The sequence below is a fragment of the Impatiens glandulifera genome, chromosome 1 (genome assembly GCF_907164915.1).
Source record: "Impatiens glandulifera chromosome 1, dImpGla2.1, whole genome shotgun sequence".
NCBI classification, from domain to species: domain Eukaryota; kingdom Viridiplantae; phylum Streptophyta; class Magnoliopsida; order Ericales; family Balsaminaceae; genus Impatiens; species Impatiens glandulifera.
Genome location: NC_061862.1, coordinates 152,064,976 through 152,117,366, shown reverse-complemented (window position 1 = coordinate 152,117,366; position 52,391 = coordinate 152,064,976). Strand labels below are relative to the sequence as shown.

General features: G+C 29.5%; 5 protein-coding genes across 6 annotated transcripts; all 5 read left to right on the top strand.

Annotated features, from left to right (window-relative positions):
* Window positions 1-3,923: 3,923 nt before the first annotated feature.
* LOC124911341 lies at window positions 3,924-4,418 on the top strand. The gene has a single exon (XM_047451811.1). The coding sequence runs from the start codon at window positions 3,924-3,926 to the stop codon at window positions 4,416-4,418; it is 495 nt and encodes a 164-aa protein (XP_047307767.1).
* A 28,160-nt stretch (window positions 4,419-32,578) lies between these two features.
* On the top strand, window positions 32,579-33,345 carry LOC124915540 (zinc finger A20 and AN1 domain-containing stress-associated protein 6-like). The gene has a single exon (XM_047456282.1). The coding sequence runs from the start codon at window positions 32,710-32,712 to the stop codon at window positions 33,190-33,192; it is 483 nt and encodes a 160-aa protein (XP_047312238.1). The 5' UTR covers window positions 32,579-32,709; the 3' UTR covers window positions 33,193-33,345.
* Window positions 33,346-34,797: 1,452 nt separating this feature from the next.
* Window positions 34,798-35,121, top strand: LOC124911331. The gene has a single exon (XM_047451802.1). The coding sequence runs from the start codon at window positions 34,798-34,800 to the stop codon at window positions 35,119-35,121; it is 324 nt and encodes a 107-aa protein (XP_047307758.1).
* A 1,443-nt stretch (window positions 35,122-36,564) lies between these two features.
* Window positions 36,565-44,098, top strand: LOC124920185. Of its 2 annotated transcripts, XM_047460613.1 has the most exons (15): window positions 36,566-37,013; window positions 37,390-37,519; window positions 37,902-37,939; window positions 38,600-38,693; window positions 39,579-40,504; window positions 40,723-40,854; window positions 41,161-41,233; window positions 41,393-41,432; window positions 41,588-41,660; window positions 42,159-42,224; window positions 42,340-42,417; window positions 42,531-42,703; window positions 42,895-42,941; window positions 43,379-43,625; window positions 43,712-44,098. In XM_047460613.1, the coding sequence occupies exons 1-15, from the start codon at window positions 36,619-36,621 to the stop codon at window positions 44,047-44,049; spliced, it is 2,850 nt and encodes a 949-aa protein (XP_047316569.1). In that variant the 5' UTR covers window positions 36,566-36,618; the 3' UTR covers window positions 44,050-44,098. The 2 variants fall into 2 exon arrangements, with proteins under 2 accessions (XP_047316570.1, XP_047316569.1); XM_047460614.1 differs by lacking the exon at window positions 42,159-42,224 and having other exon boundaries at window positions 36,565-37,013.
* Window positions 44,099-48,208: 4,110 nt separating this feature from the next.
* LOC124920184 (serine/threonine-protein kinase D6PKL1-like) lies at window positions 48,209-51,492 on the top strand. The gene is made up of 3 exons (XM_047460612.1): window positions 48,209-48,355; window positions 48,571-50,186; window positions 50,597-51,492. Exons 2-3 carry the CDS (start codon window positions 48,676-48,678, stop codon window positions 51,390-51,392), a joined length of 2,307 nt encoding a protein of 768 aa, XP_047316568.1. The 5' UTR covers window positions 48,209-48,355; window positions 48,571-48,675; the 3' UTR covers window positions 51,393-51,492.
* The last annotated feature ends 899 nt before the right edge of the window (window positions 51,493-52,391 follow it).

The following is a 52,391-nucleotide window of genomic DNA, read 5'->3' as shown; positions in this document are numbered from 1 at the left end:
ATAGGGACTTTGACCGGGCCTTCCCGAAATACTCGGTCTCGGCCAAGACTTCTTCCATCTTTGACTTAGCGCTGCGCCTTTCTTCGGTCGCCCAGTGGATCGGGACATGTATCGGTCCAAAACCGGCCCAAGGCCCAATCCCTGGTCGAGGCCTGACCCATGCACAATGATCTCGCCATCCTGAAGCGCTTCGGTCCTCGGTCTGTTCTTTCCCCTCGGTCGGATGCGTCTGTCAGGCTACCTTCTCTCGGTCGCCTGCTCCTTCCTGCACACTTTTCCGCACCTATGCCAAGGCCCCCACACGCGTGCCTTGGTATCTCTGGTCTGGTGCCCGAGCTCCGCACTTGGCTCTTTTCTGGGCACCTCCTATCGGTCCTGGCCTGCACTCAAGTTAGTCAGGCCGAGAGTCAGCAACTAGGGTTGTGACAAACTATACTAATAAAAAGGTTATTTAAACGTATGTACTATTAAAAATTAGCTCATTTAGTCTCTTTTAATAACCATAGTTAACATTTTTTTTTTTTAAATTTATATATTTATTAATTAAATATTAATATATTTTCTCTCTCTTTCCTTTTCATTTATTATTTCATTTATTACTAATAAATGAACCTTTTATTTTTTTTTTATAATTTTTTATTATTTCTATACAAGTATTTATGATTGATTATTTTAATTTTATTTTATATATATATATATATATATATATATATATATATATATAAATAAAAGTATTCATCATTAATTATTTTAATTTTATATTTTTTCTTCTATTTTATATATATTTTTTATATTTACATTAAATTGTTTATCCCAATAATTGAATATAATAATGAAAATTCTTTCAACAATAAAAATCCTTCAACACAAAAATAAATTAATTAATAATTAAGAATTGAATAATAATAAAAACTCATTCAAATATTAGACAAAACAATTCATTTACTACTAATATAAGTCTAAATCGTGAATAAAAATTAAATAAAAAATTATTAATTTCATTTTTATTTATATTAAACTAAATAAGAAAAAACCTTTTTTCATTTTTATTATATTAAATTAAATAAGAAAAAATCCTTCAAAAACATATTACAGTAAAACATAAAATTCATAAATAAGTTGTTAAATTTTTTTAAAAAAAAATGAGAATTTAAGAAATATAAAAAATAAAAACTAATAAAAAAAGATGAAATATAAAAGAGAAATTAATATTAAAATAATAAAAAATTTAAGAATAAAATAAATTATCTAGTTTAATTAATGAAAAAGAAGGATAGAGAAAATATATTAATATTTAATTAATAAATATATAAATTTAAAAATAAAAGTTAACCAAGGTTACTAAAAGAGGCTAAATGAGCCAATTTTTGATAATACATATGTTTAAATGACATTTTATTAGTACATACGTCTAAGTGAGCTATTGTACAAGTATATATACGTACAAGTACATACGTGCAAGAGCTTTTTTCTTTTAAATTTATTGATACTATATTAGGAATTTATAAATTATTTTGATGTTTACAATTTAAAACATTAAAGTTATAAATTAATAAATATATATATCACTTATTAACTGATTGAACTAATTTGATAACTATTATTTTTTAATGTTACTTATTATTATTATTATTTAAATTAATTTTATGTATAAATAATAAATTCTAAGTTGAACTAGAAATCATGAGTATGAGTATTTGTTTTAGTTTCTACTAAAAATAAATTTTGACGAAAAATATATATATAAATAATAATTTTTAAATAAATAAACTCTAATTTAACTACTTTACACATATTATTTAAATAAATAAGACTCTAATTTAATTAGTTTACACATATTTTTTAAATAAGTAAGACTCTAATTTAACTAGTTTACCACGACTCATATGATCATAGAATCTTAATATCTTATAAAATTGAGGATTGTCCCTTTTAAATAAATTATATGGTTATTCACCTGATTATTTATCGTTGCGTATTTTCGATTATATTTGTTTTGTCATTTGACCATATGTTGAGCATAATAAGTTGTCTCCCTGGTCTGTCTTATTTGTTTTTCTGGGTTATGGTCTTGGTCAAAAAAGATATCGTTGTTTTGATTCGGTTAGTAAAAAATTGTATATATAAAGTCATGTTGTGTTTTTAGAACACATTCATTATTCTTTGTTCATGCTAGTTCACATCATATGACTCATTCAGATCTAGTTTATATTAATCCCTTTGACATTGAGACCCCTTTAAACATATTTGATACTTTGGTAAACAATACATCCACTTCCATGTCTCTACTCCTACGACCACTCAATTGCCGGATGTAATTGCGAATCTTGTTAGAATTTAAAGGGACATTTATATATTTAAATGAATATATATGGTCATTGATTATAATAAGTCAATATTATGTGATCTAAGAAAGTTTGGGATTTGACTTAAGGATGTTATTGTTATGAATGTTAATTTGTGGATACATTGCGGTATTTCTAATTTGATGAGGGGCCGAATTAGAAACTAGCGTAATGAGTCAATTATGACGGTTATGGTCCCCAAAAGGCAAAAGAAATTATAAAATGGAGGTTGGTTGATAAAAAATAAGAATGAACTTATTTTTATCACACGCTCTCTCTCTCTCTCAGTCCTCATCATCGGAGAAATAAGGCTAAAGAATTTCTGCCCTTTTGGAAGATCATCTCATCTAATCATGTCTGAGAATCCAAGTATATATATTTCGCTTTTGTCTTTCATATCTCAGGAACAAGAATGAAGATCTAGGGTATTATAGTTTATGATTTAAGTTTATTATGAAATTATTTTAATTAATTTCAACAATTGGTATCAGAGCACAACTTGTTCTTGAATTAAAAAGACTTATTCTTATACATGAATTTAGGGAGACTTGTTCTTGTCATGAATTTAAGGGAAAATAAATCATCGGTTTCATAATTTTGAAGTTTGTTGTATAGAGAAACCATAATTGGTAAACCCTAAATTGAATTTCTGCAATCATAAGTTGAAAGGTAAGTGAAAACCGTAAGTTGAAATGTTTGATTGAATAATATTTTTTGAGAAATAATATTATTTCAATTCCTATTTTTAAAGAAAATAATTTTATTTCATTATCTTTTATTAAAAGAAAAATTCGGTAAAATATTTTATTTTTGGGAAATAATAATATTCCAATTCCTATTTTAAAAGAAATAATTTTATTTTATTATCTTTTATTAAAAGAAAATTCGGTAAAATATTTTATTTTTGGGAAAATAATATTATTACTGAGGATCAGGAAATAATATTATATAATTATTTTATTGGAAAATAATTTTTTTTATTTAAGAATTTTTTTAAAAATAATATTATTTAATTATTTTATAAGAAAATAAAATTTTAAGAAAAATAAAATTTTGATTTAACACAGTTAAGTTTCTAAATAATATTATTATTTATTTAATTAAATTAATATAAGAAAGAGTCGAACTCTTTTAATTTTATTTAGGTTTTAATCTTATTAAATAATTCAACTATTTGTTCTTTATTTAAATTAAATAAGTTAAGTTATGGCGTCACCAAAGTGACCTCTCTAATTTAGTTTGTTTAAGTTCGAATATGATGAATTTTAATGTGACTAAATAATCGGCCCAAAGGAAGGTTACTAGTTGACCGAAGTTCACAATTACATGTGATAATAAGCACGTAACAATTATAATGTTTTTTACATGAGAATATCAAATCATTCTAAAGAAAGGTTTGTTATTTGTCATGCATTATTGTTAGTGTTTGATTATTGCAACAAAATATCACTAGCAGTTAAATTTCATTGTCCAAAGACTTGAATTTAATGGTGCATTAGATATTTTGGATGGGATTTGCTAATTATTTTAAATTTGATTGAAATTAAATAATTGAGCATGTTAATTACAGTTTAAATTATGTTTTCAACTAATGTTGCAAATATTAATGCTAACTTAAGCTCAGTCCCAGTCCTTAATGGCTCTAACTTTAAGGATTGGAAGAAGAACATTCAGATAGTTCTCGGTTGCATGGACATGGACCTTGCGATACAGACAGAGCAACCCACTACTCTTACGGTTATTAGCTCTCCTGAAGAGAAGGCTAAATTTGAGAAATGGGAACACTCTAACCGCGTGAGTCTTATGATCATAAAGCGTGCAATTATGGAGATGTTCAGGGGTGCTATGTCTGAAAACATCACCAATGCTAAAGATTACCTTGCAGAAATTGAAAAGCGCTTTGTTAAAAGCGATAAAGCTGAAACAAGCACTATTCTTAAGAGCTTGATTTCAATGAAGTATAAGGGCAATGGTAATATAAAGGAGTACATCATAGAGATGTCTAATCTTGCATCAAAACTTAAGGCACTAAGCTTGATTTGCATGAGGATTTACTTGTGCATCTTATTCTGATTTATCTCCTGGTTCAATTCAATCACTTTAAGGTCAGTTTTAACTGTCAGAAAGAAATGTGGAACTTGAATGAACTAATTTCTCATTGTGTTCAAGAGTAAGGGAGATTAAAGCAAGAAATGACAGAATGTGCTCATCTGGCAAGCACCTCTAGGGATAAGGGCAAGAAAATGAAGAATGTTGATGCTGCTCAGGGTCCAAATGCAAAGAAAAAGGTTAACAATGACTGTTTCTTTTGCAATAAGGCTGGACATCTAAAGAAGGATTGTACTAAATATTGTGCATGGCGCGAAAGGAAGTGTACATTTCTTAATCTGGTTTGTTCTGAAGTTAATTTAGCATCAGTACCTGAAAATAGTTGGTGGTTAGACTCTGGTGCTACAACTAACATTAGTATTTCAATACAGAGTTGCCTGAGCTACCGAAAGCCAAGTGATGTTAAAAGACGTATCTTTGTGGGCGATGGTTTGTGAAGCAATTGGACACTTTAGATTGTTGCTTAGTTCTGGTTTCTATTTGGACTTAAATGATACTTTTATTGTACCTTCGTTTAAACGAAATTTGGTTTCTATTCGTTATTTGGACAAACATGGTTATTCTAATTTGTTTGGAAATGGTCAATTTAAGTTATCTATTGATACTTCGGATGTTGGAACTGGTTCATTAATGCATTATGAAAATCTTTATTTACTTGATACAATTGTTTTATATAATAAAACCCTGAATGTGGAATCAAGAGGTACTAAACGAAAGTTAAATAATAATAATTCGGGTACATTATGGCACAAACGCTTAGGTCACATCTCTAGAAATATAGTTGAACGTCTTGTGTCAGATGAGATTCTAAATTCCATTGATTTTAAGGACTTTAATGTTTGTATTGAATGTATTAAAGGAAAACAAACCAAAGATAGAAAATTGAATGCATATAGAGCTACATAAATACTTGAGTTGATACATACGGATGTTTGTGGGCCGTTTCCGACTCCGTCTTGGAATGGTCAACGATATTTTGTATCATTCATAAATGATTTCTCTAAATATGCATACATTTTTCTTATTCAAGAAAAGTCTCAAACATTGGATGTGTTCAAGTCATTTAAGGTTGAAGATGAAAATCAACTCAACAGAAAGATAAAGAAAGTTAAATTCGATCGTGGTGGTGAATACTACGGTCGGTATGACGGTTCTGGTGAACAACGTCCAGAGCCTTTCGCTAAATACCTAGAGAAGTGTGGTATCGTTCCTCAGTACACCATGTCGGGCTCTCCAAGCATGAATGGTGTAGCAGAAAGACGAAACCGTACTTTACAAGATATGGTGAGGAGTATGGTTATCCATTCATCCATACCAAAGTCACTCTGGGATAAAGCACTAAAGACTGCATCATACATTTTGAATAGAGTGTCAACAAAAGCAACGACTAAACACCTTATGAGCTTTGGTCAGGGCGAAAACCCAGTCTAAAACATTTTCATGTTTGGGGATGTCCAGTAGAGGCAAAGCCTTATAAGCCTCATATGGATAAATTTGACCCCAAAACAGTTAGTAGTTTTTTATTGGCTATTCTGAACGATCAAGGGGCTATAAATTTTATGATCCCAACTTAAAGTCAATTTTCGAGACAGGAACAATTGTATTCTTTTTTTTTGGGGGGAAAGCAGCTTAGTGCCATTTCATTAAAAAATCCCAAAAGAGGGAAAAATAATACAAAAGTTTAAGATCAGATCTAGACAATTTCTAGATTTGACAATGAAACAATAATTGAATTACAGACAATAACAATAATCAATTAGCGCCTACAGCGTTTTTACTTTTATTCTACTTGTGACCTTCTCAAACGAAATATCCCATATATGGCAGAGCTTTCTATTCTCTTCATTCCTTTCGATTCCTCTCCAGGATTGAATGAGTGCATTTCCATCTGAAGTTATATCTCTCCAAATATCTTCAGCGGTTCTACTTCTTCCATTGTGAGTTCTTGAATTTCTTTCTTTCCAGATATTGTAGATTACTGCTCCAAAGTAGCATTTCAACATACTTACATAGAAGGATCTTCCTTTTGCTTTATTCTTCATCCACTCTTGGATTTCTTCCCATATTCTTGGAAAGGTGATGATGTTCATGTTTGCAGCATATATCCTCCAGATTTGTATTACAAAAGAGCATTCCCCAAATAAATGGTTTATGCTTTCCTCAACTCCCGAACATAGGACACAGTTGATATCAGGAATGTTTATATATTTTCGAATTCTGTCTTTTGTTGTCAACCTTTTCCTGTATACCAGCCAGAGAATAAATTGGTGACGAGGAATAATCTTTGGAGACCATACCACATTATGCCAATCTACCTCCTGTCCTCTTGTTCTAACAATTTCCCATGCCTTTCCTGTAATAAACTTCTCATTGCTTTCTGTTTTCCATCTTATTTCATCATTATTTTCATTGAGTTGCTTCTGCCTCATTAGGTTTAGGATTCTATCACCTTCTGGAATACGCCTCAAAAGTGAATCACATCTACCTTCATATACGTCTCTAAATGAGTACTTGATATATTCTCTTCTAACTCCGTTTCCTTGCATTTCTTCTTTGAATATAATGGGAATATTATCCAGCCAAGGATCATGCCAGAATAGTATCCCTCTTCCATTTCCAATTGTGGTTTTCACCATTTGAAAGGCATCTTTTCTTGTTTTTAGGATTTTCTTCAATGACCATGCCATTCTTTCGTTGATGCTTAGTGTCCAGATACTCTGCTCTTCTTTCATAAATCTTGTATGCACCCATTTGACCCATAGGGAGTCCGCTTTTTGCTCCAACTCCCATAAGCTCTTGATGGTGAGGGCTTTGTTCCATTCAACACAACTTTTTATTCCTAGTCCTCCTTCTTCTATGGGAGTGCAAACATCCTCCCATTTGACTTTTTTCCTCCTCTGCCTTGTGTTCCCCATATGTAGTCTTTCATGATTCTATCGAGTTCAGCCATTACTTTCTTTGGGATGACTATTTGTTGTGCCCAGTAGCCAATAATTCCAAAAATGACTCTTTTAACGAGCTCGATTCTACCTGCATAAGACAGTTTTTTCGTAGCCCAACCCAAAACAGAATTTCTAACCTTTTCTACCAGTTGTCTAAAGTGATTGTATCGGAGTTGTTTTGATGACAGGGGTACTCCAAGGTATTTCACTGGTAGTTCACCTTCCTTGATTCCCATAATATTGAAAATGTTTTCTTTCCTTTCTTCATTAACCCCTCCATAGAAAGCCTGACTTTTGTCCTCATTGATGTATAGACCTGTAATACTCGAAAAGATTGTTAGAGCTTCTTTGATTATACTAACAGATTCAACATCCGCATAAGCCACAAAAAATAGATCATCTGCAAAACATATATGGGTTATTGCTTCTTCTTTGCAGTACGGGTGAAATTTGAAATGACGACTTCTCAGAAGCATTTTTAAAATGCAGTCAAGAATTTCCATTATTAAGACGAATAAGTAAGGAGATATAGGGTCTCCTTGCCTTACTCCCCTTTCACCCTTGAAAAAGCCTCCATGAATACCATTCACGCTCACAACAAAGTGAGGAGTGGAAACACATTGCATAATCCAATCAATGAAAATAATTGGAAAACCTGCAGCAAGGAGGAATTCGTGGATTGATCCCCATCTGATCGAGTCAAAAGCTTTTTTAATGTCAATTTTGAAAGCCACACGTGGCGATATGTTTTTCTTTCCATATCCATTCAATAAGCTCTGCATGAGTAGGATGTTATGGGAAATAGAGCGTTTGGGAATAAATGTTGATTGCCCTAATCCTACAAGTTTATCAATAACTGTTTTCAAACGTTGCGAAATAATTTTTGAAATAATTTTATAAATAACATTGCAACATGAAATAGGACGAAAGTCCTGAATTTTTTCCGGAATTGAATTCTTAGGAATCAAATTCAACACTGTGACGTTCCATTGCTTCAACATTTTCCTGTTTTGGAAGAATTCCAAAACCCCTTCGCTTACATCTTTACCCACTATTTCCCAGTTTTCTTTGAAGAAGTTCGCGTTGAAACCATCTGGCCCTGGGCTTTTATCCCCTTTCATCGAAAACACAGCTTTTCTAACTTCTTCTATACTAACTATTGTAATCAATTTGTTACCACTTTCTTCACTGATTTTCCTTTGCACAATCTGTTGAAGCAATCTTCGGTTGTCCTCTATTGTTGTGCTAGTTTCTGTTCCAATCAGCTCTTTGTAGAAACTTATTGCTTCCTCATGAACTGCTTTTTGTCCCTGTAAAACATCTCCATTTGAGTTTGTGAGCCTTAGGACCTGATTTCTGAAATTCCTTGATGAACATTTTTTATAGAAGAAAGAAGTATTCTTGTCTCCTAATGAAAGCCAATTTTCTCTAGATTTTTGCTTAGCAAAACTTTCCTCTTTAGAACAGAGGTCTCTGAATCGCGTAAGAACCTCTTTTTCCTCTTCCCTGTTATAAGGTAGATTTGGGGCTCTTAGTGCCTTGCTTTATATTTCCTCTAGTTTCATTCTGGCTTCCTCTACTCTTTTAGAAATCCCACTATATTTTTTCCGGTCTAGTTTATTCAGCTTCCCTTTAAGTAATCTTAGTTTCTCACAAACTCTAAACATCTTTGTTCCATTAATTCTGATGTTCCAAGTTTCATTAAGGATTTTATTAAATTCTTCATTTTTCATCCAGAAGTTGAAGAACTTAAAGGGTCTTTTCTGTTTTTTCTCCTTTTCCCAAAAGAATTTCAAAGGGCAGTGATCAGATATACCTGGTTGCAAAACCTGTATTTGGCTTCTTGGGTAAAATTCCACCCATTTTTCATTCACTAGGTCTCTATCAATTCTGCTCTTTCTCATGTTGTCCACCCCTCTTGTAGTTGACCATGAAAATAGATTACTTGAGAAAGACGGTTCAATGCAGTTTATGTCTCGAATGCATTCGTTGAAATCTTGCATGTCTTGTGTTATGTCTGTCTCAGGCTCTTTTTCATTCCTGAATCTTGTAACGTTAAAATCTCCCATAATAACCCATGGTTCGTCGTCCGTAATGCTTCTTTTTAAATCATTCCAAAGTGTCTTCCTCTCTGTCCCAGAGTTGCTTGCATAAACTACCGCAAAAAATATTTTTACCCTTGTCATCAGATTGATAACCTCTGTCAAAATAACTTGCTTGCTTTCAAAAATTTTCTTGATCTCAACCCTTCTTTTATCCCATCCTACCCAGATTCTACTTTTAATCCCATCAGAGTTATGAATAAATTCTCATTCTTCTTTGAAGCAACCTTGGGCAACATTCTCTATTTGACTTTGTCTGACTTTTGTTTCAATAATTCCAAATACTGTGATTTCATTCTTCTCTGCTATTCTTCTAACTTCTCTTCTTTTTATGGGGTCATTTAACCTTCTAATATTCCATGTCATTAAGTTCATTAATGAAAAGAAGATGTTCCAGCTTTACTTCTCCTTCCTTTACTTTTTCTTCCTTTCTGCTTTTCCCATATAGCAGGGCTATAAGGAATTGTATTTTCCTTAATTTTCTTACCTTCTTGTTTTGGGATTTTTGTGTTTCTCTAGTCAACTTTTTTTTGAATTGGAGATTGTACAGTTTCAATCGATTCAGCTTCCTCTTCTTTATCTTTCCCATTTCCTTCACCCACTTCCCCTTTCTTGCTTTCTCCCACACTTTTCCTTTCCACAACCTCTTCGTTATTGATTCTTGCTTCCAATTCAAGTTTCTTTGTTACCTCTTCATTCTCAGCCTTTGATTCTGAATCTCTTACCACTCTGTCTTCCTTCCCCTGTTCTTCAAAACCATGTTCTGAATTTCCTTCCTTATCTTGATCCTTCTGTTTACTCAATACTAATTCTTTAGTAACCATTTTCTGTCTTTCATTCTCAACCTTTTCCTTTTCCAACATTTCTTGTTCTTCTTTCTGTTTCTTTTCTGTCTCTATCTTTGTCTCTTTCTCGATCTTCTTCTTCCTTTCTTCTTCAAAGTGTCTTCCTCTCTGTCCCAGACAATTGTATTCTTTGAGGATGTTGAGTTTGAGGTGAAGAATCAAATAAAGGATTTTGTCTTTGAGGAAGAGTCAACTTCTAATTTGGTTAACAAGGGGTTGACTCCTATTCCGATTTGTATGAACAATGATCAAGATTCTCATCTGATCATTGATAATATTGGAATAATTCCATAAAATCAAGACGATGTTGATCTCCCAGAGGTACAAACTCAACAACCTCAAGAAGAAAGTATTATTGAGGAACAAGTGTCATTACGGCGATCCACAAGAGTAAGGAGAAGTACTATGTCGGATGAATATGCATTTCTTCAAGAATATGAGGATAATCTTGGCATTATGGAAGATGATCCAATAAACTTTTATCAAGACATAGATAGTTCTAATTTAGCAAAGTGGATTGATGTAATGAATGAAGAGTATAAATATATGCAAGACAATAAAGTTTGGGAACTTGTCCCATTACCAGAAGGGGTGAAACCTGTTGGTTGTAAATGGATTTTTAAAACCAAACGGGATTCTAAAGGTAATGTGGAAAAGTATAAAGCACGTCTTGTGGCTAAAGGTTTTACTCAACAATACAGGATTGATTATAATGAGACTTTTTTTCTCCGGTTTCAACTAAAGACTCTTTTAGAACAATCATGGCACTCGTTGCACATTTTGATATGGAGGTACATCAGATGGATGTAAAGACAACATTTCTCAATGGAGAAATTGATGAAACAATTTATATGGTGCAACCAGAAAACTTTGTGTTAGGAGATTCAATGAATATGGTTTGCAAATTAAAGAAATCCATATATGGGCTCAAATAAGCGTCTTGTCTGTGGTACCATAAATTTCATGAGATAATTCTCTCATTTGGTTTTGTAGGGAATTTAATTGATGATTGTGTGTATCACAAATTCAGTGGGAGTAAACATATATATCTAATTTTATATGGTGATGACATTTTGCTTGCCTCAAATGATATAGGCTTATTGCACCAAACTAAGACTTTTCTGTCGAGAAATTTCGAGATGAAAAATCTTGGTGAGGCCTCATTTGTATTAGGGATCCAAATACATCGAGCTCGTTCTCGAGAAATTCTTGGATTGTCACAGATGAGCTATATCGATAAAGTACATAAAAGATATGGCATGCAAGATTGTAAATTAGGAAATACCCCGGTCGCTAAGGAAGACAAATTTAGTCTTCAACAATGCCCTAAAGGAAATTTGGAAATTCAAGAAATGTAAAAGATTCCATATGCTTCGACAGTTGGAAGTCTAATGTATGTTCAAGTTTGTACGCGTCCAGGTATTGCGTACATAGTTGACGTATTAGGAAGATATTTGAGCAACCCAGGTTTGGATCACTAGAAGGCAACTAAAAAGGTTATGAGATATCTAAAGAGAACTAGAGGTTACATGCTCACATATCGGAGGTCGGATAATCTTGAGATCATTGGGTATTCTAACTCTGATTTTGCGGGATGCCAAGATAGTTTAAGATCCACTTCGGGCTATGTATTCTTGTTGGCTGGTGGAGCGATCTCTTGGAAGAGTTTCAAATAGGGACTTACAGCTTCCTCCACCATGGAAGTAGAGTTTGTAGGATGTTATGAGGCATCAAATCAATCAATATGGCTAAAGAATTTTTTCACTGAGCTGTGTATTTTGAAAGGGATTGAAAGACCCCTTAGTTTATTTTGTGATAATAATTCAGTTGTGCTATATTCGAATAACAATAGGAGCTCGACTAAGTCAAAACATATCGATATAAAGTCCTAGTTGTGATGGAAGGGTACAAAGTGGTCAAATCTCTATAGAACATTTGGGTACAAACTCCATGATAGTTGATCCCTTGATAAAGGGTCTGACGCCTAATGTCTTTCATGAACACACTACTAACATGGGTGTTTTAGAGATGGATGATCTCTAGGTTAAGTGGAAGTTTGTAAATTCATTTGTCTTTCAGTTTGTTTTATGGATATTTATGTAATTCAGTTTCTGATCAGATAAAGTATTGTACGGTTTATTGTATTTTGTAAAATAAAGTTAAAGTTTGATCTCACTAAAATTAAGGTAGGACCAGTTGAAAATTGACATGAATAGATCATCTTGCATGTAATTTTTCATGCCACAAATTAATGATTAATCTATGTCATTTAGTCATATTAATATTTGTGACCATTGAAGATTTAATTGTGATTGATACAACGAAGACCGTCTTGATCCTTGTTAATATGATTAATGGACGAGATTGTTAATGTTCTCGAAATCGATGACAATACTGTGCACAATGAGGATATATTATTTATTTTTTAAATATATATGTCCAGTGGGAGATTGTTAGAATTTAAAAGGACATTTATATATTTAAATAAATATATATGGTCATTAATTATAATAAGTCAATATTATGTGATCTAAGGAAGTTTGGGATTTGACTTAAGGACGTTATTGTTATGAATGTTAAATTATGGATACCTTGCGGTATTTCTAATTTGATGTGGGGCCAAATTAGAAATTAGCGTAATGAGACAGTTATGACGGTTATGGTCCCCAAAAGGCAGAACAAATTATAAAAAGGAGGTTGGTTGATAAAAAATAAAAACGAACTTATTTTTATCACATGCTCTCTCTCTCTCTAAATCCCCATCATCGGAGAAATAAGGCTAAAGAATTTCTGCCCTCTTGGAAGACCATCTCATCTAATCATGTCTGAGGATCCAGGTATATATATTCCGCTTTTGTCTTTCATATCTTAGGAACAAGAATGAAGATCTAGGGTATTATAGTCTATGATTTAAGTTTATTATGGAATTATTTTAATTAATTCCAACAGATCTTCCTCCTCGTCACTTCACTTACATTCGTAAGTCTACTAAACTTTCTGATTTTGAGTCATCCTCTTATTCTACTTCATTTGTATCTTTTGTCACTTATGTTTATCGTTTTTCTAAGCCTTCATTCTATAGAGTGGCAATTTATGATCCTCTTTGACAGACTGTTATGACTGAGAAACTTATTGTTTTACATCAGACTCATAAATGAGATTTAGTTTCACTACCGTCTGAAATAATTTCATTGACTCTCGTTGGGTCTACAAGATTAAAACAATATCAGATGGTTCAATTGAGCGATATCAGGCTCAACTTGTTGCTTAAGGTTATTCTCAAAAGTATGGCATTAATTGTGAGGAAACATTTGTTCATGCTACGAAAATGACGAATGTTTGCACTTTGATTATTGTTGTTTCGGTTTACTAACAGAAAATCTCTCAAATGGATGTGAAGAATGTTTTTCTTAATGGTGACCTTCCTGAAGAGGTTTATATGATGCCTTCCCCAGGTGTCCTCGTCAGCTTGGTGAATTTTACAAGTTTCGCAAAATTCTTTATGGTCTCAAACAAGCACCACGTGTCTGGTTTGAAATTTCTCTATGATGATCACATAGCTTGGCTTTCTTCATAGTCACCATGATTTGGTTTTATTTGTCAACCGTACAACGGCATGACGTATTTTTATATCCTTGTATATTGATGATGATATTATTATTAGAGGTGATGATTATGATGGTATTGAATAATTGAAGTCTGAAATGACACATTCTTTCGCTATGAAAGATTTGGGCATGCTACTTTATATTTTAGGAATTGAGGTAACTTATTCTCCAAAAGGTCGTCTTTTATCTCAATCAAAGTACATTGTTGATTTGTTTGAGCGTGCTAGACTAACTGACAACTGAATTGTTGATACACCCCTTGAGACCAATGTTAGATACTCTTCGTCTGATGTCACACTTTTGGAGGATTTTGGTCTTTATCGTACTATTTTTGGCATCTTGGTTTATTTTACTATAACTCACTCAAATGTTGCACATGCAGTTCATGTGGTTAGTTAGTTTGTCACTGTCCTTACTACAGTTCATTGGGCTGGTATTCTTCATATTCTCATGTATCTTCAGGACACTCAATTTCATAGTCGCATATTTCCTTCACGTCTTCATTAGAGTTGCACACCTACTCTAATGTAGATTGGGCTGGTGATTCTACGGACCACAAGTCAACCACTGGATATTATATTTTTCTCGGTGATTCTCTTATTTTGTGGAAGAGCAAAAAATAAGATGTCATCTCTCGGTCTTCTACAAAAGCTGAGTACCGTTTTATGGCATTGACTACTTGTGAAATTGTTTGGTTACGTCGATTATTTACTGATATGGGTATTTCTCTTTCTCACCCTATTCTGCTACATTGTGATAATCAGAATGCTATTCAAATTGCACGGAATTTCGTCTTTCATGAGCGACCAAACATATCAAGATTGATTATCATGTTACTCGTCATCGTCTATAGACTCACACCATCACTTTGTCATTCGTTTCTTCCTCTTTGCAGATTACTGATATATTTATAAAAACGCACCCGACTTCGCGTTTTCATTTTTTGACTGACAAATTCTCTATGATTATTGTTGTTGCATCGTGAGTTTCATAAATGGTGTTATATATATATGTATATATATATATATATATATATATATATTACTTTTATTATCTTTATTAGTACTTAAAGATATTTTAGTCTATTAACACTTAAAATTATTTGAGTCAATTGTAATCACTAACTATATAAATTCTTTCATTATATTCAATTTATTTATGTTGCTAATAAGAAACCATAGTTTTTCTCTTTATTTTATCAGAAACTACACGCAATACCTCATGAATATTTATATCTCATACAAAGTACATTAATGATATTCTTACACGTGATGATATGCTTAATGCCAAGTCACTCCACACCCCTATGGCTTCATGTTCATCTCTCTCTCGACGATGGTGATCCACTTTTAGATCCTAAAATTTAAGAAGTATTGTTGGAGTTTTTCAATATTTGGCAATTACTCATCTTGATTTAGCATTTGTTGTTAATAGAGCATGTTAGTTTATACAAACTCCAAACCCTTTCTTGTTCTACACATGTTTCAAAAAACTTTTCTCAAACTACTCACCTTCCCTCTATATAATATTAATTAACTCATTAATTAACTAACTCTCTCTCTTAAACAATTAATTAACTCACTCTTTCTCTCTTTGTAAATCTATTAATTAACCACCTCTCTCTCTCTCTTAACTATTAATTAATATCTTCCTTCTCTAAATACTAAATAACTTATTAATTAATTCATTCTATTTCCATCAACTAATTAAAATATATTATATAAATATTAAAATAAAATAACACGATATATTATATAAATATTAAAATATAATAACACATATATTTTATTTTTATTTAAATTTTATAAATATAATATATATAGTTAAAACTAAATACACTAAATTAAATAATTTAAATAACTATTATAAATTAAAATAAAATACATTACATAAACAAAACTTGAAACTTGAAATAAAATACATTACATAAACATTACATCACAATAAATACATAAACATTACAATAAAATAAAATACATAATAAATATTAATCACGTTCAATACATCGCGAACTCCGTGCATCGTCCACAGACTCTCACTTTTTGAGGGTTGTCCATTTCAGTTCGAATACGCGAACTTTGACCCCTCATACCATGCTTTTTCTTCTTCTTCATGTCTTCATCAGCAATGAGAACACCATACCTTTCCCAATTATTTGCGAGTGGAAACGTCCAATATGCTTGATTAAGAATTAGGTTAAACTCGTATTTTCACATTTCACAAAGTGTTGATAGTGATATGATTCAATATATTGTTTCCAATCTAAGTTGCATGTCAAACAACCTGCCACAATATGTGAACATGGAAAATGATATCGACTCCATTTTCCACAAGAGCAAAAATCTCTATATAAATCCACATTATGTTTGTTACCACCCTTCCAATATCCATTTATGATTTTGTATTGTGCAATAACGATTTCGAAGACTCCTCTTTGTTCATTGTATGGAATAATCTTGTGTGATGATATTTTTTTCTCAACAGTTTAAAATAATTCTCTTGACCTTTGACAATAAGTTTGACCATTTTGAAGGTCATTAAACGTCGAAGTTCATCTTTGTGAGACTAATTTCACAGATCGATAATATGTATACTCTATCATTGCTTTGACTGGTAGATATCTAGCCGAGCGTAAGAGTCCGTTGAAACTTTCAACCATATTTGTTGTCGCTTGGCCATAACGATAACATCTGTCATGAGACATAGTCCACATTTCTAGTGGAATCTTTCGCAACCATATTTCGGCATCAAGATTAATCTCTTTAATTTGCGTCATTGCTGCTTCAAATTTTCGTACCTGAGAAGTACTTTCGGTCATCTAACAGAGCATCTTCAAATGTGCGCCTGGAAAAGCTGAACATAAATTACTGCATAAATGCAACAAACAAAATCGATGTATACCCCACTCACGTGTGAAACCATTTTCTACCATTTTCATGGATTCAATAATTCCAGCATGTCGATCAGAAATAATGCATACACCATTTCTATTTTGACAAACATATAGTTGGAGATATGTAGAAACCAAGACCAATTGACGATTGTCTCTTCATGAACTAAGGCATGTGCAATGGGATATTGTTGATTATTTGAATCAGAACCCATTGTAATCAATAATTTTCCATTGTATTTTCCTTTTAGAAAAGTACCATCGATGTTAATAATAGGCGGAGCATGCTGTCATCCATCAATCATTGGTTTAAATCCCCACCAAATACGTTTTCAGTTTTCACACATATGTGTTGGGTTTTGTACTATGAGCTTCAACATCAATGAAAGCAATTGTTCCTGGATTAAAATGTATCAAAGCGCTAAAAAATGTAGGAAGTTTAGCGTAAGAAGTCATCCAATCGCCATAAACATCAGATATTGCTTTTTGATTTCCGATCCATGCTTTCTTGTAACTAACATGATAGTTGTACATAGATGCAATTTGATTTCGGATGTTGCTTACTTTCGGATAAGGACTATCTGTAACCTGACATAAATATAGGAAAATAATTTGTAATATGACATAAAATAAATAAATTTATAAGTAATAAACTATTCAATATACTTACTTGTAGTTTTATTACATCTGCAATCATTCTGGACGTTAGTTTCTTAAGATCTTTTTCTAGTGTCTGTTGGAATTAAGCTAATTCCATTAATGAATGGAAATAAGATTGTAAATAAATAAAATCAAATAAAATTCACACAAATTCAAACGTGAATTAACGGTGAATTTAATCCAAATTATAATTAAATATTAATTGTTTAATTAATATTTAATGCCTAATTAGAAAATTAAAGCATAATGTTAGGATAAACATTTAGCTTTAATTGGCATATTGGCTAACGTATGGACTCTTCAATTAGCTAGCATTAGCATTGAATGTCTAACATTGCATTTCTGCAAATCAACGTATAGGCTGATGTTAATTAGTTATGGATTAATTAACAAATGAATGAGCAATATTTATTGCTAATAAACGTTTGGATGGTTTTATTTACAAGTTTAATTCTCAGCAATATATACCCATTCATTATTCATTTTACATATACTTCATCCTTCATCTTTCTCACTCTAGAATTCCAAGAGTCTTCTTCTTGTTTTGTGAGTGTTCTTCGAGTTCTTCGTTCGATTTTTCCGTTGAAACCCGGTGATAGTTCAGGTACTTTATCAAGCTCGTTGTGTAGTGATTTCGGTGCTGAATCACTACTAGATTCGTTGTACCCTGGGAGACAGCCATCTGTGATAAGCTCTAGCACACGGGGAGACGGTGGAACTGTTTTAAGGGAAATGTGTCTAACACATGCCTCGAATCAACCATCAAATACGGTGATATTGTTCTTCGTATATCTTATTTTATTTTTATTTATTTGTAACATTGTATGTATATATATTTTTCTGTTATTTCAAGACAAGATTTCTAACAATCTTAAAACAGTTTCGTGTGCTAAGTTATTTAGCAGCTTTTTCCGTCGAAAATCTTTGTCTTTGATGTTTCAGAATCTGAGTCGCGATGTTGCAAAGGAGATGATTGCTTATTTCGATAAGATAAAGTTGTTCATCTAAAGGAATAAAAGAATCTACAAATAAAGATAAGTCTTTATTTATACATATAATGTTAATTATTATTAATATTATTTGTATGAAAGCTTATTTTTATAAGCTAATATATGTTGATGTAGATATATATTCTAAAGAAAAATGATGTATATTCATTATTTAAACATTTTATACAAAATAAATTAGAAAACAATAATTTATTTTATTTTTACTTAAATGTTTGTTGGTTATTAAAATTATTAATAACAAAGAATAAAAATAAGAAAGTAACTAATATGTTAACTTTCAATTTTTAGAAAATTAATGGTGTTAAAATTAATTATAATTGAAACATATGGTTTCAGTTTTAAAATAATTAATTATAATATATACATTCTTTTTAATTAAGTAATATAATTAATAAGAATATGGTAGGATGATTTAATAAATAAAGAGAGATGATATCTTTATTTATACATATCTTTATTTATACATTGTTTTATATATTACATTTTATTATGGTAATAAGTTATCGTTTTAAATGTGTATATATTCATTGGTTGACAGAGTCTAGTCAAATATGAAATATAAGTTGTCTCTAGAAAGAAGATAAAAGGTCATAAAAGGGGTACAACAATGAAATGACGCATTGGTGCAGTGGTTCAAAGTTCAGACGCAATGGTGTGTGACGGAAGGGAGGTTCCTTGTTCAAATCCAACTGATAAGATGATTTCTTTTGTAGAAATCAGACGTGATAAAATGACATTAGTTATTTACGTTGTTTTCTTTTATAGAAATCGGACGTGATAAAATGACACTAGTCATTTATGGTGGAACCATTCAAATTTCTTGTATAGAAATTATTAGATGAATGGAGCCAATGATTTCTTTCATAGAAATCTTGTGTTATAAAATGACACTAGTCATTTATGTTGAAACCATTCCAATTTCTTTTTGTAGAAATTATGAGTTGAATGGGGGTAGTCAATGATTTCTTGGTAGAAATCAGACTCGTTAAAATGACTCTATCCATTAATGTTGGAGATGAATGAGGTAGTTAATGATTTCTTTATAGAAATCAGACTTGAGTCATTGATGTGAAAATCATTATAATTTCTTTTGTAAAAAAAAATATTAAATGAAATGAAATAGGGCACTATAGAAATTATGTGATTCATAATGACAGAAAATGAATGTCATATGTATAATGAGATTAAATAAGTTATTTGTTTTAGAACTTATTCTAATCATGCATTTAAAAAGACACGACTATGTTAGTCGAAATTGTCTTCGCAAAAATTGTCTTGATGAAAATAATCTACTCAGATGTATTATGAGCATGCATAGTCATTTAACGTCGATTATTGTTCAAAACATGGCAATGTAAGTGCTTCGATTGAGATATGAAATATATTTGTAGTTATATTTAATTTGATTATGTGCTAATTGATTATTAATATAAATCATGTATATTAGCTAATATAAAGATGATTCATGCTATTCATAATAAGTATGATTATCTAGAAATTTATATTTATATAAATTAAGATTTGTTTTCTATCTATTTTTATTTTAATAGATAATTTTGTAATTTGTCACAAATCATGTGTTCTTTGATTGACAAAGATTTGTTATAGAATGTTAAAGGTCATCTAATTAATTAAGAAACGAATAATTGATGACATAAATATTTATTTATATAATTAGTTAGTTTTATATTTGATTAAAGATAAATAATCAACATCTAATTAAGTGTAATAATTAATATTCTAATTAATTATCATGTATTTTTTAAACGGTATTTTTAATGATAAATGAAGTTGTGTATATATTTGTTTAATAATATATATGACATATTATTTATCTGATTACGTTTCTATGTTATTAACTATATATATTATAGTTGTTTTGTCATCGTGGTGACTAAAACGAAAGAAGCAATAATATATAATATCATATATATGGATATATTAATATTAGTTTAATATAATATATTTGATATACATTATTCAACGCATCATTAAGACTTACATAATTTGATAATTTTGAAATCAAATAATTACAAGGAAAGTCTTGTTTGATTTGAGAATAATGTGGCAAACGTGCCGATATTATGGGATGCAAACGTGCAACCGAAAATAAATATTTGAGCGACTTCGGTCAAAGATGCTTGAAATATTCTGATTTCTTTTGTAGAAATTATGTGATATGGTGAATATTTATTTGATTAAATATTCTAATTTCTTTTATAGAAATTAAGTGTTGAAATAAATATTTTAATTGATTAAATATTTTAATTTCTTATGGAGAGATTATGTAAAGAATGATTTATATATGAATAAACATTCTAATCTCTTGTATAGAAATTATATTTTATTCAATTAAATATTTATGATATAGTTATCTTATTCATTGTATGATAAGTATAACAAAAGAAATTTGTAAAAGAATTGTGTGACAATTTCTTGATTAGAAAATCATTGATTTAAATCATATAAGTGTGTGATTTAAACAAGGGTACCAACACGAATGTGGGGGCAAATATTTTTATTGATTATAACACAAAAATAATTGTGTATATTATGATAAATAAAAAGATAATTTATTGTTAGAGAAATATGTTCTCTATAAAAGATAAAGTTGCGCAACTTTACAAAAAGAAAGAAAATAACAAGAAAATGTCTTGTTTATATTTGCTGAGTTGGTGTTCAAATCGATATTTTAGATTTGAGGATTTTGAAATCAAGAGACGTGTCATATTTTGACATTATTTTTATAAAATTTTGAAGAACCAATGTCTTCAAAATAATTTTATGAAATAAATGAAAAAGAAAGTTTATAAAGTCTTGATATGACTTATAACAAATTTTATAATAATGATATGAAAATTTGATCATACTTTTATTAAAAAGTGAATGTGACAATTATATATATCAAGAAGACAATGAAAATTATTTCATTACGTGTCTTTTGTACGATATTTTTATCGTTGAAAATTACGATAAAAATGGTTAAATCCATAAAGGATATGAATTGCACTAAACGAAATATCATGTTGTTATCAAATGATATATTGATATTATTAAATGAAAGACTTTACGTCTTAAAGTGAATATGTTTACACTTAGAAGTGCAATCTACGTATGAAAATCTTCTAATTAACTTATGATGGATAGATTAAACGTTATAATCTATATTTTTGACTTATGTCAAAAAAATAAAATATTTTTATGTAAAATATATAATCGTTTACACGAAGGCAGAATAGTTCAAAGACATTTTATCTACTAGTTAGCCAAGTAAACAATATTTTCATAAAAAAATAAAATGTTTAAATGGTAAGCATGTACGAATGACTATGCTTTTATTAGAAGATATTCCAAGATTATCAGAAATTTCTAATTATTGTAATAATAATTTGAAATTAGATAAACTTAGAGTCAATGACAAGTCTAGACATACACGTCTTAGACATAATGTCATTAGACTATACTCTCTGATGGAGTTATCAAATTTGACTATGTAAGTCAAAGATAACATTGTGGATCCACTAATCAAATTATAGAATAGAGAGATAGTTTGAAGTCTTATGAGACATCAGCCTACTATAAGTTGGTATGAAGGAAAACCCAACCTATGCAGACTGGAGATCCCAAGAACTAGGTTCAATGGGACAACCTAATTGTACTAACTTGGAAAGTTATTGTTGAGGATTAATCCTATAACGAAACAATATATATTTTGACGAGGATAAGCATATCGCTTTTAATGATTCTTTGTGAGAAAAGAGATCACCTATGTGAGGGAGAAGTGGGGCCGCTTCGAAAGAATTGCACGGCTCAATTCTAGACCCTCTCACAGAACCAGGCGCGTGTTCCATGGCCAAAATGGACACAACCATGAGAGCTTGACATGTATTAGGGAGAATTCTATGTGAAAGTGTGTAATCGTTTACACAAAAGGCAGAATAGTTCAAGGACATCGAGTCTACTAATCAGCTAGTAAAGCTATATGCTTTCACAAGGGAAGGTTCAAAGGGTTACACCTACCTATCCTATGTAGAATTCAACTGTTGAACCTTTCACCGGGTTAATCTTTCAATTTCCATTAATGTGGGGGATTGTTGGAATTAAGCTAATTCCATTAATGAATGGAAATAAGATTGTAAATAAATAAAATCAAATAAAATTCACACAAATTCAAACGTGAATTAACGGTGAATTTAATCCAAATTATAATTAAATATTAATTGTTTAATTAATATTTAATGCCTAATTAGAAAATTAAAGCATAATGTTAGGATAAACATTTAGCTTTAATTGGCATATTGGCTAACGTATGGACTCTTCAATTAGCTAGCATTAGCATTGAATGTCTAACATTGCATTTCTGCAAATCAACGTATAGGCTGATGTTAATTAGTTATGGATTAATTAACAAATGAATGAGCAATATTTATTGCTAATAAACGTTTGGATGGTTTTATTTACAAGTTTAATTCTCAGCAATATATACCCATTCATTATTCATTTTACATATACTTCATCCTTCATCTTTCTCACTCTAGAATTCCAAGAGTCTTCTTCTTGTTTTGTGAGTGTTCTTCGAGTTCTTCGTTCGATTTTTCCGTTGAAACCCGGTGATAGTTCAGGTACTTTATCAAGCTCGTTGTGTAGTGATTTCGGTGCTGAATCACTACTAGATTCGTTGTACCCTGGGAGACAGCCATCTGTGATAAGCTCTAGCACACGGGGAGACGGTGGAACTGTTTTAAGGGAAATGTGTCTAACACATGCCTCGAATCAACCATCAAATACGGTGATATTGTTCTTCGTATATCTTATTTTATTTTTATTTATTTGTAACATTGTATGTATATATATTTTTCTGTTATTTCAAGACAAGATTTCTAACAGTGTCATCAATACACAAGTGTGTTTAGTAGGTAGTTTAGTGGTTACAAACAACCCAGATTTATTTGATCTCATCACTCGAATTCTCCATGGACAATTTTTCATAACACATGATACCTCATATCGTGTTGTATCACTTTTCACAACATGAAAATTTCTAGAACTTTTGATATGATATTCTTTTATCGCACTTATTGCAGATTATTTATCTGTAAAAGATTGACTTTTAAATAAATTATAATCGAGTGGACCGATGTTTGAACAAATATCTGAATTAACATTAATCTCTTTTGTTTCAAACTCTTGATATAATTAATAAAAACTTTTAAGTTGATTTGAAACAGAAGATTGACTTTTAAATAAATTATTATATGCTCCTGGGTTTGAAACAGAAGAGATTAATGTTAATTCATGTAATTGTTCAAACATCGGTCCACTCGATTATAATTTATTTAAAAGTCAATCTTATACAGATAAATAATCTGTAATAAGTGCGATAAAAGAATATCATATAAAAAGTTCTAGAAATTTTCATGTTGTGAAAAGTGATACAACACGATATGAGGTATCATGTGTTATGAAAAATTGTCCATGGAGAATTCGAGTGATGAGATCAAAGAAACTTGGGTTGTTTGTAACCATTAAATTACCTGCTGAACACACTTGTGTATTGATGACACTAGAACGAGATCATAAGAAACTAACGTCCAGAATGATTGCAGATATAATAAAACTACAAGTAAGTATATTGAATAGTTTATTACTTATAAATTTATTCATTTTATGTCATATTATAAATTATTTTCCTATATTTATATCAGGTTACAGATAATACTTATTTGAAAGTAAGCAACATCCGAAATCAAAAATACATATATGTACAATTATCATCATTTTAGTTACAAGAAAGCGTGGATCGGAAAGCAAAAAGCAATATCAGATGTTTATGGCAATTGGATGACTTCTTACGCTAAGCTTCCTACATTTTTTAGCGCTTTGATACATTTTAATCTAGGAACAATTGCTTTCATTGATGTTGAAGCTCATAGTACAAAACCCAACACATCTGTGTGCAAACGTATTTGGTGGGGATTTAAACCAATGATTGATGGATGATAGCATGCTTCGCCTGTTATTAACATCGATGGTACTTTTATAAAAGGAAAATACAATGGGAAATTATTGATTGCGATGGGTTCTGATTCAAATAATCAACAATATCCCATTGCATATGCCTTAGTTAATGAAGAGACAATCGTCAATTGGTCTTGGTTTCTACATCATCTCCGACTATATGTTTGTCAAAATAGAAAGGGTGTATGTATTATTTCTGATCGACATGCTGGAATTATTGAAGCCATGAAAATGGTAGAAAGTGGTTTCACCTGTGAGTGGGGTATACATCGATTTTATTTGTTGCATTTACGCAGTAATTTCTGTTCAACTTTTCTAGGCGCACTTTTGAAGATGCTCTATTGGATGGCCGAAAGTACTTCTCATGTACGAAAATTTGAAGCAGCAATGACGCAAATTAAAGAGATTAATCTTGATGCCGAAATATGGTTGCAAAAGATTCCACTAGAAATGTGGACTATGTCTCATGACGGAGGTTATCGTTATGGTCAAGCGACAACAAATATGGTTAAAAGTTTCAACGGACTCTTATGCTCGGCTAGATATCTACCAGTCACAGCAATGATAGAGTATACATATTATCGATCAGTGAAATTAGTCTCACAAAGACGAACTGTGACGTTTAATGACCTTAAAAATGGTCAAACTTATTGTCAAATGTCAAGAGAATTATTTGAAACTATTGAGAAAAAAACATCATCACACAAGGTTATTCCATACAATGAACAAAGAGGAGTCTTCGAAATCGTTACTACACAATACAAAATCATAAATGGATATTGGAAGGGTGGTAACAAACATAATGTGGATTTATATAGAGGTTTTTGCTCTAGTAGAAAATGGAGTCGATATCATTTTCCATGTTCACATATTAATTAGAGATCAATGTATCAATGAAAAAATTGAGTATCAAGGTGTTAACGAAGAAAATGAGAAAGAAGATGTATTGATGGAGAAAATGATGAGGAAGAGGAATGTGTCAACGAGGATAAATGTGTTATTAAAGATGTGAACTACGATCCGGGAATGTTGAGAAGTATTAACAAAAAAATAAATATAATGTTTAGTTGTTCGAGATCCAATTAAGATCATAAAAGAAAATGATGCATTTCAAAAGAAAGTATTCGACGGAGACACTTTTCATCTTCTCTTTATTTAAAACTAAACTTTTTATTTATGAGTTAAAAAAATGTGGGTCTAGGGCAGCCCAACATTGCGGGCCGGCACTGGGTATGACAATATCGGTGTTGCATTTTTATGTGTTAACACAGTGTTTCATGCTCGTACAAAACATATAAAAAGTGATTTTCATTTTGTTTGAGTTGCAAATAATTACTTCAAATAAAATATATTTTTATTGAAGACCAAATTGCAAATACTCTCACAAAAGGTTTTTCATCACACAAATTTGCACTTTTTCGGGACAAACTCACAATGTGCTTCAATGTTTTGTTTGCGGGGATGTTAAAGAAGACACATGACTTTTAGTAATTGACTAAAATTATGAACTCCTATTTTTACTAGAAATATTCAAGACTTTTTTCATTTTCTATTTTTATTTATTCATTTAGTTTCAAAATTTAATTTCTCTAGTTAATTATAAATAAGATAATTCAATTAACATATGATTATTTTGTCCCTGGATCTGCCTTCTCCCTTAAAGTCATCTTGTGCATTCTCCATCAAATGGGCCGGTTGAGTTGTCAGATTATTATTTTGGGCTTGACCTGCAAACCAACATAAAAATGATCGATATACTATTTAGGTTTATTTAAAAATAGATCCGAAATTTAATTAATTTTGAAAACGTTTGATACAAATACAATTTTAAATTAATTATTTAATTTAATCTTGTGCAACGAGTCCATATAATAATCTTAAAAATTAATTTTGTTGACTCGAAATTATTTAAAATTATAAATTGGGAGATCAAAATGAGTTTCTACACTAACTACACATTTTTCTTTTCGTAATGAATTGTATTTTTTTTATTATTAAAGTACGGTTTTACTTAATGAGTTAGGTTAGAATATATCGTTAATGGTTAAAAAGTGTGGATAAAGACAAATTTAGTTGATCAGCTCATATCATATTTATCTTTTGATGTACTATTTGACTTGAAATGAACACTTGAAATGAACGACAAAACATTCATTAATATAGTTGTTTACCAATGCGTTTAATTCATAATTATATTATTATGTCAATTTAGAAGGTTTCATTAGTAAACTAGTTGATTCGGTTGTGAACTCATTAATTTTCTCGAGTATCTCCGTACTCGTTAAAATTTGTTTTATTTATTTATTTTTTCTTTAATAATGTAATGTTTTTTTCAATGTCAGTTTTTTTAAATATATTATTGTAAATTTAAACCATCTTTATTTATATCATTTTACCTTAATCATTATAAAAAAATAAAGTATTACTCACATTTCAATTTGTTTTTCTTTTCTTTTGCTAGTATTAAGAAACAATGACTTAATCTTTAATCTTGTATTATTCTCTTATTTATACTTCATTATAAAAAAAAATTAATAATAATAATAAAATAAGTTAAATTTGAAGTTCAAAACATTTATGCAATTAATAATAAAAAATGTTGAGTGCAGTCAAATTTATTTTTTCTTTTATTATTTTAATAAACTAGTCTTATTTATAGTTTTTAGGGAGAATGTATTAAACTATTGTTACTTAGGTTACAGTAAGGATTAATTTATCATTAAATTGAAAATATTATAATCAGTTTTTTATAATATAGTAAGATCAAGAGTTCAAGACCACCTCAAAATCATTAGCTAAATAAATGATCTATTTTGGGGCAAAATTAAAACTAATCAATTTTATTTTTAAATGTGAAAATGACATAGGCGTGTTTTATAATTAACACACATTTTATAATTTACCAAGTAGTGTTTTTTTCAAGGTATCCAATTTTGACCGATTAAGGAAGTTGTATTACCTGGTCCAACCCAGACCACATAACAACAAACTAGAAATTGTCATATGGTGTATAATATATATATTTATAGAAACAAAATAGATGTTCTAACTTGTTCTTTATAAATTATTAATAATAAAATTATTTTATTTTTTTTTAAATATTTTTTTTAGAATATATTATTGTGACTTTATATGATTATGACCCCCCACTTTAATTTAAAATATTTTTAGGAAGAATTAAAATTCAAACATTTGATCTTTTAGATATTGTTGTTTAAATAAATTTAGATGTATTATAATAATTTAAATAGGAATTCTTGTCTGATATATTACAATATATTTATAAAATGTTTTTTAGAAAATGAAAGTGTATGTTTTAGGCTTGTTTGATGTGGGTTATTTTGATTTAATTCAAGGGTTTGTTTAATGTAGATATAATTCTGATGCTTGTTTGTTATCAGGTTATTTTCAAATAATTTGGATCCTATTATAAATAATATTGTTTAATGATTAATTTATTTGAATTAATTAGTTTAATGATTACCTTATTTTTTATTTGTTTTACAATATAAAAATAAAATATTGTTAAAAAAGAACAAATATTTTAATGAAATTAATAATAATTTTTTCATAAGAAATGGTATTTTAATAGATGATTTTCAATACTTAAATAAATATAATTTTAAAATAACTCATTTTTTCAAAGTATTTTTAAATTATGTGTTTATCTAGAAGACTAGAACTCATTAAGTCATTCCACTCAGGGATGGAAAGAAATTTGATTTAATTTATAAATATTTTTTTTACGATAATTTTAAAGATTTAACTATTTTGTTTTGGTATAAAAACTTAAAAAATTAATATATAAAATAAAATAAAATAATAATAATAATAAATTTTTTCATAAGTTAGATAATGAAATAAATAATGTGATTAATGAGATACAAAATAAAACAATGTTTGATTATGTTTAAATTTTAAGAAATTTAAGCAATAATAATTAAATATTTATTCTTTTATTTACTTTTTATATGTAATAAAATTACAAAAATAATTAGTTTAGATATTCAAATAAACAATAACTAACTAGGTATGATTTTCTAAATGATGTTAGTTCAACTTGGTTTGAAAATGTCTATATCCCGAGTTGAATTTTGGAAAAATAATAATTTATAGAATTTATTTTTAAATATATTTTATTGGGAGTTTGATTTAAATTAAATAATATTTTATATATTAACTAATTTAATAATATTTATTTATTTAAACTAATCTTCATTTCAATTTTAAATTTTCCAAACATATTGATGGTGAATTTTTCTTTAAAAGTTGCATTTTATTTTTATTTTTATAATAATATATGAGTACACATCTCAACAATTGTAATCATTAATGTTTTTATATCATAGTAAATATAATTATTATAATGTAGAAATTATAGTTCTCTAATTAAGGATTATTGGAATAAAATTCCGTTTTTATTTTAAAACATAATATTCACATCATTAATCTAATTTATCTATTTTTTTATTAAAATATTAAAATTATCTCTTATTATTTTAATATAAATTAATTATTAAATAAAATTTTATAGAGATAAAAAAATATTTTTAATAAAAAATAAATAAGAACTATTTTTTTCTTATAATCAAATAAGAGTTTTTTATTTAAAAAAAAAAACAAAACAAAAAATCAACTTTCTCGAGCTCTTATAACATGAATGTTAAATATGTGATGACTAAGCTTAGTTCTCTTTTGGGTTATTTAAAAAACCCAAACAAAATCAATTTTCTAATTAATCACTTCTCAACAATTACATCACTCATTTCATTAACCAAAATATTAAAATACTCTATATTTTAAATTATTATTTTTTATTTTATTTATATATATCAATACACTTTAAGTCATTTTACTAAAAATAATCATCATTTTCTCAAAATCATCACCAATCATTATTATTTTCTTCCTCTAGGTTTTTAAAAAATTCCGATCCAAACAAACCTAAGGAAAGGATCTAATTTTGAAAGAAAGGTAGAAAACTCTTATTTTTTTTATTTTAAATATTATCTAATTTTAAAACGTGCAAAAATTAATTAAAAACAAAACAAAATAAGGACCATAATTTTGTGATAATTCAATCATCTTTAAACATAATTTACGATGCAAACCTTATTAAATAAAATTTAACAAAATTTCAACCTCAAATAATAATATTATTATATCATAATATGTGTAATTTTTTAAATCATAATATAATTTAAATATATATATTATTTTTAAAATTAAACAGTACTTAAATGCTAACAAAACATTATCGTTTCTCACTTTCTCTTAGGGTTGAGATGTATAAAGTGATTAAGTGGATTGGTTAATTACTGTTTTTTCTTTAAAATTAAATTATAATTTATCTAGTTTGTTAAAAAACTCATGTCCGTTTTTTCTATTGTTTAATGACGTTTTTTAAAAAGAAGTAAAATTATGTAGAATAAAATATTAAAATGTTTTATTATTATTTAAAATTGAAATTTAATAAACTTAAAACAATAGAGAAGAAAATTATGATATAAAGTGACTAAAAAATAAAAAAGTAAGAAGAAGGAGAATAATTTTTTTTCAACCAATTACATTATACCGCGTCATTCATTTCTTTTTTCAAATTCTCTTCATATCCTTCTACTATAAATATTTTAATTTAATAATAATAATAATGTTATATAATTTTTCTATAAAAATCCCCCAAAAAAAGAAAAGAAAAAATATCAAAAGACCTTATCATCTCTGATCTAGTACATTCTTTACATGTTGTCCCTGCCACGTCACCGAAGTACACCCAATTGGTCCAATGTTTATGTCACTAGTTATTGATAAGATCAACTTAGTTTAAACCCATATTTGTATAATGGATTTGTTCGGTGTAACATTATTGAAATAATATAATAATTATGTCAATAATTGTTTGGTATAAAATTAAATAAAATCATAGTATATAATGATAAAAAAAATATATATTTTAAACTAGAATACGGAATACTTTAGCATTTTATTAATAAAAATAAATTTGATTATCTTTAAATTATTTATAAAAAAAAAAAAAGCAAAAACCAAATAAGGATTTAGATATTTTAAGTTTATAATTGTAGATCATTAATGATGAGATGAGATGAGATGTTGAATAACCACCGTTCATCCACTAGTACTTGGCCTAATTTGTGAAAAAATGTGTACCTACTATTCAACTAAAAAGATCACAAATAAAATATTGTAAGTAAATTAATATTTAATAAAGTATTCATAACTCATTAATTAAAGTATGTGTTACTTTTTTTTTTCAAAAAAGGTAATCAACTCAAAAAGAAAATAACCTTATTATGGTAAGCTCATTGGCATATACTATTATCTAATTTACTTTAGAATTAAGTTATTGATCTATTATATTTGGTAAGGTTTTTAATAATATTTAACAATATTATTCAATTTATTTAAATAATTAATGTTATTTGTGTTTTATATATTTTATATATTTTAAATTATTTAACTTATTTAACTTATTTATTAAATTTTTAAATATATTTAATTTTATTTATTATTTGTTTTTCAATTAGGAAAATAGTACATCTCCCTAAATAAACATGTTTTTTTATATGGACATAAATAAATAAATAAAATTTTAGATACAACAATATAATACCAAATTAGCTAATTCTACCCCCAATATCTTCTGGACCTCGATAACATCTTCTCGAGGTGCATCGGTGTAAAAATTAATTGAAAATTCGATTTCACTTAAGGATAAGCTTCAATCCTAAGTATTAATGGACTAAAATTATCGCCTTCATTTGTATTTGTTTTTATGGTTCTGTTTATAAGTCTTAACCTAGCAAAAAAAAACTATTTCACTTTGATTTTAATTTTTCTTAATTTTGAGTTAAGGTTTAATTTTGAAATTTTATTACTTTTCTTTTTTCCTATTAAGAGCTAGTTAAAAAAACTGGATTATCTTTTATAAAAAATTGATATCCAGTTTTTTTTAATTACATAATTTATTAACAAAAAATATTAAAATATTTATAATATATTTTATAAATTTAAATATAAAAATATTATAATAATCTAACCTATTAAAACACAAATAATATTTTTCATTATCAAACAATATTTAAAAATAAATCTAATAAAAATATTAAATAACTCAATAAACAAGCTCTAATAGCTCATGTGATTGGGTTTTATGGATTTTTTAAAATTATAAGTTTAAAAAAAAAATATTTCCCTCTATTGCATTATTATTATTTTAACAATAAAATTACTTGTTTTATCACTAAAATATTTTTATATTATAATTTTATTAAATTTTAAATACAATTAAATATTATATTAATTAAACTATTTAAAACCTAAATAACTTACATCTTATTCAATAATATTTTTTCACAAACAAAAAAACCCAAAAAGTTATGATTGACAAATTTGATTTATGAGTAGGATAATAATTTGAAATTGTCTCTCGATAACCGAATTATTCCGTTTTAGGCAATTTTTTTTTCAATTTGGCCAGTAATTGACCGGGAATAGAGCAGGGATAATGTTTGTGTCCCTGTTCCGATCTCACTATAATTCTATCCTATAATTCTATCCTGAACACTATAAACACAATTAAATATTTAAAATCACTAATATATTTATTTATTAATTATAATTTATAAAAATGTTCAATTTCTTTAATGAAAATGAACTTTAAATTTGTTAATATATTATAATATAAATTTTCAAACATATTTCTATTAAAAAAAAATCTGTCAAATACATGATAAATGCATTTCCTAGTACTTGTGTAATTATTTAGTTTAATATATTAAAATTATTATAAACTTCAAAATATTTAAATTAGGGTTGATTAGAGAAAAAGAAAACCAATAACCAGACAACACATGTCAAACAAATTAATAATAAGAAAAGGCATTTCTCTTTCTCTTTCTCTTTCTCTCTTCATCTTCTTCTTCTTATGCCAGGCTGTCTCTCTCTGGCGTCATTTTCAGAATTCATTTCTATCTCGCCGGTCATTTCTCTCTCGTCCTTTATCTTTCTTCCCCACCTTCGTTGTCCCTTCCTCTCTCTCTCTCCTTCTCTCTTTCTCAATAAATTTCTCATCTTGATCATCCAAGATTCCTCCCACTTGTCCACCCAAAAAATATCCCATATCAAAAATACAATTTCAATCCCATTTCTCTTCTTCAACCATGGCCGAAGAACAAGAATTTCAATCCCCAGAAGACCACCGTCTCTGCGCAAACAACTGCGGTTTCTCCGCTACCCCAGCAACTCTAAATCTCTGTTCTAAATGTTATAGAGATCATCAAATCAAAGATAATCAAGCCAAATCAGCCAAATCCGCCGTTGAAATCTCTCTCCTACCTTCCTCATCTTCATCCACCTCGCCGCCGACGACCCTTTTACCCATAGACAAACCAGATCCGGTCGTGGTTCTCGCTAATTCGCCGCCGGTCAAGGAATTTACCGCGGCGTTGACCACGAACAGGTGTTTTTCCTGTCGGAAAAAGGTGGGTTTGACTGGATTTGGTTGTCGTTGTGGATCGACTTTCTGCGGGGTTCATCGGTACCCAGAAAGGCATAGTTGTTCGTTTGATTATAAATCGGCTGGAAGATTTGTGATTGCTAAGGAGAATCCTTTGGTTAAGGCAGATAAGCTGCAGAAGATTTGAATTTTTATTACTTGTTGAATTTGATCATGCATCATTGATTGATCTATCATGATCTGTACCAGTCATTTGTATTTTAAGTTTTTTTTTTTTTTTAATGGTGATTAATTATGTGTAATTAGAATAATAATATATTATTACTATCTAGTTTCTTTATATATATATATTGTTGAATTGAATGGTGGTTTGTTATATAGATTGTAAAGTAAATTGAATTGGTTTTAGGGTTTCAAACATTTCTTCTTAAAATAAGTTTAGATTTTCTATCAAAATAGATCATTTCCTTTAATTTTGTAATTTGTTATTAATTCATATGATTCATGGTCCACATTTTCTCATGTTATTAATTATTTTCCTTAGTGAGGAAATCTATAACAATTATAGTAGTATAAACTCGAAATCTATAACCTCATCTCAAGTGCTAAAAGAGTTCTTACCAAATGGGATAATGTAGTATAAAGACATATTATAGATCTTATAAATTGAGATCTTTCTAATACATTTGAAAGGATTCACTACACATACAAAACTAGTTACACCTTAAAAAAATGTAAAAAATTAGAACGACTCTTTGATATTTGGTCTCTTATAACATTTGAGAAAATTGGGATCATCTATTACCAATTCCACATGTTCCCACTCTCAAGGTTGACGCAAATTAATAAATATATATGTTTTTTAAAATAACTTTGAGAGAAAATATATGGAACATGTGAGATCTGTAGCAGATGATCTCATCAGCATATGAGAATTGAACTCATGATATTTGGTCTTTTATGTACCGATTTGTCAATTAAATTATTTTAATGGGTTAAAACTATTTAACGATTCCGATTGTAAAAATTCAAATCCATGACTTGAGGACATGTGATTTACCTATGAATTTTTGTCGCAAAATTATATTCTCCAATATCATAATAAATACATATCTAGATAAGATAGTTTAACTACGAAGAGTAATTATCAAAGACTAATGATAAGGGATTTACAAAAGTCTTAAACTAAAAATGAAGATGATGACTTTTTATGGTCAAACTAGTTTTCAACATAAAACAAAACATATTTGTTTTCAACATAAAACAAAACATAGTAATAATTTGACATATTTTATTTGAATCAAAATTTTATAAGCATATTGATTCGGTATTGTGTCATTTATTGATTTTACTTTTCGTCCTACTCAAGTTGAATAACAACAAACAAAAATTTATTTAAAAAAAAAAGAAGGAAAAATGTCAAAAAATGGGATTTTATATAGTAGTATAATAAAATTGTCAAAAATATTAAATTAAATATATGAGTTATGTTTAATTTCCGAGGACCCACGTAATAATGAATTCCTTAATTTGCTTAGCAAAGACTCGAAGACTTTAAGAGAAATAATAAAGTAGTTCAACCAAATTTTTATAGTTTTAAGGAAAAGAAATTAAAAAAAGTCTTCATTATTTCATAATCTCCACATTGTTCTTCCTTTGGCTGTTGGTTAGTTACCTACCTAATACACTTGAAGCAACTCCCACTCATTATCACCAACAATTTGATCAATCTTTAAATTCCATCATTCATTCCTCAAACAAGCATCCAAATCTATTCTCAAACTCGTACATTATGGGACGAATCACTTGTCATTCTTCGATGATTTTGGCTGAATCAGTGTCATGGTATTGTACTGTCCTCTTGGCAATGATGCTACTTATGAGCATTTGCGACACCAAGGAAGCTGTTGATGATTTCGATTTGGAGTTTCCTCGAGTTGACTTGCTAGTCAAGCAACGCTGCGATGATATATACGTGGTACAAGAAGGGGATACTTTGCAAACGATCGGGGAGAAATGTGGCGACCCTTATATTGTTGAGGAGAATCCACACATCCATGATCCCGATGATGTTATCCCGGGTCTTCTTTTAAAGATCACTCATTTCACTACTTAGATATTTTGTAATTTGGATAATCAAAAATGTTATTTCAAATCTTACTTTGTTCAATATAAGCTATTGAAAGATACTTTGAAGGATATTATATTTTTGTTTTAAAACTAAAATGTAGACCTTTATTCTTTCAAACAATATTTGTATTTTATTATTATTAGTTTCTATAATATCTCGTAGACAATACAAAAATGAACCTTAACAAGTTTACATTACCAATTGTTGTTTAGACAATAAATTTTTGTAAGACTGACAATATATAATCTCTTCTAATCAAATTGAAACTAATTTTGACCTAAATAAATTATCCAAAATTTTCTTAATCACCCTTCATCAAATCTTTAGTAGTGAGAGTCGCAACCCTAGCAGCCCAATGCCTAACTTAACAAAATAAACCAATTTATTTTTTTCCTCCCTCTTCTTGACTGCTTATATAGTTTTTGATGTGATTTTCATAGTTTCCAATTTGAGAATCGACAATAGAAAAAAAATCAAAGCCCAAAATGAGAGATAAATGGGAAATTAGTTGAAGGGTGCGAAAAATTTGGCAAGTAACTCTAACCACACTATTATAAATTTAGTTTCAAACATGGTTAGCCGCTGAGGTTTAGGGGTTTCCAAATTGCAGTACCATGAAATTCAAGATTTAACACTAGAGGTTTCAATAAAATTGTTAAAATTTTGGGTTAACTTTTAAAATTTTACGATTTCAGAAAAAATTAACGAACCTGATTTCAAATAAACTCTTAAATAAGTAAACTATCACTATTTAAATTTACGGTAATAAAAGTTTTAAATTTTACTAGTTTATAATTAATTTCAATTTTAATATTTTTTATTAAATAAAATTTTTTATATTTATAAATAAAAAGTTATTATTTATTCAAATAAATAAATAAATATAATTAATTTTATAAATATATATTTTTTATAGTGTTATTTACTTAATATTATTTTTTAATTAATTATATATATATATATATATAATTTAAAATTAAATATGTATAAATTAAAATTTTAATATTTAAAATAAACTCTAAATTTTACGAGTTTACTAATATTCAACCAGTAAACGTCGATTTTAAGTAAACGTGGATTTCAAAGTATGGATTAAAACATCAAATAAATATGGTAACTACCACACTACAACCATTGGTCACTTTCTTCACTAGTATGACCTAGAAAATTGCTTCCCCAACCGATATTCATAACCACAAATAAATTAGGGTTTAAAATTACCCAAAAATAGTTCTTTTTATTTTTATTTTTTATTTTTATTATTATTATACAAAGAAAAAAAAACTATAAAATTAAGCCCAATAGACAGAAGACCCACGGACGCCCTAAGCCCACTTCATACTAGACCTAATCTTCTTCTTCTTCTTCATATTTTCTTTTCTTTTTAAACTTTTTTTTATATATATATATTTTTTTTAAGAAATCTTCTTCTTCTTCATCAGTTCTTCTTCCCAACGGTTACTGTTTACAGGGTCTCTCTCCATGGAAGGAGACATTGAAGAATACTCAGACAGCACTACACTTGCTCAATATTATAGGGAAGAGCGACGAAAACTATATTTGAAGAAGAAGAACAAGAAGAAGAAGAAGAAGAAGGACGAGGAATCTAGACAGAGGATAGAGAAGACCAATGTGTTAGGAGTGGTTGTATATGACGTGGAAAAGGGGGAGGATCACTTGCCGGTTCCTCCTTTTGAAGAACCCAGTTCCTACAATCATGGGTCCGATGAAATCGAGGTTTCATTGTTTGATTATTCAATTGAAAATCACTTTAAATCAATGGAAACAATTTCTCATCTTTGTGGAGACAAGACAGAGTTGGATGATTCAAATGGAATTGAGTTAGAACGCTTATCGTCATCAATCATGTTTTTAAGGTGAAATCTTTGGGCTTTTGGGGTTTAACTTCACATTGGCTAATTTAGCTTAGTGTAATCTGATATTGTTGCCTTTTATAATCATATGTTTTACTTACCCATTAGGTTATTAAGCTTATTAGATGATTCTTCTTAAGGGATTCTGTTAATGTTTAATTGAAATGGGTTAAACATTCTATGCAATAGCTGACAAATGTTATTTTAAGATTAGTAGATAAGCAAGTGTTATTATATATGATCCCTTTTGCTTTATGCTTTTGAAAACTGGATTAGAAGTGCAGGCTGTATAGGTAGAAGTTATTCATGATGGTTTTTGTCTGCATTGAACTAAAACTATACTGTTTAACTGTCTGATGAGTAAATGATGCACTTGCAGCGAGTGGAAACAATTCACTTACCATACGAAAACTATTCAGTTTGCTTGCCTGAGCGCAAATATTCCCCAAGGAAAAGACAGTGTTGGTAGCGTAGAGCTACCACAATTTTCGGCTTCTGTTGTTCCTAAGGTATCAATTATTATTTAAACTATTCTGCTATGTCATTGTTTTCTTTCATTATTAGGTATTAGTGATTATTTATACTATTCTCCTTCGTCATCGTGTTTGCTTTTAGGCCTTGTTTGTTCTAGAGTTGTTTGAATAACCAACTGATTATTTCCAAATAACTTTGTTTGATATGTAAGGTATTGAAAATCAAGTTAGTTGCGGTGATTTGGGTAAAATGACATTAGCCATATATATATATATATTGTTGATTGAATAACGGGTTATTTGAAATTAATCTCAAATAACCCAGATCAAACGAGGCCTTTGTTTTTCCATTTTTAGTTATGTTTCTAGATGATATTTTGATATTTTAATTCAATAAAATATTTGCAATATTGTGCAGGGTAAACAAAAGGAGAGTTCCATTTCTTCAAATTCCAGGTATATTAGTTTTCATTTATAGAATTCGTAAGCTGTCTATTTTGCTCAAATTGTTTTCATTTGTCTTGTAAAAATTTGCTTCATCTTTTAAGTTGTTTTTGACTTCAAGTTGTTCTTCCTTCCCCAAAAGCAAATAAATAAGGAGAATAAACAAGTTAGCAAATATTAATTAAAGAAGAAATGATAACATGACATCTATACACGACATGGATACAATGTTAGAACTTTATTTATTTTTATTTTCACATTTTCTAGTACCTTGTAAACTTCATCCATTTACTATGATAACCGAGTTTCAATTGTTACCATATTGGATGTTTAATCTAAATATATGATTAAAAGGATTAATTAATGAATGATGTATGCTCATTTGTGTATGCTCATTACTCTTTCTTTTTAGGTGCAAGATCACCATATATATGCACATCATTTATTTACTGCAAATTTCAGAGTTCCATTTAGTTTCTACTTTCTTTTCTAGTATATGTAATTATCATCATTTTTCCTGTAGGTTCTTATTGCCTGCATTAAATCTTCTTTTTGATAATGTATTGTTTATTTCTTAGTTACTCTAGGCTTGACAGACTTGTTTGATTCTGGTAGCATTTAGTTTCTTTATTATAAGAATGTTGAACTATGTCTGATCATATTTTGTTCCAGCAAAGACTTTGTGATGTACGTTGGTGGCCTTGTCTGGGCAATGGATTGGTGTCCTAGACTTCCTCTAGATTCTGGAAAGAAAGTAACTTGCGAGGTAACTTTTTTTTTAATAATATTTTTGTTTAAAAATGGTTTAAAGAATCTAATCTATTATCTAAATGTCAGCTTTCCATGAGGTTGTTGTGCCTCAGTTACAACAGTTCTCATTTTCTACACCCATGTCTATACCATTTATGTGCATTCCCTGATTTAATCGTGTCGGGATGGATATTGCTTAACCATCCTGAAACTTCCGAACTTGTTAATCTGATGAGAACTAAACTGTTCTCCTCTGTTTGGTGATGGTATTTATGAACATTCAAATTTTTGGTGTTGGTACTCTTACCTAGTAATAATATTGGAACTGAAAATGGATGGCAACACATTACTGACATATCAAGGGTCTTGCATATCTCTTCCTCCAAAATAGATTAGCTGACTGTCTTGCTTTATTCTTGTTTTTTAATTTCTTAGTCAGTGTTTGATGACACAACTTATCATTTAATTTGACAAATTAAGTGCTTATTTAAAATAAGTCCATTTAAAAGTGTTATTTAAAGCCACATAATTATTTAGATTCAGCTCAAAATTTAGATACAAACATTAATCTAGAATACCTAGCTTAATTCAGTAAGATATGAATGCTTAATTATTTAGTATTGTAAGGGTAAAATGGATTTTAAGTACTTTCTCTATATTAGTTTAACCTTTTATCGAATCAACTTGCATATTGAGTACTTAAAATTCAGATATTTCATTAGGTTTATTTAACATTTATTTTCCACACTTATTACGTACTCAAAATTCAGCATTCATCACTTAATTTTCAGTTTTTATCAAACAGACACTTGCTGTACTTTTATCTAGAATTTTGGATGGTGTATTATTACTGCATCTGTCTGTTTTTTTTATTGAACCCTTGCTTCTGGGTCTGTTACAGTTTATCTCTATTGCTGCTCATCCTCCTGATGCCTCATATCACAAGATTGGTGCACGATTAAGCGGCAGAGGTCTTATTCAGATTTGGTGTGTGGTACATGAAACTTTTGAAAAAAAAAAGTCACTTCCGAAGAAAACAATTTCATATAATTCTAATAAGCCAAGAGGGAGGCCTAGAAAAAGTATCAGCACGGACACGCCTCCTCAATCAACTAAGCTGATTGAGAGGCCTATAGAAATTACCGGCTCGGACAATCCACTTCAACTGAGTTTAACTATCAGCACGGACACTCCTCAATCAACTAAGCTGATTGGGAGGTCTAAAAAAATTACCAGCACAGACAAGCCACTTCTATTGAAGGGGCCGATTGGGAGGCCTAGAAAAATTACCAGCCCGGACAATCCACTTCAACTGAAGAGGTCAAGAGGACGACCTAGAAAGATTCCATTGAAGGAACCTATCAATAATGATTGTGTCCAAGACCCTTCTAAATTGAGTTTGCTTCCAGATGATGGTGTTTCTGGCGAATTTGAATGTCTCAATTCATCAATATCTTCAGACACTGTATGTTCAGCTTCCACCAGAAAAAGGAAGAAGTTATATACGATAGTAGAATCTGATTATGACAGTGACGATGACCCACCACTGATGCAAAATGAGAATCAGCAGCCCAAATTGATAGATGTTAAGCCACACACAAACGAACAAGGGCATGTATGTTCAGGTGAAAGCATCGGTAATGGTCCCTTGCAGAGTCAATCTAATAGTGGTATTACAAAGGACATTGCTTTACCTCGAGTTGTTTTGTGCTTGGCTCATAATGGAAAGGTCGCTTGGGATGTTAAATGGCGGCCAGTTGTTGAGGATAATGTGAAACATAGACTTGGCTATCTTGCTGTTTTGCTTGGAAATGGAGCTCTCGAAGTGTGAGATTTCTTTACCTGATGGAATTTTACTAATTCATTTCTGTCCGCTAATCAGAGCACTTTGTTCCATCTTCCATTGGAACAATGATCTTGAAAAACACTTCTAATAACAAAATAGGCAGTTGACTGATAAGCTTTTATGCAAATACAAGACACTTCTTCTCATGAAGTATACCCTACCTGAATTTTCTTTTTTAAATCACATCTCTTATTTGTAGGTGGGACGTTCCTCATCCTTTTACAATGAAGTCCATCTACTCATCTTGTCAGAAGAAAGGTACCGATCCGAGGTTTTTGAAATTGGATCCTGTATTTAGATGCTCAATCATAAAGACTGGTGATAGACAAAGGTAAATGGAAATCTTATTGGCAGATAATGAAGGGTTCATAAAATTAGCTCCCACTTTATGTTTACATAGCCATGAACAATTGCTTTAAAGGAACACATTTATATGGTTGTTAATAAACTGCAATAGTTTCTGTTTTTGCAATTCCTGGACAAGATTATTTTAATAATATAATCTACCTAGATTTCACAGATTTTCTACTTTTCTCAGATTCAACTTTCTCTCAGCTTGTTTGAATTCTTCTTTTGTTATTTTTATAAGATACCATATCATTTTCTGTGTATTGATCTACAATATTTTGTTATTCAGCATCCCTTTGACAGTAGAATGGTCATCATTCTTCCCTCACGATCTGATTATTGCTGGATGTCATGATGGAGTGGTAATCTCTGCATTAACATTGCTCTTATTAATTTATTTTCCCCAAACAGAAGGCAAAAGAATTATTAAAAAATGTCCATTGCATAACTCCTTTAGCTTGTATATTCGGATCAATAGCTTTATTCCCAATACACTAATTATGAACTTTCTGCCAAATTAGGTGGCATTGTGGAAATTTTCTGCTGATAAATCGTCTAAAGGTAATGACACTCTCTGATACCTTCATTAAAAAAAAAATCACGTCCTTATTTTCTATGAATTTTTTTTTTCTGAAAAAAACATTGGGATCATGCTAGGGAAACCCAACCCTTGGGATCATACTTGAACACAATGATATGCCTTTTACTTTTTGCAGACACAAGACCATTGCTTTGCTTCAGTGCTGATACTTTTCCAATAAGAACACTTGCTTGGGCCCCCAGTGAAAGGTAATTGTTTCTCAACAAAAAAATAAGATCCTTCACGAGTTTATATTTGATGTTATCCTTACAAATTTGATAGATCTTTCTTTCCCTGCCACCTTTTTCTTGATAGTGATGTTCCTTTTTCTCTCAACAAGCTTCCAATTATATTGGGAGTATTTCATTTTACTACCTTGATTGCACTGAAAATGAGAAAGCAACTATTGTGAATCATGATAAATGGCATAGCTACTGTCACTTTTGATAAGACGTAATTGTTTCCTCACCCATGATCCTATATATGATTTGTGGGATAAACAACCATTTTTCTTATTTATTAACAAAGTATACTCTTAACTAGAAATTGAGTTAAACCATATTGTAACTATGAAATGGAGCAGTTATTTAGTATAAGCCATCTCCTTGTTCTGTTTAACACTGAAAACTTAAATTTGTATAAACTATAAACCATCTATAGAATCACTTGATAGTCAATATTTACTTAATTCCTCATTTTAATTGCAGTGGCAGTGAGAATGCAAATATTATAGTAACTGCGGGTCATAAAGGAATTAAGTTCTGGGATTTAAGGTAGTACGGTAACTGCTTCTTTGGGAGCATTTTCTGCTCCATAATGTCTGCATTACTTTTTGTCTTGAACTGTTGTAAGAACATTTTCCGCATCTATGTTCTTTGCTATTTGCAGAGATCCATTCCGACCTTTGTGGGACTTCCAACCTGCCCAAAGAAATATCTACAGTTTGGATTGGCTATCAGATCCGAGGTACTTTTGGCTGCTTTCATAGCAAGAGGGAAACTCTTACTTAAATGAATGTCTTAATAGTAGTACTATAGTTGTTTACCTTAAATTACCCTTTTGTTGTTTGTACCTTTCAGGTGTGTGATTGTTGCTTTTGATGATGGAACATTGAGGATCCTCAGCTTGTTGAAAGCAGCATCTGATGCCCCAGTTACTGGAGAGCCTTTCAAAGGAACACCACAACAAGGAATCAGCAGTTATTATTGTTTGCCATTTCCTATTTGGAATGTTCAATGTTCACGTTCATCAGGTATTAGATAGTTCATCTAACCGCACTTGATTATTTCTGTTTTGTTCAGTACTCACAACCACACCATTTTATATCCACATCAAATATTTTCACCCCAAACTCTCAAAAACTGCACGGCCAAAAAATTGGGTCTATGGAAATTTGCAGCAGTCTGTTTGTTGTTTTGCACTGACTAGTTTAAAATTCAATAGGTATGGTTGCATACTGTGGTGCAGATGGCAATGTCCTCCATTTCCAGGTATACAAATACTTATTGTTAGAAGTTTATGCACTTTGTTTATGTTGATTGTAAAAAAGGTTCTTCCAACTAGTATCATATTAAAACATTTTAACTTGGGCAACGGGCCCCAACACGTGCACAACGCGCCCTCGAATTCTTGTTTTTAATGAAAATGTTATATTTTTCAAAAGGATAAGAAAGAAAAAGAAAAGTTTAAATTGGTTTTAAAACCTGAAATAAGTTAAATAACAATATAATCTAGAAAAAAGAGGTAGCGTGACTTCGAATCTCAATATATTTTTGGTATTTTGTAGTTGAATATGGTCTAATGTTGTGCTGTAAAGTCATCTTTTTTCTAATAAAAAGTTATATCCAAATTACATATTTTTAGCAGGTAGTTTAACAGTTTGACAAACCAATTTTTTAAAACTCTTTTTTTTTTATTGTGTGGGCAGCTTACAGATAGAGCTGTGAATAAAGACCCTCACAGAAACAGAGCTCCACATTTTCTCTGTGGATCTATAACAGAGGAGGAAAATCAGATTCTGACAGTGTTAACGCCAATGGACGATACTCCATTCCCTATGAAGAAATCATCGGAAAAGTGGAGTATTTTCCCTGTTTCCATCAAGGGCTTCAATAAAGAGACAAATAAAGTCAGTAGGGAAAAAGCCTCCGAAACATTTAAAAACAACATTCTAGGTGAGAAGCAAGCAAAACCTCTTAAATTAAACCTTTTATTTACTCAACATTGAAATTTCATGTTACTAAAATATTTCACGATCCAGCTATCTGCAACAAAAGTAATTCTGCTGATAAATTGGGAGGCGAGGATGGGCCAAATTCAGAGAGAAGATCCAAATATAAGCCATGGGGCGGTAAGGGGAAGAAGAATGGGGAGCAAACACTAGACACGGAGAAAGAAGACGATGATGATGGAGGATATAGTAATCCAAAGAAAGCGGCTGATGATGATCATGATAAAGGAGGCGATAGAGAAGAATTTCCATCAAAATCTGTTGCAATTCATAAGGTGAGATGGAATATGAACAAGGGAAGTGAAAGATGGTTGTGCTATGGAGGAGCTGCTGGTATTGTTAGGTTACAAGAAGTAGTAGATTTATAATTTTCTTATTGACATTATTATTATTATTATTATTTTATTCTTTCGAAAGGGTGAAATACTCGAAGTAGGGGTTTAAACTAATCTCGACTTAAGAAGCAAACACTCTAACCACTTAATAAGTAAGTCCGTGTTAATATGTTTATTATTTTTATTTTGAGGTTTTACATTATTGTCACCAAGCAAAACATGTGGTGGAGTTGAATATTAGTTAACAATTTCATATATAAAATAATGTAAGCAAACAAATAATTTAAATTTAATAACTAACATTAACCACCCTCTCTAATTATCAACAATTTTAAAAAGTAGGTCTAATATTAATTTATTTCCCCACCAAAATTAATAATTATTATATATGTGCATGCATGCATGCATTCCAAGAATCTATTCAGCTAATGCATGCATGCCTTAATCATTGAACATTATATTAATTCAATAATTAATATTATCATTTCTTATCTATAAGAAGATACTTGTGCAATTATTGTATTATTATTCTTTTTTTAAGTAAATTTGTTATATATGGTTTAAATGTTGATTGATATTTATATGTTTAACATTTAATAAACTACTTTTTATTTAATGACATTAGTTATAAATCTGTAACTTAAATAAAATAAAGATTTTTTTTTTAACCAAAAAAGAAAAAGTTGAACATGTCACCATTGTATAAATACTTTTTTAGTTGTTCTAATGGTTTTTTTATCATGTAAAAAAATAAAATTATGTTTCTCTCTATGATTGAATATTTTACATGCATAACTAAATTATAAAAAATATAATTAATTAACTAAAATGAATTAATTTTTTATTTTATTTTTAATGTTAAAATATTATATATCTCTATATTATTTTTTTTAAATGATAAAAAATAAATAAAAATTGCATAAGATCTCAAAATAGTACTAAGTATTAGGGCGGACACTACATTCACTAGCATATAGCATGTATCTCGCATTTGCACGCGTAATAATATAAAAAATCGTGAAAAAAATATTACGGTAAAAATGTTATAACATTTTTAATTTTATTTTTAACCGTTTTAAGTTTATGGGCGGATTAACCCACAATCCGACTCAAGTATCCATTTACTCTCAAATTGTAAAACGATCTTTAGAACAATTGATACAGTTTGATTCATCAACTCAATTAGTTTGACCTCTAGAGTCCATTTATTCTCCATACTATGAGTGAAATAAAAAATGTAAAGACTACCATTAAAGTAGCCCAGACGAGACTTACTATATTCATATAAATTATGTTCTATATCTCTATAAATATGACGGAATTCTTTTATTGTTGCTCACTAATAATAGTGAAATCTATAGCGCAAAGTCAAAAGAGAATTATGACCGATTAAAAACTATTGATGAACCACCGCGTTCATCAAATTTGGTGTTGAATTTAAAATACAAAGTGTTATTAGTTTAGCTGGTTAAAAGATTTTACTTGTTTTGTTATGTTGCAAGTTCGAATAATATCTATAACATTTTTAATTTTATTTTTAACCGTTTTAAGTTTATGGATGGGTCAACCCACAATCCGACCCAAATATCAATTTACTCTCAGATATATATCCAAATTAATCACAGCTCTCGACCCGACAATCCGGACACTTTAAAAATTAAGCATCATTATAATTATATATATATATATAGATGACACAATATAAATTTTAGCCTAGCGGCAATAATATGTGAATATTAACCATAATTTTCTGGGTTCGAGCTCATTAGGTGGCGTTATGTGTGTTTTGCGGGCTACCTACTTAATTTGTTGTCTTACTTTCTAAATTAAAACTTTCTTAAAATAGTGTCCATATATAGGACCTCTTTTAAATTTTAAGTTATATTATTACCTAATTAGAGTTATTTAGAATTTGTTTATATTTTCAAGAATTCTATAAAAAAACAAAACAACATTGAGTTCGGTAGATGATATGTATACTTTCAACGCAATAATGTAGCTATGGCCAAGCTAGGGGTCCTACCTACCAAATACCAATAATCAACTAACCTAATTTTCCAAATCGGATCTAAATCTAACTATTTATTTTATTTTCAAATTATATAACCAAGGGTTTGTTTGATGTGAGTCAAATTTTTTTTATATTTTAAATTTTTTAAGAAACTATCATTAAGTTCAATCGGTGTATCGAAAATATGTGAAAAAACATTTAAGTGAACTTCAAACCTAATAAGAGTGAGAAATTTCATCTTTCAATTTCACTTAAATACTAACACATTATTCTCGACACAATTTATGACACCAAATTCTCGATTTCTATTATTACTCTTTTAAATATAAATTTCATTACTCCTTTAAATATAAACAGAGTGATGTAATATCAAGTACATCCATGCATTTATTATTATGTATAACAAATCGGGAACAAAATGTATTAATTTCTCAATCAACAAAATAATATTTGAAATTAAGTAAATAGCTAGAGAAAAATAAAATGTTATTATGTGAATATTATAAAGTAGTTTAATGATTTCTTAATCCAAATAGTGACAATTTTTATGATAAATAAAATATAAAGTTTTTTTTAATAAAGTCAATATTATGTGAAACAATTTTTAAGAGAAATAAAATATAATGATACAAATATATTTTTATGATAGATAAAATATAATGTTTTTAATAAAGTCAATTGAAAAAGAAATATAAATGTATTGTTAAATATATATTTTTTATATTAAAATTAGCTAGGCAAAAAATAAATTTATTACCATTATCAAGAATTTCTTGCTATTTTTATTGTAATGTTGGCATATATAAAATATTAACATTATTAAGAAGAGATAAAAGAGAAAAGAATATTTAATTTATTAGCTATATATTGTACATCTCTTGGACCCAATTATTCATCAAAATATCTATTAATGACTATTCTTCTATTTGTAAAAATATATTTCTTTTTTGGGAATTATTGTTCCTAAACAATTTATATTAAAATTCACATTTTGAGTTAGTTTTATTTTGCTTATTCGTTAAATGTTGAAATATTTAATTTAAATATGTTTTATAGGTTGAATCATTTGTTGTTTGCCCACCCACAGAAAAGAGAAAATGGCGAAATACTATTATATTCAATTAAATAATATAACTCATTCTATAATTTCGCATTGTTCTTTATGATAAGGTTTATAAAAAAATAACCCATTGAGCTTGTTTGATTTTTGGATTATTTTTTATTACATTAATATTTTATAATTTTTTAACTATCAAATTACTTGTTTTTTTTATTACTCTTAACATAAAAAGCTCACATAACTTAGTCATATTTTTCATTTATATTTAAAATTCTTTAAATGAATCAAATCAAATAACTTAATTTATTCATTAAAATATTAAACTATTTTTACTTACCTTTATTAAATTTATATTTTAAATACAAACAAAATATTTTAATAATTTATTTTTAAAAATCTCAAATAACCCATCTTTTTATCAAACAATATTTTTTTTAAAGTAACATCATAAAAAAACACAAAATCAAACGTCTTATTATTTTAAATTTAACCATAATTAAACATCATTTTATTTAAAATTTAACATGATTTTAAAACTGCCATGCGATAATTGACCCGACTTGAACCGATTTGTGTGATTTTACCTGTTTTGACCAGGGATTAGGGCGAATCAAGAAAAATTCGAAATATGTTGATCGGGATTCGAGGCGGGATGGTATTTACATGCCCCACACTGATCCCCGAATCAAAAATATACAATTATATTTTTTAATGATAATTATTTAAAGTTTTTTAATATATTTCAAAACCCCTACGAGATTGAGGCGAGACCGGTAGATTTGGGGACGGGGATCGTAATACGAACCGCTCAATTGTTATTCCTAACTGACACCTCACATATGTCCATTTTCATTCAAAATGTTTCGGATAAAAATTAACCTGACTTTTTTTCCACCTAACCATGTAGTAAGATTTACAACTCAATTTGTATTTCATATGTATTGTAATTTTCATTATAAGTAAATATTTTGGATAGATTATTTGGTTTTATTTGATTATTTGTAACTTTTGGAATCGGTATCATTTGAAAAAATAAAATAAAGAAATTGTTGGCTCCACATCACGTTGTTGTGGGTCACATTCGTCAGGTACCCTTCAATCCTGACATAGAAAGAGAAAATTGAAAAAATAAGATTTTTATGTCCTTTTCTCACCTATCTCTCTCCCTTTCTCTCTCCATCACCGCCGATTCTGCTCATCTTCATCATCTCTCAGCTAGGGTTTCTGGTACCAGTCGAATCGCTACTTTGAATATACCTTTATTTCAGGTTCGATTACTCATTCCTGATTCCGATCTCTCTTTACACTGTTTCTACTTGTACCTTCTTCCTTTTCCTTTTCTGCTTTACAAATCATGCTTTATGAACTAGATTTATGCGATTTCGTGAAAATTTCACATTATTGATGAAATCAGATCAACTGTAATGGAATTGGATTAGCGAGAATCACATTCTGATATGTGTTTTCATTTTTCTTTGAGTAGGTTTTGCGTTTTAAATGATCATCTTAAGAATCACTAGATGATGATGGTTGGTGAATATATTGATCTGTAGATTCAAGTTTGATTGATTGATTCATCATCAAATCGATGAGTTCGTTTTCTCGAACTAGTGAAATTGTTGAAGTTAAAGATGATGTTCAAAATTCAAAGAAGATGAATAGAAATGCAGTACGTGATAAGGAACAGAGGCGTCAAGTGATGAAATTAGGTTATAATAATCCCTTGGATGATGATATTAATAAGCTTTTTGAAGGAATCAGTCTTAAGATTTCATCTAAGAATCATAATGTATCTAACCAAATTCCTTCAAATGAGTCGAAGAAACCGATTCAGTTCGGTGCTCCTTCTTCACCGAGAATTGGATTTTCTGAACCAGTGTCTTTGAAACAAGCGTTAAGGAGACAATGTATTTCTCAAGCATCAGAATTGGCTGCGATTAAGCGTCTTACGAATCCAATTAGCTCTCCTCGAATATCCGAAGCTGGTACTATCACAAGCTTGTATAAATCGGTTGTAATTGAAGCTGGTGAATCGAGTGGTTCGACAAAAACATTGGAAGATGAAGAAATATCTTCGCCGCCTTTGATTAAATCTATAGGGACTTCATCCAATAATACATTGTTGGTAAAGGAGAAGCATGATTTGGTTCTTCCTTCTTCAATGTCTTTCCATAGCTCTGATAAAACTCGATTGGATTCTAAATTCTCTTTGGAAAAGAGTGGAAAGGGGATGAAGTCAATGTTGAATAAAACCGAGAAGGCTGATCCTTCTTGTGATGCTAGATTAGAACAGAAAAGAGTAGCACCAAAGTCAAAACGAAAGGGAAGGCTGCAGATTGGAGCGAAGAACTCGTCTAGTATTATTAGAGGTGGTAAATCATCGAGAAAGGTCTCTCCTACAGTCAAACCAGTTGTTAGAAACAAGCCTATCGTCAAGAAGAATTCCAATCCGGTTTCAGTTCCTAATGCCAATATCGAAAGTCCTATTGCCATGGAAAATAAAAGTGCTCAATCGCTATGCCAGAGATGTCATTGTACATTGACAAACACAACTACAGATTCCAGAAATCTCGTAGGAAAAGTAGAGAAATCAAGAATTGTGAAAAAAGGCGATTTCTCACAAAGTTCAAATAGTAGCTTAGGTGATTACAGCACTACTACTAGCAACAGTGAAGAGAGTAATCTAAGCGAATCAATCTGCAGGAATAGGCCTCACATGTCGAAAGACTCCAAATGGGAATCAATCCAAAAGGCGAAAAAACAGCATGGAGTCCTCGGATTGGCTCATTTTGGTCTTCTAAAGAAACTTGGTTCTGGTGATATTGGCACGGTATATCTTGCTGAATTAATTGGAACGAATTGCTTGTTCGCGATAAAGGTCATGGATAACGACTTCTTGGCTATGAGAAACAAGATGGCCAGGGCTCAAACTGAGAGAGACATACTTAGGATGCTGGATCATCCTTTTCTTCCCACTTTATATGGTCAGTTTACGTCGGATAATTTATCGTGCCTTGTTATGGAGTATTGTCCTGGCGGCGATCTTCATGTCTTGAGACAACAGCAGGCTGGTCGAATTTTTACTGAACAAGCTGCAAGGTATAAGATCTCAACTCCACTACTTTACTTTGTTGTATGCTGAATTTGTTGCCCTTGTTCAGATTCGGGTTATTTTCAAATAATCTTGTTCGGTTAGGTTATTTGAAAAAATCTAGGTTATGAAATCAAAATCGTGATGGATTAAAAGGTCGAGTTTTTTAGATTATTTGAGTTAATTTACTAACATATCATTTTGTTAGTATATTAGTTGATGAATTAAAAGAATTGATGGTTGAAAAGCTAAGTGATTAAAAAGGATTTTTTTGAAATAACTCAAGATCAAATAAGCTATAATAAGTATATTGTATAGTGATGTGATAAAAGATTCAAATGAAAGTATACACTTAATATTTATAACAGAGTTGTTTTTTTATTTTCTGTGTATATTAATTTTGTTAAAATATTTGCAGGTTTTATGTAGCTGAAGTCCTACTTGCATTGGAATATTTACATATGCTTGGAGTTATCTACAGAGATCTAAAACCCGAAAACATAATGGTTCGTGAAGATGGTCATATAATGCTCACAGACTTCGATCTTTCGCTTAGATGCGACGTGAATCCAATTCTTGTAAAATCATCACCACTCATCATGGAACCACCAAAAATGTCGGGTCCATGTTCAGGATCCAACTGCATTGATCCGTTTTGTTCTGACCCGTCTTGTCGAGTTTCTTGTTTCAGTCCTAGATTACCACCAAAACCGAGAAAGACAAAAAACGATCCAACGAATAAAAACCTCATCAGAAGATTCAGAACGCTGCCACAGCTAGTAGCTGAGCCAACCGGAGCTCGTTCGAATTCCTTTGTGGGTACCCACGAGTATCTAGCACCAGAGATCATCAAAGGAGAGGGACACGGAAGCGCAGTCGATTGGTGGACATTCGGTGTGTTTCTTTACGAGCTTTTGTATGGGAAAACGCCTTTTAAAGGTTTGGGGAACGAAGAGACGTTAGCGAATGTTGTATTGGAGGGGCTTAAGTTTCCTGAAAGTCCTTTGGTTAGTTTTGAGGCGAGGGATTTGATTAGAGGGCTTTTGGTTAAGGAACCGGAGAATCGGTTGGGATCGGTTCGAGGGGCGGCGGAGATAAAACAGCATCCGTTTTTCGATGGTTTGAATTGGGCTTTGGTAAGATGCACGGTTCCACCAAAGGTGCCCGAGTTTTGCGAGATTAAGGGGGCGGTTGGTGAGTTTGAGATGTTTTGATAATAGAAGAAGAGTTATGTTTTTTCTCCACTTGGATCTATAATGTTTTGTAAATGTGACTGTTATTTAATAATATCAAGCTGGTGGCTAAGTTTCATAAGTTTAGATTTTTTGTTTCATTAATTTCTGATTAAAGTTATCTGTGACGAATTAAAGTAACAGATATAGAGTCAATTTGATAATTTAGTTTGACGAATCAAGTTGTGACTTTTAAAATCGAGTTTGATTTTAAGTAATTCTTAAATAAGTAAATTTTTACGATTTTAAATTTACGATAATAAGATTTTACGAGTTTATAAATAATTTCGATTTTACGATTTTATACGATTTTACATTAAAATAAATAAATTTATATTTATAAATTAAAAAAATTATTATTTATTTAAATAAATTAATTAATATAATTAATTTTATAAATATAATTTTTTATAGGGTTATTTATTCATTATTATTTTTTTTATTAAAATTATATTTAAATAAATAAAATTTTAAAATTGGTTAAATATAATATAATTAATTATATATGAAAATAATAATAATGTATAACTAATACTTTTTAAATTAAACTCTTACAATTACAAGTAATTCTAGATTTTACGTAAACTCTCGATTTTGACCAAGTATGCTATTTAATGTAAATATTTTACCATAAACTGTAGTTACAAATAGGATATCAAACTTATGAATATATTAATTTTATCAAATTACTACCAACTTAACCTTCTAGGTTTTGTAATTATATTATAGAAATACATTAATTTATTTTAACAATATTTAACATGTTTTAAATAAATAATATAATAAAAATTAATATTAAACATCTATTGATTCGATTATTTAAATAAGTAATGTATCTATCATAGATCATTTTTTTATATCAAAACTCTTTTAAACATTTAATTGAATTTTTTTATATTTTTTTCCAAATTTAATTGATATAACAGTTCAGATCTTCGAATAATTTTAAATATTATATATATCATTCTCAATTATAATAAA

Excerpts from the sequence above, each read along its gene's own strand:
- LOC124911341 (XM_047451811.1), top strand. The coding sequence starts at position 3,924 with ATGTTTTCAACTAATGTTGCAAATATTAATGCTAACTTAAGCTCAGTC.
- LOC124915540 (XM_047456282.1), top strand. The coding sequence starts at position 32,710 with ATGGCCGAAGAACAAGAATTTCAATCCCCAGAAGACCACCGTCTCTGC.
- LOC124911331 (XM_047451802.1), top strand. The coding sequence starts at position 34,798 with ATGGGACGAATCACTTGTCATTCTTCGATGATTTTGGCTGAATCAGTG.
- LOC124920185 (XM_047460613.1), top strand. The coding sequence starts at position 36,619 with ATGGAAGGAGACATTGAAGAATACTCAGACAGCACTACACTTGCTCAA. Across the intron at positions 41,433-41,587 it reads TGCTGATAAATCGTCTAAAG|ACACAAGACCATTGCTTTGC; the intron begins GTAATGACACTC and ends TACTTTTTGCAG. Across the intron at positions 42,942-43,378 it reads GCAATGTCCTCCATTTCCAG|CTTACAGATAGAGCTGTGAA; the intron begins GTATACAAATAC and ends TTGTGTGGGCAG.
- LOC124920184 (XM_047460612.1), top strand. The coding sequence starts at position 48,676 with ATGAGTTCGTTTTCTCGAACTAGTGAAATTGTTGAAGTTAAAGATGAT. Across the intron at positions 50,187-50,596 it reads TTTACTGAACAAGCTGCAAG|GTTTTATGTAGCTGAAGTCC; the intron begins GTATAAGATCTC and ends AAATATTTGCAG.